Source organism: Urocampus carinirostris, chromosome 9, assembly GCF_059441175.1.
Source record: "Urocampus carinirostris isolate Australia breed hairy pipefish chromosome 9, RoL_Ucar_1.0, whole genome shotgun sequence".
Classification (NCBI taxonomy): domain Eukaryota; kingdom Metazoa; phylum Chordata; class Actinopteri; order Syngnathiformes; family Syngnathidae; genus Urocampus; species Urocampus carinirostris.
In genome coordinates, this window is record NC_142357.1 from 24085110 (window position 1) to 24157198 (window position 72089).

Consider the following 72089-nt stretch of genomic DNA (forward strand, 5'->3'; position numbering starts at 1 on the left):
TTTTTCTATCATTTCTTTGTCTTTCTTTCGTCTATCGTTGTCTTTTGATCCCCCTCTTTCTGGCACTATCTATCACCCTCTCGCTCTTTTTATATCTTTCTCCATTTCTCTGTCTCTTTCTCTTTATCTCTCGATCTCTTCTTCTCGCCCTCTCTCTTACTCTCTCTCGTTCCTTGCCACTGGAATCGCTGCAATGTCGCAGAGCAATTGCAACGAGGGAGAAGTGAAAATGAAATTCACTTCAAAGATCGTGTGTGTCCGCCTGGCACCACTTTTCAGTTTCCGTTTTGCTTCGCTTTGACGCTTGAGCGCGACAATATCGCTCTTTCTCACCTCTCTATGCGATTTAGATTTAAAAAGTAAAAAAAAAAACGTTTAGTACAATGCCACAGAATCGAGGGGAGCGAACCATCTTGCACCGAATCTTTCTTTCGATAATACACTTCCGCGTTGGCGACGGGGCGAAGTGGGAGGGGGATTTCCATCTTGAGCCCCCGCGAGCACTCGAGCTAAACCTGTTTTGCTTTCGCTCTGGACCGCAAACGCAACCAAAAGAAGTTCTCACTTTCCCTTTTCCGTAGAGGAAATAAATAAATGAATTAACAACAGTCCATTTTCTGCAGCGGCGGATGTTATTCCGACAAAATCTCCCCGAAGCGAACAGGTGAGAGCATTTCCGCATATTAGCAGCACCGTTGTCGGACTTTTTGGGACTGACTTGTAGAGCGGGCGCTGCTCCTTCCTTTCTCTTTCCCTCGTAAGCGAAAGTGTTGCTTCTTTTAACACTCCCGTTCGTTGACACGAATTAACTTTCACTTTTGGATTAGTTGGTTTGCTCTCGCCAGAAACGAAAATAATAGTTTAAGTGGGAATGCAGTTGTCACTTTCGTTCGTGTAACATTTAAGTGTCGTTTTCGAATTCGGGAAATGCGAGCTTTTGGTATTCTCCACTATTTCAAGCATACCCGTTAACCCCAAGCCAGTTGTTCCTCTAAATGTCAATTCCCCTTATTAAAGATTAAAACACAACGGGGCACCTATTAACTCACAGCAAAACAGGCTAAACTACAAACAAAATTAATTTGAGTTTATTTTCCAAGTTCACAACAAAAGCGATTCTTTCACCATATTTCTTAGTTCTTCAGTAGAGGAATGCTACAAAAATACTACAGAACTGTAGAAATAGTACAAGAATAAATACTTCAAAAATCCCTTTACAAAATGCCTACTTCAGAATCACGTCAAGAACATTGTACTACAAGAATATTACAAAAGTCCTACTATGTAAATAGTAATCTTTCTTGAGAAATACTCCAAAGCACAACTACAGTAATGTTACAAAAATACACCATTGCACTACTACAAAAATATGTATGACAAAATACTACTGCAGAAATACTACAAGAATCCTACAGAAATAGTATTTTAGAAATACATCAAGGATACTAGAAAAATACTACCAAAGGTCTACTACAGAATTACTGCAAAAAAGCTACTGCTAAAATATTGCTAAAATACTACTGTGGAATTTCAAGAGGGATACTACAAAATACTACCATTCAAATACTACAAATTACTATAGAAATACTTTAAAAATCATACTACAAAAATCACACTACAAAAATGCTACTAAGGAAATCGTACAAAATTACTTCAAAAATCCTACTAAAATACTACAAGTATAATAAAAAACAACTGCAAAAACACTACAAGAAGACTACAGTCTACCTGGTACATACATACTAGTTGGGTACTACTGCAGGAATACTACAAGATTCCTACAAAAATACCACTGTAGAAATACTACAAGAGTACTACAGAAATTCTACTAAAATTCCATTACGTAAACAGTACGAAAAAAAACTACTAGAGAAATACTTCTACATAAATACTAGTTAAGTACCACTGCAGACATACTGCACGATTCCTACAAAAATACCACTGTAGAATTTTTACAGATATTCTACGAAAATCCCACTACGGAAACGGTACAACAATCCTACAAGAATAATAACAGAAATGCAGTACTACGGAAATACTACAAAAAGACTACCCCATAATTACTAGCTAAGTACTACTGCAGAAATACTACCAGATTCCTTCAAAATACCGCTGTAGAAATACTACAAGAATACCACATAAATTCTACTAAAATTGTACTACGGATACAGTACATAAAACCTACAAGAATACTACAAATACTACAAAAAGACTACTACTTAAACACTATTTAAGTACCACTGTAGAAATACTACAAAAATACGAAATGAATTCCATTAAAATTCCACTACGGAAACAGTATGAAAAAATCCTACAAGAATAATACAGAAATACTAGAAAAATCATCCTACGGAAATACTACAAAAATAAACCTACTACATACAGTAGATACTAGATAAGTACCTCTGTAGAAATACTACCAGATTCCTACAAAAATACCACTTTAAAATATTACAAGGATACCACAGAAATTCCACTAAAATTCCACTACAGAAACAGAATGAAAAAAATCCCACATGAATAATACAGAAATACTAGAAAAATCTTCCTACGGAAATACTACAAAAAACTAATACATACAGTAGATACTAGATAAGTACCACTGCTGAAATACGACCAGATTCCTACAAAAATACCACTGTCAAATATTACAAGGATACCACAGAAATTCCACTAAAATTCCACCACGGAAACGGAACTAAAAAAATCCTACAAGAATAATACAGAAATACTACAAAAATCCCACTACAGAAATGCTACAAAAACACTACTACATAAATACTAGTTAAGTACTACTGTAGAAATACTCAGAGTCCTGCAAAATACTGTAGAAATAGTAAAAGAACACTACAGAAATTCTACTAAAATCCTACTCTAGAAATACTACAAAAACACTACTGCTGAAGTTTTTTTGTATTAACCACTTGTTAAAACGAGTTTTTATTTTGAATCTTCTTTAAGCCAAATTATATTTTGGTATTTGAGTGTTATTTTTTCTTGGAAATGATGACAATAAAGTGAAACTTGTACGTATGATTTCTCTTTCTCAGTTTTTCTTCTGCAAAAGACGTAAACTTCCCATATTGTGCAATCTGCCTGTTTGCGGTGGTTAAATTAAACCCGAGTTAATAGTTAAACCATTAGATATTGATCTTACCACTTCAACATAACATTACACAAGTGTTTGTCTAACTTTGCTGTGAAGCAAAAATTCTCCCATGGAAATAATGCAAAAATACTACTTTTACTAATACCCCAATAATACAACAACAGTGATGATACTACAAAATACTACATTAAAAATATCACAACAATCCCGCAGAATACCACAAAAACCCTACAAAAATACCACAGTAGAAATATTGAAAAGTGCTTCAGCAATACTACAAAAATGCAACTGCAGAAATACAAGGATTCAAAGGAAAGGCTACAAAATTTGATTATGGAAATAGTAAAAATCGTACTACAGAAATACTGTACTTCAAAAATATAACTACAAAAATACTACTTCTACTCATACTCCAAAAATAAAAATGCAATAATAATACTACAAAATACTACTTTAAAAATACCTCAAGAATCCTACAAAAATACAACAGTAGAAATACTAAAAGAAGACTATAGAATTACTACAACAACAACCCCACCACGGAAATACTGCAAAATACTACTGCAGAAATACAAGAATACAAAAGAAAGGCTAGAAAAAATTATTATGGAAATAGTAAAAATCCTACAAAAGAAATACTGTACTTCAAAAATATAACTATAGTTATACTACAAAATACTACTTCTACTAATTAATAATATAAATACAGTAATAATACTACAAAATACTACTTTAAAAATACCTCAATAGTCCTACAAAAATACTCCAGTAGAAATACTACAAGAAGACTACAGAAATACTACAACAACCCCACCACAGAAATACTTCTGCAGAAATACAAGAAGTCTAAATTATTATCTTGTCTAAGGTTTTTCATCATTTGTGGTGACCGTTTTTCATGGTGTAATAGAGAGAGAGAAGGAGACAGAGAGAGACAGAGAAACCCTGGGGACGGGCGGACTGGCACATGGACGGACAGACATGGAGTGGGACAGACACGGGGACAAAAAGACACGGTGGACAGACATGGAGACAGACAGATATGGGGATGAGAGACACGGGAATGGAAGGACAGAGAGACATGGGAATGAAGGGACGGACGCACGGACTGCCGGACAGACACAGGGATTGAAGGAGAGACATAAGGACGGACACGGGGACAGACAACCAACATGGGGACGGACGAACAAACACTGGGATGGACGGACAAACATTGGGACAGACGGACAGAAACAAAGACGGATGGACGCAGCGTTTAGGCATCATGAAGAAAGGAGCGGGACAAATACTCTTCACAGTGGGATGTAGGAGAATGCAGAGCAGGTGTCCGGTCACAGTACATGACAAAGACACTATAATATGAATTGGCCATTTAGCATCACAAAAAACAATTGAGTTGAATCTTGGCTGTGCGAAATGTTCCTCAGTGGTGCTGAAGGCATCCATTATTTATTTTTATTTTTTTCCTAACTCAATATTTTTTTTAATTGAAAAATTTCCAGCAAAGGAGTGAACCAGGGATATATGAAGTGGCATGTTGATGGCATGTAAATAGGGCAGCTTCCCGTGGAACTCTCGTGTGCCCTTGCACACTGGTTGAAAAACACACTAGAAGACCTGTGAACAATTAAGAACATACCAGTTTACTATGTGGTTTTGATTGTGTTTTACCCAGTTTGACCTGTTATGCTGGCATGCTGTGCCATGTGCATGGGGAGTGTCTCTGTTTTATCTGGTTTGACTGACACATTTCGTTAATAACTGAAACGTAGAAGGGTTAAACTCCGCTTCTGTTTGTTTGTTCTTAGCTTTATAAATGTAGTTTCATAAAGATAATGCGTGCACGTGCAGCAAACTCGGGGCGTGGCTCATCCACTAGTTAGATTTTCTTCTTCCTATCCTGCGGTGTAAGGCGGACGTAGATGAAGCTAAAGGGTCAAGCAGGAGTGTCAAACTCATTTTAACTCGGGGGGGCCACACGATAGAACAAACATTCTCACGGGGGCCAGACTAGTGGCTTGAGGAGAAAGAAAAAAAGAGAGAAAGAAATAAGAGGATGAGAGGGAAAGAGAAAGAGAGAGGGTGGGACAAAGAGTGAAAGGGAGAAAGGGAGAGTGAAAAGAAAGAGAGAAAAGAGAGAGGGAGCGACAGAGAGGGAGAGAGAGAGATAATGTGACAAACAAAAGAGATAAAATAGAAATGTTGAGAGATGGAAAGAAAGAGATCCAAAGAGGGTAGAGAGAAAAGAGAGATGAGGAAAGAGAAATAGAGAAAGAGAAACGAGAGAGAAGGAGAAAAGGAAGAGAGAGCAAAAGAAGGTACAAAGACACACAGAGAAAAAGGATCCAAAAGAGAGAGAGAGAGAGAGAGAGAGAGAGAGAGAGAGAGAGAGAGAGAGAGAGAGAGAGAGAGAGAGAGAGAGAGAGAGAGAGAGAGAGAGAGAGAGAGAGAGAGAGAGAGAGAGAGAGAGAGAGAGAGAGAGAGAGAGAGAGAGAGAGACAACTAGAGGCCTCTGGCTTTGGCAACATCAAGTGGACACATTTCAACCTGCAGCTCGTTTTTCTCTCGCGCTTCCCTCAGTATTGTCTCGCGGGCTGGATTCAATCCCTTAGCAGGCCTGATCCAGCCCGCGTTCCGCCTGTTTGACACCCCTTGGGTAAAGTATGGGCGTCTCCGGTAAAGGATGAAATGTGGGACTTTATAAAAGGCTAGGTTCACTTTGCAATTCCGATTTTTTTGGGGTGAAATCCGATGTGTTTGTGACATCGTTTGCATTTCCAAGTAAATCATCTGTGACTTCTATGCGATCTCCTGTGTGAACGCCACTACGTCCCGTATGCGCAGAAGAGGACACGCAATGTGTCCATTGTATGCGGAAGTACTCATGGATGCTAACGCCGATAGCGTATCTAGCGGCTTAAAATTTATTGGCTACTGGAGGCTGAACAGAATTGTCCCCCCAAATATAAATTCAATCTAAAACTTCACATGCCCTACATTTAATAGTTTCCATATTTTCGTCCGCCGTGGTGCGTTGATTTCTACGCTACGCGGAAGAACATGGAAAGCGAGCAACTGATTAATTATTTGAAGGTTCACAAGTGTAGAAAACTGAAAAACGAACTCCGACATGTTTTTATCCGTGTGTTTTACTTTGTAATCAACCCTTAAACAAACCACAGCCAGCAGCAGAGGGCACCCACGCTCTGTGTAAATAGAACCAGCTACAGCGACTGCGTGAAATAAGCTAGTTGAATTTTGGGTGATGTGCTTGAAATTGTTGCCATGTTACCTGGCAGTCTGACTCGATTGACAACGCATTCAATGAAGAAAAATAAAACAAGTCTGACACTCCTGCGCTGATGGCTTTGCTTCGCCATTGCATTTCTTCTTCCCTCCTAACTAACGGCAGCTGGCATTAGTTTCTTTAGTGTTGTTACGAGCGTCGCGTCCAAGAGGACAGGTAGAGAGACCAAGATGGAGAAATTAAAAAGTGGCTTTGAAGGTCCTCAAAAAGTGCTTAAGTTTGGCCATTAAAAAGATGTACAAACTTTGTAAAATGCGCAAAAACTATATGCCAGTGGAACCAAACTAACTTTTACTGTTTTTGTTAAACAAGAAAATAATTATAAATCATCAAAATCATGTGTGACATTTTCACTTTATTTGATTTACTTCATTATTTTCACAGTGAATTCTTGACCAGCTTCTTCAAACAAAAATACTTATTCAATATATTTCCTTGTTCTACCTTATGAGCGGATAATTAGTTTATAAAAAGAAAAAAATGATCTTTGCTGCCACCTACTGACGTGGATAAATGTTACAGTTTAAGTTTGTTGGAAAAGATTAATATTACTTTTCTCGTGGCAGACTAGAAGAGGTCTAAGGGCACACTAGTGACTACACATTGGAATCATACATTACTTTTCAATTACCAAAAATTCTGGACTATAAGCCTCTACTTTTTTCCCTAACTTTTAACCCTGCGGCTTATTCAGTGATGCGCCCAATTTATGTAATTTTTCTAACGGCCGCTAGCGGCGCTCGAGTGTTGCTACCATTAACTGCCCTGTCAAAGCTATATTATTATTATTATTAAAGCTTTGGAAACTCTCTCGGTGTACAGTCTTTCTTTGTAAATATGTGTAACCCATGTATAATATGTATTTGCAACTGTATATTTTTGTAATGTATTTGTTTTTTTTTTTTAGACACTTATTCTGATATGTTTTGAACGAAAAGTGAGGGGCGGAGCAAACGCGGGTTGCCGAGTTTAAGTGGGGACCGCTAAAGGTGAGGGACAGACAAGGAAAGAAGGGGGGTAAAAAGTTGGTTAAAGAAAAAGGGGTTGCGTGAGTAAATGTGTTCATCTGATATATTTTTCCCACCCTTACCTTTGGAAATATACACTTTTTTCCTTGTATTACTTTCAACGGGACCCGGACTCTGCAGGTCTGCATCAAACCTTAAGTACCGGTATCATTTTCCCTTCATTTTGCCGGCTGTGATTTTTGGACTGTGGACTTTAATGACGGATATTTAGTCTCAATCGCGGGACTTGAAGTCGGGTTTGGGTCAATTTTGTGTTTGTGTTACATGTTTGAATGTGGGCGCATGCGGCTTATATACAGGTGTGGCTTGTGTATGTAGAAAATCGGTTTTCCTCTTAAAATATGGTGGGTGCGGCTTTTAATCAGGTGCGCTCTATAGTCTGGAATTTACGGTAGATTCTTTTTTAAATGAATGCAAAAAAAAACGTCAATTTCATAGTCCAAATTGCTAACTTAACATCTTTCCATTTTTATTACATGTGAAAGAGCGAAGTGTGGCGGCAAGAAGCCTCGCCTCACTCGAGATTACGCAATCGCTCTACTGGATTGAGGTTTGTAATTGGCAAAACTGTTTCTCTTACTTCACAATGCCAAATTATACTTTTCATATGAAGTAATGGTGTTCATTATTGGTGTTTTTGTCATTTATCATTGTTGTGGTTATTATTTTTAATTGTATTTTTATAAACACAGTTGAGGCACCTGCCACTCTACCGAAAGCAGGACCGATTCTGCCGTAATTTGAAATAAATGTATAAATAAATAAAAAATTCCTATTTGCCATATGAATAAATGAACACAAAACTAAAACGTGTAATACCTACCGAAAAATATATAACATCAATGTAATTTTTTATCTATGTAGTCGTTTATTTACTTCGGTATTTATTTGGTCTATTTGGTCGTTTTTTTGGTGCGTATTAAATGTTTTCATTTATTTTGTCATGACAAAATGTTATTTAAATGAGGGGGCGGGTCAAACTGTCTGAGCCTTCCACCTATTGGTCGATAGGTGTAGTAGCTGATTTGTGTTTATCATTGATACACTAATAGGTGATAAGCTCCTTATTTAAATATGTGAGAAAATGAGCGAGGAAACACGGGACGGCACACACGACAATGTAAACGACAACACACGACAAAACACACGTCCAAATAAATTACAAAACATACATCAAGATAAATCATGTTTAATCGTATTGCCCTTATTCACAAGGACACACGACAAAATACACGACCAAATATGCAACTAAACACACGAAAACCCCCCCAAAAAAACATGATCAAGTCAGCGACAATTCACGCGACAAGATTTGTGAAAAAACACAACAAAACACAAAACAAATTACAAAACTCATGACAAAATACATAACATAACACACGAAAACACAGAAAAACAAAACCTGTGACAAAACAGTTGCAAAGCACTCAATAAAACGCACGACAAAATACATGACCAAATACGTGACAAAATATGCGACAAAATACGCGTCTAAACACACGAAAAACACAAAAGAACTGAAACACACGACAAAACTAATTACAAACCACACAATAAAACAAGACAAAATATGCGACTTAATACACAACAATATAAGCAAAAAATATGCATCAAAAGAAATGAAAAATCCCACGACAAAATACGCAACAAAATACGCGTCTTAACACACAAAAAAACACAAAAAACTGAAACACACGACAAAACAAATGACAAACCGCACAATAAAACACGCTAAAATACACGACCAAATACGCTTTAAAAGAAATGACAAAACCCACGACAAAATACACAATGAAATACGCGATTAAACACACAAAAAACCCACCAAAAAACAGACAAAACAAATTACAAACCACACACACTAAAACCAGACAAAATACAAGACCGCATACTCGACTAAAGACTCGAAAAACACACAAAAAAACACACGATAAAACACACAAGAAAATACATGACCAAATACGCGACAAAATACACAATTAGATACTTGACGAAACACGTGAAAAAGCGTGACAAAACACATGTGAAAATAAACTACAAAACTCTCACAAAATTAATTACAAAACACGCAACAAAATACCTCCCTAAATAAAAAAACAGAAAAAGTACCAAAGTAAATGACAAACTGCATACAAATATGAATACATTTCTTTTATGCCCTATACTACGGAATTGCGTGATTTATTTACGTGTTCCTCTATTTACATGGCATATATTTGTAAGTATTCATTTCTACATTATTGTACCTAGAAAAAAACGAACCAATTTCTGACTGAACATTCTCAGTATTTTTCCAGCTCATACTGTCCAAAGAATTACTTTTTATACCGACCTGAACGTCTTATGTGAAATCTCTTTGTTAAAACAGCAGAATGCCAGTGGATCGAATGAGGATGCGGCCGTGGCTGGAGGAACAGATCAACTCCAGCCAGATACCGGGCCTCAAATGGGTTAACAAAGTAAGAGCTGTCACTATAATGTACTTATTGGAAGTATTTCGGTGCGTGTGTTGTTTAATTGTGAAAGGGGAACATTTCCTGTTAGTCTCAATATGTATCGCATTTATTCTCACTCCTGCTGTTCCTGGATAACATTACCTAAGATGCGTTTTCTTCGAGGGAAGAAATCAATTAAGAAAGTTCAAGAAATGTGACCAATTATACAACTTCCATATACCTAAAGTGGAAGTGTGTATTATTTAGTGCCTCCTAGCGGTAAAAAACACTTCATTCTTTTAAAAAAAAACATGAATCTTATCATATAAACGGTGGCGGTTTTGGGCACGGGCAAGGACGGCGATTTTTCAGTGACACACGAGAACTTAATAATAAAAAGAATATAAGTCAATTTTATGATTCTATGTTATTGTTCCCTTTGCAATTTTCGATTATTTTTTGCCATTTTAATGCATGTATTTGTTCAAGCATCGTTCGATAATTATTTGCTATTTTTAGGTATATAGTATATTTATATTTTTTATTTGAGCATTGGTGGAATTTACAAATATATCTACCTCTTTGTATTTATTATTTAACCATTTTGATGTATATTTGCCATTTTTATGTATATAGCGTATTTGTATTTATTATTTAAGCTTTTTTGATAGATATATGCCACTTTTGTATTTGCATTTGTTCTGCATTTACATAGCGCTTTTCAAGTCAATGAAGACCTCCCAAAAAGCTTTACAATGTGCTTCACACTTTCCCTTTTACACACACTAACTAACCGATAGCAGCGTCAGCCATGCAGGGAAACTACCTGCTTATCGGCTCATGTTGAGGTTTTTGAGTTTTTCCTTGCCCTCATGTTGGTCCCAGATCAGGGGATGGTGTAATAATAGTCTGAAATAATAGTCTGTGCAATAACCTGTGCAGCCCTTTGAGACTCTTTGTGATTAAGGGCTATAAAAATAAAATGGCTTGACTTGACTTAAAAATCAGGCATTGGATTTTTCTTTTTAGTTTATCTCTCTCAAGCTTAGAATGACTGGCCTAATGTAAATAGCGTATTTATATTTTTTAGTTGAGAATTTGTGGAATGGACTAATATATATGTACCTCTTTTATGTGTGTTAAATATCTGTCTTAGCAATTTTTTCGGGGGAAAGGGGGCTTTGGGGGGGCTTGGAGGTGGTCTTCCCCAGGGAGTAATTTAGTGTAGAACCGCCACTGGATATAAACGTGCATTTTTAAAAAATACTCATATGTTGAGAAATTTGGATTGATTTCACAATAACACGAGGCTCATCCAGAGGGAGACAACACTACACCAGAAAATCTCAATGTTAGCTTAACATTAGCCAACCGGTCACGTAGCGCTCGACTGTGATATGAAAAAAAGTTGCTTATATTTATGTTTTAGGAAAAACGAATCTTCCAGATCCCTTGGATGCACGCAGCTCGTCATGGCTGGGACTTGGAGAAAGACGCTCCTCTCTTCATGAGATGGGCCATACATACTGGTAAACGTGATTTCCGTCACCACTGTAAAGGATAGTCTCTTAACTCATTTAGTGCCATAGAGTATAAATACGTTTTTAGAAGCATTGTCCCTTTTTTTTGTTCTATTTAAAAAATATATTATGAAGGCTTTAGGGAGAGGGATTGACTGTCAGTTTTTTTTTTCTTAGCATTATTTTGCCAAGGCAAATGAAAACAGGTCTGTGACTCACTTTAGGGTCACGACCTACCAGTTGAGAAACACAGGTATTATGTAATGTGTAAATAGATAATTTTTAATAAATACATTTTAGCATTCTAATAATTGTGCCCCTTCATATCTTTCTGATGTAATTTCTTCCTACGCTTCGCTCAGAAAACACTGGTCTACTAGTGATCCCAAGAGCCAAGAAGAATTCCGCAGGTTTTAAAGCGATCTCTCTTTGGGCCCTGTGGTGTAGAATGCTCTGGCCTCTGGGATGGAAGTGTTTAAATCAAGGCATGAAAACACACTTATATTCAGTAGCTAATGAATGTTGTTGTCCTCATGCTGAGATTTTTGAGTTTTTCCCCTGCCCTCGTGTAGGTTTTAGACTAGGGGATGGTGTAATGGTAGTCTGTAGTCCGTACAACCCTTAAAGACTTCTTATGATTAAAGGCGATACAGATAAACATGACTTGAGTATCAAGCCTCTAAAAATGATTACTGTATGATTAAAAAAAGGATTGATAGCAGGAGTGGCTTTGATGAGATCCATATCCACACATTAAGGAGCCCCTACTGCCTAGTTTTGCTTCCGGTATCCAGTGCATCACAGTGTGTAGGCCGAGTATGAGCAGTGAGGTGAGAAAAGCTAAGACATAAGCACAGACAGTCAACGCTTCAAAGCTTTCTTCCTCCTGGACCAAGAAGCATGACCTTTCGTGCATCTCCATTGTGATCAATATCATGTGATCATGTCACCTGAAACATTGGGCACTGAAAAGTTCCTGCAAAGTTCATGCATCGTTAATGCATAAGTTCAGTGTTCTTGCTTTATAATGGTATTTTGTAAGCAAAGTGCCCTTGTGTTTATGGGAAGAATGGTTTAGATATTGAAGGTATTACAATTGGAAAAAGAAAAGCACCAAAATCCTCAAAAAAGTGGTCTGCTCCCAACGTCATGCTCATCAAGAGTTTATGTGAACCCTTTCAGTCCGGTTTCCATCCATGCCACAGCACTGAAACTGCACTTATAAAGATCATCCTCAACCTACGTGCCGCCTTTGACACCATCTACCATTCCGAGCAGACTCTCTTCACTTGGTGTATCCCAAACCCCCTCCAATGGTTTCATTCGTACCTCTCTGGCCGCACTCAATTCATTCAACTCAAGTCCTTCTCCTCTGACCCCTGTCTAGTCTCCTCAGGTGTGCCCCAAGGCATGCCCAGGGGTCGCATCCTCTTTATAACCTACCTTCTCCACCTTGGCGATATCTTTAGGTAATTCGATATTTCCTTCCACTGCTTCGCGGATGACACCCTGCTTTACCTTTCCTGCAAACCCAACTCAATTCTCCCACCACCTGACCTCAACTCTTGCCTTTCTGAAATAAAATCAAGGTTCATCGTCAACTTCCTAAAACTGAACCGGAATTAAACGGAACTACTTCTCATTGGCACCAAATCCACCCTCACTAAAGTTGACTCCTTCTCTCTTTCTGTTGAAAATTCCTTAGTAGCTGGGTATCATCCTCGATAGCACACTCTCCTTTAATTGTCATATAAATAACATCACCGGTCAGCCTACCTTCACTTGCCCTCCATCAACCGTCTCCGCCCCTCCCCCACCCCACACACAATAGCCATCCTCGTCCACAACCTTGTCACCTCAAGCCTCGATTACTGCAATTCCCTCCTCTACGGCTTACCTCAAAAGTCCCTCCATAGACTTCAGCTGGTCCATAACTCTGCTGTAGGCATCATCACCAAAACCCTCTCTCGCCATCACGGCACACCTGTCCTTCAGCATCTCCACTAGCTCCCAATCTACCATAGAATCAATTACAAAATCCTGCGCTACACCTACATGGCCATTCAACCTTGCCCCTCCCTGCCTCTCCGACCTCCTTCACACTGCCACGCCATCCCGCACCTTCACATTCCTCCTTTCCACTATACCCACTGCCCGCCTCAGCTCCGTGGGGAGCAGAGCTTTCAGCCGCTCTGCCCCCAGCTCTGGAAATCATTGCCGCCTGACCACCTTTAAATCCGGAATCAAATCTCACCTCTTCAGACTTGCCTATTCTTGACCATACCCCACACACCGCCCCCTTTTAACTCTGTGTTTTTTTAATTATTTACTTGTTTTACTCTTCGTTTATTGTTGTGTCCTACTCATATGTACAACAACCTTGCGTGTTCTGTATTATAATTATTATTAAAAAAAAATGCGTCTGGTTACAAAAAGCCAATTTTCTCAGAAGTTGTCCCTGAAATTTGTATTTTCAAGAAACTTAGCAATGTTCAACTGTTGTTTTCTAAACAATGGTCAAAGCTAGAAATATACTTATTATTCTAATAAAAGATGAGGGTTCTAGCTTTCCTCTCATATGTCCTATGCCTATAGAGATAATGAAGGGATAGAAACGTCTGGCACTGAATGAGGTAGAAAAAAACAACTCACTAGTGGCGGGACATTGTGATTTCCTCAAAATGTTGCAGCATGTCTCATAGGTGTAGGACAAAGAATTGATTCTCGTATATAGTTCTCCCCAAAATCAATCTGCGTGACCTTGTATCCGGTATGTAAAGATGTGCGAAATTTTTACATACCGGAGTGTATGATTTAAGTTGCTTGTTTTTCTGGAAGAAACAATCAAATCGCAATCACCAACTATATCAAATCGTAATTATCGAGAACGGTGATATAAATCGATATCGGCACCTTAGTATCCTAATCCAATCTCATGTGTCGTCTCTGCATAGGTAAATACCAGCCGGGAAAAGACCGTCCGGACCCCAAGACGTGGAAGGCGAATTTCCGCTGTGCCATGAACAGTTTGCATGACATCGAAGAAGTGAAAGACGAAAGTAACAGAAAAGGAACGAATGCCTTCAGAGTCTACAAGATGTTGTCTTCTTCAGAGAAAAGCACAAGGAAAGGTTAGTGTGCTGCTCATCACCAACCAATACGTGACCTAAAACATTCTCGATTCAGTCAATATACCAGGTGATTTTTGCTATTTTGACTCATTTCTGAAGGTCTTGAGATAATTTAGTTTGGTGGCTATATAGGCATAAGGCTTGAATCCTCATATGTCATTAGAAAAAAGTATGTTTCCAGTTTTTACCATTGTTTAGTATAGAACAGTTTCTTGAAAATGCTCTGAGGAAATCAGCTTTTTGTAAAAAGATGCAGAACTTTCACTTAGATGCTTTTTTGTGCACATTCGGATTACCTCCAATTTCTAAACAATGCTTTCCAGAAGCAGAAGAGAACTTTGCTTGCAAAATAACATTTTATAACTTATGCATGAACAATGTACAAACTTTGCAATTTCGGCGCCTGAGGTTTCCGGTGACGTGATCACATGATTCTTGTCACCATGGTGATCGGGTTCCCTGGGGCTACTGCGTTCCTGCATTAAATGTCATCCGTTCTGACCAGACGATGACGATGTGACTTTGTCATCTTTTTTGAGAGGAATAAGCTCTGTTGATGAGTTAACTTTTACTCTTTGTTCATATCTCGCAACTCTCATCAAACATCCTTACTACACCTATTCGCCATATAGGGCTGTCTACGCACTCTTATTCACCAGATACAGGAAGCAAAACTAAGAAATTAGGCTTCCTCAAAACAGGGACAAAGATATGCTCATATCCACTCTTGCCATCGAATGGTGATTTCTACTGAAACATTCTCAGAGGCTTGATACTTACCGATGAGCCGTGCCGAACTCTTAATTTGTTTAAAGTTAATCATGAAAAACATATTTTCCTGTTTAAGCACTCAGGGAGATGAAAATGTATTTACATGTTATGGTATTGAAAGAGTTGATCTTAAAAAAGATCATCTCTAGAAAGGGTCTCAAACTCAATTGGGTTGGGGGCTGCTGAAGCTAGGATCTGGGTGAGGTTGGGCCAAATGGGATTTTCCAAAAAAAACAGCACTGATAAAAAGATTCCGCTGTTCTTAAAGGGACAGTGTTTTATAGTTTTACACTAAATGTTGTTGTAATGGGTAGTGCAACCAAAATGGAGTCACAGGAAGACTACAAACTACGGAGACTGAAAGTGAGCAGAAAGCACCCTTTTTTCATTTATTACCCAGCCTTTGTAGAAGAAAGACAAAAAAAAGAGAAAAACATTTTTTTTTTAAAAAAGGATAAAATAGCGGGAGGAAGAAATGAGAAAAAGGGGCAAAAACGAAAACGGGAATAAAAAAAGGAAATAAGGGCATTAAAGAGAAAAAAGGCAGAAATGGAAAAAAATGCAATCTCCTTTTTTCTCAATTATTTTTTGATTTTGAGTTATACTTTTAGTCTTATATAAGTTTTTTTATTTTTTGGTCTTTTTTTCTTTACTTTTTAAATCTATTTTTCTTTTCTATTTTCTTAATTCCCTCCCTTTCAAAAGTAATAAGGTGCATTTTGGTCACTTTGAGTCTCCGTATTTCGTCTTCTTCCATTGAGCTTTTAGCACTCGTCTTCGGTGGCACGAAATAATACAGCGACATCTACCAGGGCTGCGAGTTCGAGACCCCTGATCTATAAGCAGCATGTTCCTTTACCCTTATCTCCTTGGGCTGTATTAAACGAAGGATTTTACTTTTTTTCATCTAGGAAAGAAGAGAGCCAACAAAGAAAGTCGGACTGAAGCAAATAAAGAGGTAGATGGAACAATTACAGCAATACTATGTGCAATACTTGCAAGCTAGCAATGCATTTGTACTCATATACTACTTGGCAAAGATACTGTTGCTGAGATTAAATTATGGCTGAGTGGTGACGATTTCCAAACAAAGCTTTTTGTTTTGCCGTCCCTCAGGGAGTGTCCCCGTCCCCGGACCGGACACCGCTCCTCGTTCATGTCGTTCAACTTGAAAACTTCAAGCAGGAATCCATAGATGGGCTTCAAAGGTCGCACGACATAAAAGGTGCCATCACGGTGCTGACAAGTCATATTTCAGATACTGCAATCCAGGGGTCGGGAGTGAGAGAGTGAGAGAGAGAGAGAGAGAGCATATGATGATTTGATACAATAATAATAATGCCAGAGCCTGTGTCCCATATCGACAAACATACCACTTTAAGCTTGTCTTGCTACAGTTACTCAAGATTGTTGAAGTTCATTTTGACCTTCGTTTTTTGTCATGGTTTCAAAACAAGGTGCACGCAGAGCTCTCTTGTAAAAATGTCACAAAAAACTCCAAATGAAAAGTTTATGGATGTGTTCCCCTTCAGCGCAGTGTGAAAGAAGGTCCTATGTGTGCAGAGATCCGGACAGCCCGACCGCTCACCCAATCAAATCCGCCATTCCCACCACTGACCCAATCAAATTGCTCTGTGTGCTTGCCTGCTGTTTTTTTGTTCTGTGGGTTTTTGTCATAAAGTGTCTCAACGGTGAACATACATTATCTAATGCGCTTCCATTTAAAGGATTCTTAGCAACGTACAGCCAAAACTGGGTATGTTGTTGTGAACTGTAGTCAAAACTGTGCCCTTTCTATACCGGACCGAAGATTTGTTATTATCAGTATTGCGTTAGCTATGCACGGACGAAACTCCACTTTGAGCATATCTTAATTGAAAGGCTGCAATTGAATTTTGTACAAGTAGCCCGCCTAAAATGAACAACACTGTTTCGGCCATGATCCACTATCCCTGGTCGATTATTTCCAAGAGCGGGGGATGAGAAAGCAATTCTTTATCCTGCGTAGAGGCTCTGAAAAGCACCGGTACATCTGCAATCCATTATCCCTGATCTGCTAATGCCGTAATTTTGTGGCTTTTTACATACTGCAGGAAGTTCTGGTCCCCATTAATTATAATAAAGAATGGATCTCTTTTGTGTCCACGTGCAGATGATCCCGACGAAGAAAGTCAGGTGCCGTTCGTCTGTCAGACCATCGAAGTGAAAACGGAGAACGAAGAGGAAACCATCAACTCATCTCATCTGTACCCTTTTCAAATCTCTCCCGTGTCTTCATACGACGGTGAGAGGAAACTCCAGCACGTCACCTTTTTTTAGGCCAGAAAACGCGAAAAGGGTTCAAATGCACACGTGATAAGCGATTAATTGACTTTCAAGCTTTAAATGTTGAAGTAAGGTACAAAAGATTACTGGTAATTATGAAAATAGGACAATACATTGTGATGCTGTTTCACATGGAATGGTGATATTTTAAAATTGTGTTTGAGACCGAGTTGAAACGTTTTGGTCTGGAGAGGGACGGGTGCCTCAGGAAAATGGACCCCCTACGACCCTAATGGTTAAGGGAACCATTCAGCTGCTATAACAGGTCTTTCGTTGCATATAATTTTATAGAGCAATTACTTAATGGCGCACACAGTGGAGCTGCTGCACAAGTGGAAATAAACAAGTGTAATATCACTTATGATGTGTTTGCTGTCAGGAAGACACTTCCTTTGTTTGTTGAAGGACTTTAAAGTTAGCCCAGGCTAATGAAACTAGCCTAGCTTGGTTAGGCGCCAGCGCTACTCAGTAGGTTGTTGTTCTGTGGGTTTTTGTCATAAAGTGTCTTAACGGTGAACATACATCATTAAGAGTTAGTTTAGTTAGAGGTAAGATCTTGGGCCGGGTTCAGGCTTAGAATGTCAATCATTAAATTGGACCGGCCGTGCTTCTCTCTTGACGTTTTTTTCATTTCCCTTTCGTGGAGTATCTGCACAGTATGCACTTACTTAAAATCAAGTAATCATTTAGATAAACACATAGTTAGGTAAGCATTTTCTTTAACTCAAAATCACTCAATCCAATTGTATTCCTCCTCAGTATTGGGGTAAAAGATGCGCGGCTTCCTCCTTCCGCTCCTTCACATCACACGTCATTTCTGCTTCTTGCCAATAGCTTACAACCTCAAACTTTCTTTCTGCTTTTCTGCCAAATATTTCAGTATTTGCAGCCTCTGCAGAATCTAATTTTCTTTTCGGTGCCGTTTCGCTCACTTTCGCTAGTTGCCGGCGGGAAAATGCGCACTTTGGCGTGGAATCGTTCATTTTAGCGCTGCACTTGCAGTGCACACTTGATTCCAGGGACTCGGCCCTAAGTGAACCCCTAGCAGCCTAGTTCAGCGAAACGAACAGTTTTGCGCTCAAGTACGCACCGCCGGAGTAAAGCTTCGCGTTTACTTTGGCGGAAAATTAAAGTTTCAGGTAAATTTCGGGCTCAGTTATCAAATCGAGGTAATCAGTCGGGTTTGTTCAGGTTCGGGTTTACACACCCGCGAGTCGGGTCGAGTCGGGCTGAATTTTTTAAGCCCGATCTTACCTCTAGTGTTGGTGTAGCTTATTTGCGACTGGCTAAAAATAGCTGCTAGCTAATAAAAGGAATTGTTTGAACATTAAACTAATTATACTAGTCATTTTTTATATTAGCATGGTCATGTGAAAAAAACAACTTAAATACTTTTTTTATTTTTCAGGAAAATGAAAAAAGTATTATATCCCTTTTTTACATGAAAGCAAAGTTACTCTCAATAATGACATATTTTATATAGCATATTAATATTTTTTTATGTAAACCTGTGATTTTCATATAATGAACAAACCAAAATATATTTTTTTCCCCATGACAGTGACAATATGCTTTACAGTAATCCCTCATTTTTCACAAGGGTTACGTTCCAGAAATACCCGTTATCTGTTATTTTATACATATTTTTGAACAATGATTAAACCTTAACACACTCTACGACGCATTAAAATTAAAGATCAAAACGTTTTCACAGGCTAAAGCAATATCTGTATTATTTGTTATTGCAACATCCATTTTGGCCTGGTCATCCTGTAAGGGGGACTACCTCATGTGCGGTCCCTTCTCAAGGTTTCATTTACCTCATGTTGAGGTTTTTGAGTTTTTCCTTGCCCTCATGTAGGTTTTAGATCAGGGGATGGTGTAATAATAGTCTGTAGTTTGCAATAGTCTGTGCAGTCCTTTGAGACTCCTTGTGATTAAGCGCTATACAAATAAACATAACTTGACTAAAGCATTCATTTAACAAAAAAGTACTGTATACGGTACCTGCAAGCATTTATTTATTTTTTACCAATACCTACACTCATAGGGACTGGTTAGCCAATCAGAATGCAGAACACAATACATGAGGAAGATCTGTGAAGCAGTGAAAGCATGAAAGGTTAACTTCATTATCGGGATGGATTACTGTGTTACAGATTTAGCAAAAATCTTGTCTGGATTCTCAAACTTTAGATCGTAGTTACATCGTATTTTTAACCGTTATCATCAATTGATTTTCTGACCAAAATATTATAAATTGCTATTCTGTGCATAAAGTGAAATGGATTATATCATAGCTGAATAGTTGCCGGAAGTTGCTAAATCCGTTGACATAATTAGTCAGCAAATGACTCATGAGTGGAAATACCACGGGATGCTTTTTTTATTGTTTCTACATTATTTAAACCTTCAACAAGGCTCACAGTTAGATTGGGTTTAGATCATGGCTCAGGAACCTATGGCTTGGATCTTTTCATAAGTTCATATGGCTCGGAGATAGAGTGGAGCCTGCATAATTAAATTATACATTATTACTTATTACACTGTTACATTTATGGACATATGTCAAACGTGTAGGCCTAAATATTAAATAAGGGTTCAGTCCAGAATATATCGGACAGAATTTTAACTACAGTTTACAGTCAAGGTGTCACACCAACAGACCGCGTTTTGGTGGTAAATTGCCAAATAATCCTTTATATTAAGGCTCATTAAACAGTCTGTGTTCATTTCTAAGACACTTTATGATGAAAAGCCACAGAACAATTTGTAAACGCCTAGCTTTTGCAAAAGCACCTAGAGTAATTTCATTGGGTGAGCAAAAGGAATGGGAGGAGCTACACACAGGGCGTGCGCACTCCTCCTACTTGCCTACCGCTGTCTGCATTGTAGGTGAATACGTCTGTATTGTTCTCGTTTGCAGTATTTTGTGACATTTTACGAGAGAACTTTGCTTGCACCTTGCATTGAAACCATTATTTAGGACAATAATGACGGTCAAAATGAGCCTCAACACTCTTAACTGTGGGAGGGAGACACATTTTAACCTGTATATTTATATGGGGCACAGGCTCTTGCATTATTCATATTTTATAGATCTGATCAAATCAAACATTACGCAGTGTATTAAAATTTGCTGAAAATTAAGCTTTCGTCTGGAGAGCGGGTTTGTTGTTTTTGTTGAATTAATGTCTTAAAATATATGGTGTGGCTCTTTCAATAAAATAAATCAAGAAATTTTTGTTTTTATGGCTCTTTGGGTCAAAAAGGTTCATGCTCCCTGGTTTAGATTATTATTGGTAATTTTAACACATGGAACATTAAAAACTATCTCTTGTTCTTACATTGTTCATTTTCATGTCAGCACATTTTGCCGTTGTTCTTATCTAATCTACATTTGGGAAGTCGGTGCTTAAACTTGTGAAAGAGGCCATAACTGCTTAACAGACGTGATTTTAGTGTTAGATCTTCAAAGGAATAAGCAACGTGTCATAAAGAAAACATAGCATGTTGTAATTACTATGTGACTTTCACTTGCATTAAAAATGGTGGTTGATCTTGTCTGCTATTTTTTGGGACTCAATTTTAAAAATAATAATTGAGCGTGTGCAATTTTTAATTCCTTTTTTGTTTCTTCACAGGCAGCGACACAGAAAGCGACATCGAGGACACCAAACCGGTGAGGCTGCTGTCTGACTCAAATGCGCACACCCCGAACGCACCACGAACGCACATTCCGAGGACGGCCTTGTCCAGGAACCCTTAGTGTCAAACATTAACAGTTGTACTTGATTGCTTAGTGGAATAGGATCGAACTGAACACACAAGGAGGCGTGCATATGCACATTTAAATCCTTTTAAAAATAAAGACAAAATAATAGATATACTGTATTTATATAATTATAGTTTCTTCCTTTTTTCACTATAGATCTGCTAACATCATATAATTTATTTAGTATTACAGATGCTCTTCTACTTGAGAACGAGATAGGTTCCGGATGATTGTTCGTAAGTTGAATTTGTTCATAAGTTGCTTTAGTGCTATATTTTGTATGGAATGTATGTTTAAGGTTTATTTAATTATGTTTAAGGTTTGTATAAGTATGTTTAAGGCTTTTGTATGTAACCTTTATTGTTTTGTACTGAAAAATAAATGTTTAATAAAATACAATGCTCCATAAAGATAAATAAAGTTAAGTTAAACTTACTTTTGGAAGATGAGCTTCAAGAGTTAGGCGACTTCTTCCTCTGTGGTAAAAAGTGGCCGAAAAAAAGCGTTCCGACAATTTTCTCAACCGCATTAAGCTTTCTTATTCCACTTTCATTTCAAATGAAACGGCTCACCTCTTCTTTAAGCTTTACACCAACCATATTTAATTGATGCACGAGATATTAAACAATGAAATCGTTCTTAGCGCGCTGGAGATACAGTGAAGTATGTTCACACACGAACTAGGAAGTAGAAGCCGGATTTCTTCTTCGGGGTGGATGCTGGGTGACCTCTCACAGCACCACCACATGCCGATAGCGGCGAAAAGAAGCACTACAGTAAAGTCCTAAAGTCGGAAATTGGTGCACAATACATAATCTAACTCACAGCAATGTCCGGATATTTTTCGACATCCCCGAAAAAAATGTTTGTATCTACGGTTTTTCGTAACTCGGATGTTTGTAAGTAGGGGAGCGTCTGTATTTGACTCGCAATTTGCGTGAATTAACCATTTTTTACATTTTTTTGCATAGTTTTTCATTTTGAGTTCTTACCACATATCAAAATATTTGCCATCAGCGGATAAGTAATTTGTAAAAAACAGTATCGTAACTCAGATGCCATTTTTGGGGCAGTTTTTTAAACATTGGTTAATTATTCCAAATACATTATCATATACAAAATACATGTTAAGAGTGGGCAGCACGGCGGCACAGTAGTTAGCGCATGTGCGGCACAGTTCTGAGGTCGTGAAATCGAACCTCCTGTGTGAAGTTTGCATGTTCTCCCCGTGCTTGCGTGGGTTTCCTCCGGGCACTCCGGTTTCCTCCCACATTCCAAAGACATGCATTTCAGGTGGATTGGCCGGTCGAAATTGTCCCTAGGTGTGAATGAGCGAGTGAGTTGTCTGTCCCCGTGTGCCCTGCGATTGGCTGGCAACCAGTTCCGGGTGTCCCCTGCCCACTGCCTGAATATAGATGGGATGGGCTCCAGCACCCCCGCGACCCTACTGAGGATAAGTGGTGCAGATAATGGATGGATGTATGGGTGGATCTTAAGAGTTATTTTTTGTCTCTATTGTCTTTGTTTTACTGTATGTGCCTCTGCAAAGCATTTTATTGTGCTATCCAACAATGATCTGCATTTAGTTAATAGTTAGAAGATATGCTGTTTTACTGGGAACATAAAAACAAATCACTCGAAATAAGCAACATTTTCTCATCTAGTAGATTTCAGATCATTTTGGTCATGGCATTTCTTTTTCTAATTTGGGTTGAATATGTGGTTAGCACAACCAGTTCAGGGTGTCCCCTGCCCACTGCCCGAAGATAGCTGGGATGGGCTCCAGCACCCCGTGACCCTACTGAGGATAAGCGGTGCAGATAATGAATGGATGGAAGGATGTGGTTAGCAAAATGTTAAACAAAAAATGTAAAACCAATCGATAAAACAACAGATGAATCTTTCACAAATAGATGACAACGCCATCGGGAGATTTGCTAATATTGTCACAGTATTCTACAGTCTTATCTTGCTGTGAGTAAATAGGTGCCACTTTGTGTTTGTAAGGCTCAAAAGAATCAAATGAATAGTCGACCGAAGAATTAAATTAGGGCTTTAAAAATCCAGCCCAACCCGACCTGGGTTCGCGGATAATAAAGCTTGACGCAGTCCAAGCCCGATCAAATAAGTTTATTTGGGGGAAACACGAATTTTCATTTTACATTTGTGTGGAGGAAGAAAGAGAACTTATCTCTTACTAATGTCTTTTATTTTAAGCCACCTGTCATTGTTCTTTGTTTTCGTACTTTGTGTCGCAAGATGGAGGATCCGCGTAATGGAATCAATTCCACTCTCGCACAACTTCAAGCGTGCTGCTGAGCGCACCGCCGAAAAAGAAACACAGAACAACTATGGGTGGCTAATTTAAAAAAAAAAATCAGTGAAACAAAAGCCCAGCTCAGCCTGAACCCGAATGTAATGATTAACAATTTTAACCCGGCCGACCTGGATTTTATTCCGCTCATACCTCTTCAACAGTCTGTCTTTACAGAATACTTTCACCAAGCTTACAATTTTTCTTGTCCTTTTGCCGCTACCAACAGGTAGTCAATCCAGCCTGGAGGCGGGATCACGGCAGGTCAGTTCTTAAAGTGCCCCCCTCTTCCCTTCCCGGCATTGCTACCTTCGTCCCAGGGGGCAAACCTTACTGCCGGATCACAACCACGCAGGACCCCAAACCCCTCATCGCCTACGGAGACGCCTGGGCGTACAACCACAGCTCGCTCGCCATGTCACCCGGACAAACTCGCGAAACGCGGGCGAGCGTCATCAGGAAAACTTCGGACGTCGCCTCGTCTAAACTCCACGAAGGACATCGGGATCAAATTTAATTGCTTTGGTGCCATTTCAGAGTTTTTGCCAAGGAGAGGCCCTGTAGGACAAAACCTCCACATTTTGGTTTACTTTATACCAAAGCAAAAGCCTTTCTGGAAGTTGGTAATCCAGTGGTGAGGTAAGATCTTCAACCTGAACCCGACCCGAAATTCGACCAAAATCAATAAAACGAACGACGTCACAAAAAATGAGATGTGGTCCCTATCAAACATGCCGATTTACTGAACATATAGAAGAGATCAAGCAGGGCATTATCGCCATCTACTGTTAAGGAGTGTAATTGACCCTCCGTTTTTTTCTTCTTTATGCCAAGGAAAAGACCCATAACATGAGAAACATTGTTTTAAGTGACCATAATTTCTTTTATTTTTTTGACCAACTTTTTGCCATGTCTTTGTCTTTTACGGTACACGCAGCAGCAAGAGGGTGAACATTCCTGTCTTCTGCCTCTAAGGCTCATATTATGTGAAATAAATATAAGTATCTCGACCTACGAGTATTTACAAATAAGGCACATCTATATGATAGTTCATGTATTTATGCTAATTATTTACACCATAGGTCTCGAACTCGCAACCCTCAGGATGATAGTTTGAAGCAGGCCTTAATAAGAAAGTTAAAGGGACAGTGTGCACTATTTGACCTATAAATGTTGTAGTTCTCACAAATATGAATCAAAATTACGAAGACTCCAAGTGCCAGCCTTTTTGAGGTTTTGGGTTATCCGTGGCAGCAAGATGGCGTCAATTATGCCATCCTATAGGTAAGGCTCATGTCATAAAATAAACGAAAATTTCACGACACATCAATACGATAGTTCACGTATTTTTGCCAATTACAGTAATCCCGTGCTGTATCACGGTTTATTTATTGCGTTTTCGCTTTTGATTGGCCAAATAGAGGAAGACGCTTTCTATCGTCTACAAAGTTGGATCTTTCCACCCGCTAATCACGCTCTGGAGCCACATGCGGGTCTTTGGCACTATGGTTGCTCAATGGTGCTTTTTCAAGGTGTTTGATAATGGAAAAATATATGGTTCTCGTAGTACAGTTTTTCATAACGTCCACATGATGGCGGCAAAAGTATCATGCATTGGAATCCTTAACCCATACAGTTGTGCAATAAAACTGCAAGATTTTTTTTAAAAATTATAGTTTGTCAGTATAAAGGTTATTTGTAATATAAATGTTTATGAAGTACAATACCTTTATTTTTTGAATACTTGAACCTGTTAATTGGGTTTGTTCTTGAGTAATAAATACATAAAGTTTCTATTTTGCGGGTTTTGACTCGCAGGCCACTTTTGGAACGTAACCAACACAAAAATAAGGGATTATGGTATTTAAATAATTCTGCTTTTTCAATAATAAACACTTTAACTTTAAGTGATTAGGGATTAATTTATTACTGATTGATTTAATTAAAAATGAAACCTTAATGTTTTTATTCTGTTTTTAGATTCGATTTTTTTGTAGGGAATTGAAAAAAAAAAAGAAAACAGACAAATGTTTTTTCTGAAATTTTTTGCGGAAAACCCGATTTAGCCTAACCTCACTCGGACCCCAGCTCCGGCGGACCCCGGTTAAATTGACTTTAACACCGATGATCCAGACGGACGCTTCAGGTCCTAAATTTAGGGTTTGGCTGCAAAATTGTGATACCTCAACGCACAGAAGGTGACTCGTCCGATAAGAATTTAGCGTGACTCGCGAGCGTTGTCGGAAACCCGTAAAATAAGCCACAATAGACGAGCTTTAAGTAGGTGGCGCCGCAGAGTACGTATGAAACTAGTTTGACTGGATGGTGTTCATTCCTCCACCTCATACTACCCTTAAGATAAGATGAAGCTCATGGGTTTCGTGTCCAATTTAAATTTCGATATCCGATTTATAAAAGTTGCGTTATTGCCTGGAGTGTTAGTTTTAATTATTAAATAGAACAAACTTTGTCATAAATACTTATACAAGGCACTTGTGATACTATTTTATTGGGCGTATATTCAATTAATCACTGCCAGACGTTTTTCTCAAATGAGAAACCCTCACTTTAGTGCTCATTTCTTATTTGTAATGCCTCTAATTTCCAAATGATGCTTCACATAAACACTAGGACACTTTGCTTTCAAAATAAGATTTTATCGCAAGAACACTGAGCTTATGCCGGAGGGATGCATGAACTTTTGCAAAAACCTTTCAGCGCCCGATGTTTCCGGTGACCTGATAATATGATTTCTGTTACCATGGTGATCGCGGACGTTCACGAACAGTCATCCTTCTCAGCCCCGACGATGACGAAGGGATTTTATTCTTTTTTTTTTTAGAAAGAGAAGCTCTGGCTTCTACTTATTCATGTATTCGCTTCTCCCACACACACTGATTCTCTACCTACTGGCTATATGGGGCCGCCTACGGATGCTTAATACTTACTGATGAGCTTTAAAATAGATACAAAAAAAACACGTATCTTTACGTTTTGGCAATCAGGGAAAATGCTTCTGAAAACATATTAACACGTTATGGCACTGAATGAGTTAAGAAGTCGTTTACCAGCCACTATGAACAAGAGCAAACAGCACTCATATCAACACTTAGCATTTGCTTTCAAAGCCACTTGAAAGGTACAGTGTGTAATATTTTACCACTAGATGTCACTGTATTGTGTAGTGCAACAGCAAATGAGTGCCACAAATCACAAGGAAGAATACTAACTACGAAAACTCAGTGACCAAAACTTGCCGTCTTTTTTCACAAAGGTTTTTAAGGTACCTGTAGTAGCAAGATGGTGGACAATCATGTAAGCTTCCTCGAATGCAAATGTTTTAACCTACGAGTATTTAAAGAAACGCATGTTCATTTAATAGTTATGTATTTTTGCTTATTTTTCAAATCTTTTTTTTTTTTTTTAAATGAATGGCATTTTTTACCACCTAGAATGCAATAAATAATGCCTCTTTAAACAGACTCACCCCCCAAAAATAATTTATTAAATATAATATTATAGATATTTTCCTAAAATACTTCATGAATAGATAGCTAGTGACGGCGAAAGAACATTCTGATGTCTCGCCGCGTGTTTTTTTTTTCGGGACCAGAGTATTCGGACTTTGAAAAAAGTAGAGCTGGAGAGGAGCGATGCAGTTGAGGACATTTATTACAAAGTTTCAAAATAAAGATAAAATCAGAGTGCACTCTGGAACAATCGATGGAGACGCGTCTCCCCCCAAAAGGAATGCAAGAATGTTTCTTCCCCTGTTTTATAGGAAAGGGGCGTGGATTTGACAAAACAGAAACAGAATTGCCTGCGGTCACACATTACGTCAGACAGAGAAGAAAAAATAAATTATCTCAATGAACAAAAATCAACTGCACAGAGCTGGATTTCGAAGGTTGTTTGGCAAGATAAAGCTGATGCATCAGAAGACCTTTGCTGGAAAAGTACTGATACGAAAGGATATGCAAGTAAATACTTCACTAAAATAATGAATTATTATGATGAGCATTTACAACAACTAAATGAATAATCAAAGTAATAATGTGATGATTAAATAATAAACTGGAAAACTCATGTCATGGAACATACTCAGTGACCGATTTTAATAATCTAACACTAGAAAGAATACAACAATAATACGGTTCACACCTCAACATTATACAATGTCCCTTTAAGTTGATTTTCAATTGACAGATTTTATCTGCAAATTCATCAAAGTGTGTGAACGCTTGAGAGATGGGGTTCTTCCAAAAGCCAAATATCGTAAAGTGAATTCATTTCAGGGCATATAAGCAGTTCTTCTACTGTAGTGTGTTCTATTGATACTCTATGCAAATCTGCCCAATGTAGGCCGGCCTATTCACAGTAGGAAACCATACCATTTGTGACCAGAACCTTAAAAAACCCAGTACTAGTTTTTAAATAAGCATCAGTTTTTATATGAAAGGCAACATGACAAAGTTGAATTTAATTTAATGTCATATTAGGTCCATGTATCCCAATATGAATAAAAAAAAAATTGTGGGATCCGAGCAAAAAGAAAGAAAGGCTAATTATTCTAAATGATTCCATTGATTTCCTAGACCTTTTCCGAGATGTATAGCAGCAAAGTTACAAAAATGTGACTTATAAATTCGATAAATCAAGCATATGGCTCTTTAATTGCTTCAAAACTTACATCAGACTATACATCCATCCATCCATCCATCATCTGCATCGCTTATCCTCAGTAGGGTCGCGGGGGTGGTGGAGCCTATCCCAGAGACGGACAACTCGCTCACTCGTTCATTGAACCAGCCAATAAACCTGAAAGGCATTTGTTTGGAATGTGGGAGGAAACCGGAGTCCCCGCAGGAAACCCACACAAGCACGGGGAGAACATGCAAACTCCGCACAGGAAGGCTGGATTTGAACCCATGACCTCAGAACTGTGCCTTGGACGCGCTAACCACTCATCCGCCGTGTTGCCCGCATTAGACAATCTCATTACAAATCCACCCACAGAAAAACTACCCTGTGCTCACTTGCTGTTAACAAATGTAAATATCTGTCGCGTGATTTTGCAGGCCGCTTCAGCACTTTATACCCGATTATGTGCCTTGGGGACTGCTTTACCCCTCAATGAATAGGGGATGCGTTTGAGCATTGCACGAGTTGCAAAAATCCAGATGACAGTGGTCGTCAACAACTTCAAACACTGATGTGCCACAGAACAGTGATTTAATGTCGCAGTGTTCTGCGGGAAATTATCTTATTTGTGTGCCTGTGCAGTCTAGCGAAAGCCATCTTCCATTTGGATGTACTTTCACCAGAGATGCAATGGCACTTGACTGGTGGTTCCCCGCAGGATTTTTTCGATGAAAGAATAGTGACTTGGCTCAAAAACGGTCGAAAAACACTGCCCTACATAGTACCTAGTTACTCAGGTCATAGTTGAAATGGTCCTCAAGCTGAGGATTCTCAGGTTTAGGACAGAATTTTTTTAACTTGTTTTATGCAGCACAGGTATACAAACCCCCAACCAAAGGACGAAGAAAACTCACCGAAATGTTTAATTGATAAAGCAATGGTAGAATTACCACATTGTATTTCCTATATTCTATATCTATATTGCCTTGCTCACCACTGCCATTCAAAATGTACACATTATTTGTAAGGGGGCCAAAATAAGACTATTGTCTCAAAATTGCATTTTGTGAATGCACTAGATCAGGGGTCACCAACAGATAGACCCCTAATAGCACCCGAGTAGCCAATATCATTTTGAAAATAGCTCGCCAGTGACAGGTTATGGTGATTTTCTAGGATTTCTTAAAGGGCATAATAATGGGCAGTCTCCTTTACTACGTGATCGATTTTTCCAAAATTAGTTTTTCAATTTGCCTGGAATTGATATTTGTTAATCAATTGTTTCCCTTACAAGGCAGATGTTTAAATGGGTTGAATTATTCTAACCCTACCTCTAATACAGTAATTACGACCTGGTAATAACTTAATAATAATAAGAAATGCACCTAATTGGAAACCCTTCATGCATATCGTAACAAAAAAAGTTGGTGACTCCTGTGCTATACGGAGGTTTGTTTTATGTATATGCTGCATTCAAGTAACCTGGGAATTGTGCTTGCTTGGATTGTCTCAATTCCAATCTCGAAGCATTTAACGGAGGAAATTATCTAATACCTAACCAGTAGATGTCACTGTATTGAGTAGTCCAACAAAAACGAGTGCTTCAAAGCACATAGAAGAGTGGCAACTACAAGTTCTTAAAGCGACCAAACCTTATCATTTTTCATTTTATTATTTGCCCAGTTTTTCATGTGTTTTTTTATTTTTGGGGTACCCTAAGTGACCAAAAAGCATCATTTTGTCCCCCCCCAGCCTTTTTGAGGTTTTCTGGTACCCTTAGTAGAAGGTGGCGGACAATTATGTCATCTCCCTATAGGTGAGACACATGTAAAATAAATTCAAATTTCTTGACCTGGATATTTAAAGAAAAGCACATTTCTGATTCACAAGCACAGCCACTCCCTCTCTAGCATGTCCACCCTTAACTCCAGACTTTCTACCATATATACCTCCAAGTTGTAATTCACCATTTCCTTCCATCTTTGTTTCACTCAACACATCAACTTTCCTCTCGATCACCATCCTTCCGATCTCCTCTTTCTTCCACTCAGCCGCTTTACTTCCACACCCTCTCGCATTTAGTGACCCTATAACGAGGATTTGCGAGACATTTCGGTCTCCTGCCGCCCATTCTTTGCCTTGTTGTCTCTTGGGGAGTAGAGATAGAGAGAAGAGGATCCCCAGTCCCATCGCTCCCTCCATCTTTCGACACTCACTGGACGACAGTGGGAGAATTCTCACACCTCCCGGAGGGAGATGGTCCCTCACCACAGGACTAAGCGCTTAATTATACACAGTGTCCCTTTAAAAGGTTGCATATTCTAATCGTTTTGATGGACGTAATATTATGCGATGTTAACTTATGTCAAATAATTCCATAAACCCATCTCTCTTGTCACGAGTGACATCAAATCGAAGCTACTCCCCCCATCTCTAATTTTAGAGTTCAAAGGGGCTTCCCCATGTTTACTTCCTGGTATTGAAGCTCTGCCTTCCCGGTTTCCTTAAATGCAGCATGAATTCAAAGCCCTTATTCTGTCTATTAAATATTAAGTATCGATTGGTTTCATGTATGTTGGAACGTGTTTAAGAGGTGTTGTTTGTTCGAATGAAGTGAAACTGTCGAGTGAGCTCATCTGTTGACCTTTTTAGAGACCTTACAAAAGAAATGTGACACCCTAGCGTTGCTCTTAATCGTCCAAAAGCCGAAACTCACAAAATCGAACGAGGCGGCTTTGTCCGCCGTTTAAAGAGAATGATAAAGAAGCTGTGTAATGGACTCTAGGAATACGCAAATGGGGGAAAAGCGTTGCCTTTAAGTGATGCCTCGCTAGGCTGATAAAGAACAATTTTTACTTGAGCAGAAGCGTGAACGACTGGGCAGCTTGCCATGTGTTTTCACCGCTGGTAATCTTGTGAATCGCTGTGTAAATCTGAATAAAGAATCTTTTGCATTTTTCCTTTTTTCCAGTTCTTCTTTTTTTACAACGTCAGATTGAGATAACTGCGAGTTTATCTTTAAGGTCAAAGTACAGTTTTTTATAGCTTTGCAGAGAAATTGCTCCTACCTGTTCAGAGTTCGTACACCTCTCTGATAGACAAATTCAAGCATTTCTTTTAGGATTTTCAAAGTCATTTTTTAAAATTTCTTCAGCACCATTCAAAGAAAAAAATCGGTCCGAATCATGTATTTTGCGAGTTTAAATCTTGTGTTTGCATTTATCAAGACATGATTTTTAGATTTTGATTAAATGGCAAATACCGTAAATTCCGGACTATAGAGCTATAAGCCGCACCCACCACATTTTAAGAGGATAACCGCTTTTGTACTTACACAAGCCGCACCTGTACATAAGCCGCATGAGCCCACATTAAAACATGTAACACAATCACAAAATTAACCCAAACCCGACCCACGATTGTAACTGAATATAAAGTACTCATTCTGAAAACCACAACCGGCAAAATGAACGGATAATGATACCGGTACTTAAGGTTTGATGCAGACCTGCAGAGTCCGGGTCCCGTTGAAAATAATCTAAGGGGAAAAAATGTATATTTCCAAAGGTAAGGGTGGGAAAAATATATATCCACTATTGTCCGCTGCGTCCACAAACACGTCTCACCTTTACTCAGCTTCCCATCAGCCCCCGTTTTTGATTCGCCCGTGGAAAACATATCAGAATAAGTCTCTAAAATAAATACATTACAAAAATATACAGTTGCGAATACATATTACAAAGAAAGACGGTACACCGAGAGAGTTTTCAAAGCTTTAATAATAATATTATAACTTTCATCCCAAACCGTGCCTGTGAAGGGTAGCAAAACGCTACTAGCAACATGCTCGTAAACACAGTAAAAAATAATAAATAAAATATGGTACTTGTAGAAATCACGGTAAACCGTCCTCATCTTCCTCCTTATAACTGACGTCCTCAAAGTTGTCTTCCCCAGTATGGGAAAGAGACTGTCATATAGACGTCGTTCCACGCTCCCTTATTCAAAAACACGCTTGCGACAAAGCAAAGTTTACGTGCAGTAGCTCTGTTTCCTTCTTTATCGGACTGCTCGATTGCTTTTAGCTTGAAAGCTGCGTCATGTGCCTTTCTTTTTGCAATTTACATGGTGAGGATATGTCTATGCTAATTTAAATTGTCCACAAGCTAAGAAGTTGAAGTCTTTGGCGCATACATTTCACCGGTCTAAATCTTACCTTTTGTACTCGAGCGCCGCTGGCCTCTCTTAGAAAAATTACATAAATTGGCCTCATCACTGAATAAGCCGCAGGGTTGAAGGTTTGGGAAAAAAGTAGCGGCTTATAGTCTGGAATTTACGGTATATTTGTTTAAGAGACAAATGGGTACAATTTTCAGTTGCAGGAAGTTTTTCCTATTACTGTATGTACCACTCGGAAATGCTAGCTAAATTTTTTTTGCATGGCCTATTACAAATGCAATAATACACATTTAGTGCCCTGTCTGGTATTTGCATGCATCCGACCACTTGATAGGACACTGGCATACAAGCTAATACCAGGTGCAGTTTATCACGAGGGAAAAAGAAATGCAATGGCAAAGTGAGGCCACTACAAAGCAATGTCAGTGTCAATTTGAAGCACACTTGACGAGAAATATGGCAACTATTTCACAAGCGCTTCACCCAAAAATCAAGTACTTTTTAATCCTTGAAAACACAAGATTGAAATCCAAGCTTTTCAATCACTCGAATAAACATCACCTGTTGTTAACTTAAAAAAAATAAACGCAGATAGTTGACATTGTTTGTAAAGCCTGTGAGAGACGTTTTTTTTTCCTCTGACCCGAAACTTCTGTCAACCGCCGTTTCAGTTTCGGTTGCAGTTCTTCTTTCGACTTCCTTCCTATCCCTTGCGCCGCTTTGTTAAGATAATCGGCGCTCGGTTTCGCTCGCGCAATCTTCTCGACGTGTTATTTTTTCCCAGCAATCCTCGTGTTTGGATCACAATTTCCTGCAATGCTTCCTGCTACATGTTCTGTTTATTTTTCCGTACCACAAAAGAAGTAGAAGGTGGTGGCCTTTCTTGTGTTATTTTCAGATCCCAATCTGCGCAATTTATCTTATCTGCAAAGTCGGGAGGCCAACTGTAGCATTGGTCTTATGTAACCCAGCAAGATATTGAAGTTGGTGTTGAGATAGCGCACTGTAAAGTCCAAAAATATTGATCAAAACAATGCTTATTACAAGTATTTCAATGTACGCTTTATTTTACTTAAAATTCAGATTCAGATCTACTTTATTGTCATTCTAGTACACGTGTATACAGAACGAAATGTCGATATATCTGACCCGCACAGTTTCCTTGAATGTACAGATATAAATAAAATGTTGTATTGAGTTGGAGTCTCATCTCATCAGCCGTACCGCTTATCCTCATTAGGGTCGCGGGGGGGGGGGGGGCTGGAGCCCACCCCAGCCATCTCCGGGCAGTAGGCAGGGGACACCCTGAACTGGTTGCCAGCCAATCGCAAGGCACACAGGGACAGACAACTCATTCGCTCATTCACACCTAGGGACAATTTAGATCAGCCAATTCACCTGAAATGCATGTTTTTGGAACGTGGGAGGAAACCGGAGTGCTTGGAGGAAACCCACGCAAGCACGGGGAGAACATACAAACACCGCACAGGAAGTCCGGAGCTGGATTTGAACCCACGACAGGTTCCCATGACATGAACTGTGCCGCACAAGCGCTAACTGCTGCGCCGCCGTGCTGCCCTTGAGTTGGAGTATTGAGTACTAATAATATACTAAATAATTATGGCTATGTATAGTATTTTACAGTAGTGCAAAGAGTGCAAGAGGAGCAGCTAACCAGATGTGCAAAATGGGCAGTCAGGTAAACAAGTCAGGTAAACAGTAACAATAACACTGTAGTACGATAGTGCAGAGGAGAACAGATGTGCAAGGGGTGGCTAGCTATAAAGAACTGCCAGTAGTGCAAAAAAGTCAAACAAAACCAACAGATGTACAGATTAGCAGCAGTTTAGATTTACTATGTAAATAATAGAATAGAAAAGAATATACCTTTATTGTCATTGTTACAAAATGGGTTGAACATATTGTGACAACGAAATTGGGCGTGGCACTTCAGCTGCACATTTAACAGTGAAGAAAACAAGAAGATAAAGGAACAAAGAAGATAAGGTTATAATTTACACAATATAAAGGAACAAGTAAGAGTTTTCTGCTCTGCTGAGGTAGCGAGAGCAGGCAACGTCCTCCAGACTGGGTAGGGAGCAACCAACGATTCTCTGGTCTGTGTTGATGACCCTCTGAAGTGTTTTCTTGTCTCCTGCCGTGCCGTGCACCCAGCATGCCGCACCGTAATGCTAAGTCTTATACGCGGTGTTTATTACAATTATTTATTACAACAAATGTTATGTTTTTAAGGATTGAAAAGTGAAGTAAAGTGATTTAAAAGTGTTTGTATTTTTGGTAAAGGGCTTGTAAATGCTTGAAATTGTTGCGAGGATTCTCATCAAGTCTGCTTTAAAAAGGACGCCGACACAGCTCTCTTGTGGGTCTGCTTTGCCATTGCATTTCTTCCCTCGTGATGAACTGCAGCTGCTTTTTAGTTTGTATCGCCCTCTACAGGTCGAGCTCAAGAGGAGAGGTGCATGCTACGCCTAAATCGGGCATTATGAAATAAGTATTAGTGCAAGGATTATGTATCAATTAGGGACTTTTATTATAGGCCATGCAAAAAGTTGAGGTAGAGTTTATAGTGGTCAATTCTAATGGGAAGAACTTCCTCCATATCGAGAGTTTGTCTCGAAAACAATTTTATTCGCAATTTGCTAGATCTAAAAATCATAGGTCTTGATAAATGCACAGGCATGATTAAAAATCGCATATGCAAATTGCAGATATGGTATTCACAAAGCATGATGCACAAGTCAAATCACAAGGAGTCTCAAAGGGCTACACCATCCCCTGATCTAAAACCTACATGAGGGCAAGGAAAAACTCAAAAACCTCAACATGAGGAAAATGGAGAAACCTCGAGAAGGGACCACACATGAGGTAATCCCTCTTCCAAGATGACCAGGCTGCAATGGATGTTGTAATAACAACATCAAAAAAAGGTTAAAATATAAAATAATGAAAGTGTTATTTAAAATGAGAAAAAAAAATCTTCAAATGGTACTTGAGAAATTGGAAAAAATGTATTTGAAGGTCCTGAAAAGTGCTTAAATTTGGCCATTAAAAGAGTGTGCAAACCCTGTTAGTAATTGTGAGATTATTTTATATGTATATATTTATTATATTTATTCCTTGATATTTTAGAAAACATCATTTTAGCAGCTTCAGGGAGGAATTTTCTCATTTTGTGCAAGTCAGAAAGGATACAGAATATTTATTCTACATATAAGTTTATGGAACTGAAAAAATTATCTTAAGAAAATAATACATTTTGTCTTTTTAAACTACTCAGTCATACTTCCTTTCCGTTACAGTTTTACTGCATCACCCACTATAACCTTGGAATAAATTCGATAAAAAAAAAATATATTGAAACAGAAGATGAATCAAAATAAAACGTCCCCAAATTTGCCTTTTCCTGAGTGACGTATTTATTTTGGTTGTACTACAACTATCCAGCAGATGGCACTGCATACACATTCATTTTCTGGTCACCAACGTGTGAAGCTTTCACCACGCTGCAGATGTCTTTTTAAATCTATTTGTAGGCACTATTCATGTTTTTTAATTAATTTGTAGGTTTTATCTGTACATGCCATTGGCAATGGATGCAACGTTTGATGTTTTACACCAGGGGTTGTTACTATACAATTATAATATTATTTACCAGGTAAGCTGTATTTAGAAGAAGGGTTAGAATAGGTTTAGTCAACCTTTAAAACAGGGGTGTCAAACTCATTTTAACTCGGGGGCCACACGATAGGACAGATATTCTCTCGGGGGCCGGACTACTAGTCTTACTCTACTTGTTTTAAAAGGTATAGATTTAGAATGTCAGCCAGGGGTGGGCAAACATTTTGAGTCACGGCTCCGTGGAGTTAAAAACCTGGTCCAAGGGGGCCAGTCCTGAAGATCCGTCCAGTGTTTCTCATTTATGAATCAACGAGGTTGGGTAGGGTTACTTTAACTGGATTGCTTTCAATTACTTTTGGATTACTCCAAGACCAAATATGCTAATAAAAGACAAAATAAACTAAATATGAATAAAATGATGACTCACAACACGTGGTAAGCTTTCTCTCCTGGCTTTGATCTCTCTGATCTCCGGCAAAACTAACATAAAATGCGACAGAAACAAAATGGAAATAAATCCAAACCGCTTGCCAACATCATTTTTGACGTTCCATGTGTTCCGCTACTCCCCAAGCCTGCACAAAATGTTGTCATTTTATTCATATTTAGTTTCTTTTGTCTTTTATTAGCATATTTGTTATTGGAGTAATCCAAAAGTAATTGAAAGTAATTCAGTTAAAGAAACCCTAACATTTACAACTCTTTCACTATGTCTAAAGATTGACCAATGTAAAATACACGGTAGCAAAGGTTTTAGGGCTGTAAACTGGTCGTCTCCAAAAAGCCACTAAACTAAATATGAATAAAAAATAGTTTCTTTTGTCTTTTATTAGCATATTTGGTCTTGGAGTAATCCAAAAGTAATTGAAAGTAATTCAGTTAAAGAAACCCTAACATTTACAACTCTTTCACTATGTCTAAAGATTGACCAATGTAAAATACACGGTAGGAAAGGTTTTAGGGCTGTAAACTGGTCGTCTCCAAAAAGCCACTAAACTAAATATGAATAAAAATTAGATTATTTTGTCTTTTATCAGCATATTTGTTATTGGAGTCATCCAAAAGTAATTGAAAGTAATTCAGTTAAAGAAACCCTAACATTTACAACTCTTTCACTATGTCTAAAGATTGACCAATGTAAAATACACGGTAGCAAAAGTTTTAGGGCTGTAAACTGGTCGTCTCCAAAAAGCCACTAAACTAAATATGAATAAAAATTAGTTTTTTTTGTCTTTTATTAGCATATTTGGTCTTGGAGTCATCCAAAAGTAATTGAAAGCAATCCAGTTAAAGTAACCCTACCCAACCTCGTTGATTCATAAATGAGAAACACTGGACGGATCTTCAGGACTGGCCCCCTTGGACCAGGTTTTTAACTCAACGGAGCCGTGACTCAAAATGTTTGCCCACCCCTGGCTGACATTCTAAATATATACCTTTTAAAACAAGGTATGAAATAACGGGTCCTGTAAAATGCCCCTCAAATATGATATTGGCCTACCAGTGAAGCACAGTAGCTTATGGGCCTTAACCTGCATATTAGCGACGATGCCTATAAACCCCAAACGACTTTCCGACGTGTACGGTATACAAGAAGAGATATTAGATGAAGCGGAGAACCCACGCTTCATTTCCTGCTGCTTATTTCCATCCGGCAACTGAATCATTCATGTACAAAGAAGGACAATTGCGCAAATGTCACGGTTTGACCCCCGCGGAGAATCCTGAGGAGCCCCTCCGTAATGAGGGCGACTCGCTTGGCGAAAAGACTCAAAGTGTGAAACGACGCATACTCGGGTGCGTGGAAAACCACGGTGTGTCACCGAGGGGGGGAAGTTAAATGACGTTAATGATGCGTTGGTGTGAAGTGGCTGCCGATTCCGAAGATTCTCTTGCTCTTTTGTTACCATGGTTGCCGCCGTTGCGATAGCTAAGCGTGGGGATAATCAGGGTTGGGTAGGGTTACTTTAACTGGATTACTTTCAATTACTTTTGGATGACTCCAATACCAAATATAATAATAATAATAATAATAATTTCTTATGTATTGTCATTCTTTGTAACAATGTACACAGAACGAAATGTCGATACACCTGACCCGTTGTAGCGAGCCGATGCAGCCGCAGCCAACAGAGGGCGCCGCCATTTTACCAATGTTATAAGTCTTAGGTATGACTCGGCCGAGGCGCGAACCAGCGACCTCCCAGTCTCAAAGCGGGCGCCCTACCATCTAGGCTACTGAGCTGGTATGCTAATAAAAGACAGAAGAAACTACCGTAAATTCCGGACTATAAGCCGCTACTTTTTTCCCAAGCTTTCAACCCTGCGGCTTATTCAGTGATGCGGCCAATTTATGTCATTTTTCTAAAGGCCGCCAGCGGCGCTCGAGTAGAAAAGGTAAGATTTAATCTGCAACGTGGCTTGTGCACAAATTAAATTAGCGTAGACATATTCTCATCATGCAAATTGCAAAAAGAAAGGCACATGACGCAACCTTCAAGCTATACGCAGACGAGCAGTCCGATATAGGACTTACTTTGCGAGCGTGATGCTAGCGAGTTTTTAAACATGGGAGCGTGGGACCACGTATATATGACAAAGTCTTTTTCCCATATTAAAAGAAGATGACCTTGATGATGTCAGCCTTAAGGAGGAAGATGAGGACGTTTTACCGTGCTTACTTTAAGTACGGTATGTTTTTTTAACAGTGCTGTTTACTGTGTTGCGAGCGTGTTGCTAGTAGCGTTTTGCTACCCTTCACAGGTACGGTTTGGGATGAAAGTTATAATATTATTATTAAAGCTTTGAAAACTCTCTCGGTGTATCGCCTTTCTTTGTAAATATGTGTAACCATGTATAATATGTATTTGCAACTGTATATTTTTGTAATGTATTTATTCTAGAAACTTATTCTAATATGTTTTGTACGAGCAAATGAGAAAGAAGGGGCGGGGTTGACGGGAAGTGGAGTAAAGGTGAGACGTGTTTGTGGACGAGGCCGACAATAGTGGATATGTATTTTTCTCACCCTTACCTTTGGAAATATACACTTTTTTCCTTGGATTACTTTCAACAGGCACCTGGACTCTGCAGGTCTGCATTAAATCTTAAGTACCGGTATCATTTTCTGTTCATTTGGCCGGCTGTGTTTTTTGGACTGTATCGGGTAAGGGTTAATTTCGTGTTTGTAATGCGTATTTTCAATGAGGGCGCATGCGGCTAATATACAGGTGGGGCTTGTGTATGTACAAAATCGTTTTTTCTCCCGAAATGTGGTGGTTGCGGCTTATAATCAGGTGCACTCTATAATCCGGAATTCACGTTAAATATGAATAAAATTACAAAATTTTGTGCAGGCTTGGGGAGTAACGGAATACATGGAACGGCAAAAATGATGTTGGCAAGCTGTTTGGATTTATTTTCATTATGTTTCTGTCGCATTTTATGTTAGTTTTGCCGGAGATCAAAGAGATCAAAGCCAGGAGAGAAAGCTTACCACGTGCTGTGAGTCATAATTTTATTCATATTTACCGTAAATTCCGGACTAAGCCGCTACTTTTTTCCCTAACTTTCAACCCTGTGGCTTATTCAGTGATGCGGCCAATTTATGTAATTTTTCTAACGGCCGCTAGCGGCGCTCGAGTGTCGCTACCATTAACTGCCCTGTCAAAGCTACTGGTATATTATTATTATTAAAGCTTTGAAAACTCTCTCGGTGTGCCGTCTTTGTAAATATGTGTAACCCATGAATAATATTTATTTGCAACTGTAAATTTTTGTAATGTAATTATTTTAGACACTTATTCTGATATGTTTTGCACGGGTGAGAGAAAAATGAGGGGCGGAACAAACGCGGGGTGCCGAGTTTAAGTGGGGCCCGCTAAAGGTGAGGGACAGACAAGGAAAGAAGAGGGGTAAAAAGTTGGTTAAAGAAAAAGGAGTCGCGTGAGTAGATGTGTTCATCTGATATATTTTTCCCACCCTTACCTTTGAAAATATACACTTTTTTCCTTGTATTACTTTCAACGGGACCCGGACTCTGCAGGTCTGCATCAAACCTTAAGTACCGGTATCATTTTCCCTTCATTTTGCCGGCTGTGATTTTTGGACTGTGGACTTTAATGAAGGACATTTAGTTTCAATCGCGGGACTTGAAGTACGGGTTTGGGTTAATTTTGTGTTTGTGTTACATGTTTAAATGTGGGCGCATGCGGCTTATATACAGGTGCGGCTTGTGTATGTACAAAATCGGTTTTCCTCTTAAAATGTGGTGGGTGCAGCTTATAATCAGGTGCGCTCTATAGTCCGGAATTTACGGTAGTTTCTTTTGTCTTTTATTAGCATATTTGGTATTGTAGTAATCCAAAAGTAATTGAAAGTGATCAAGTTAAAGTAACCCTACCCAACCCTGTCGATAATGGAGTCGATGTGTGCGACCCGGGATGCCGAGGAGGGAGAAAGGGGCACACGTGATGGATCGTACGGCAGCGGGTTGCTGTTTACGTCGCTTTTTAGATCGGATGCTGTGGTTTCGATTGTGTGGGTCAGTGAGCTTCCCCTCGGGGAACATGAAACAGCTGGGCCTTCCCGGCTTAGAACCCCTCCCCCCACTTTCTGAATGTTATAGTGCCGACAATGTGATTCCGGTTGTTGTTTTAGTGCTAAACTAGGCAAAAGAACCCTTAAAAATTCCTTAAAATTCCCCTAAGATACCAATCCAAAACAAACCCAAAGTGAATTAAATGCTGTTCTTAAACCATTTGGAGAATAGTTGCAGTTTTGGCCTCATTTTAAACAGGAGTTTTGTCCCAACCTGAAATAATCACTGCAAGTTGCTCAGGCAACTTATCTCAAAAAACAGGTGAGACAATAGCTTGCCTGGTACCTTGACAAATTTGATCACAATCTGAAAAACTAAACCATTGTATTTTACACATTTTTCCAATAGTAGGTTTAGGCGCTTCCAAAAGGGTCCATTTGGAGATGACCAGTTACAGCACTGAAAACTGTGCAACTGTGTATTTTACTTCGGCCAATTCTTTAGACATTTTGATAGAGTTGTAAATGTTTGACTTCTCTTTCCAAAGTCAATCAATGATTGTGCATGCTTGACCATAATAATGGTGCACAAAAATGACTAGTGACGTTAAGCACACTTATTTCAGGGTTTAATTTGAATAGGGACATCTTCATATCGATTTATTCAGAATTTCATTGGCGAACCAATGTTACGGCGGCTTGATAATTTTCGGATATCTTGTTCAAGACTGTTTGCTCCTCTACTTCTCTGCACTCTCAGATCCCCCGCCCTTCCCACCTGCAGAGCTGCCCAAGGGGCCTGACTACAAAAAATGTCTATATGACCAAAAACAAGAGAAAAGTGCCATGCAATGAATCTACAACTAACGAGACAACATCAACAAACAAGTCGAAACAAATGAAATAACAGGACATAAAAGAATGTATCCAATTTAATGCTTGGGAGAATGTGCACTCTTCCACAGCATCCATTCATTACTTCATGCATGTGTCTTACATTCACATATACAGTGCATAATGTGCTCATTGATGAATTGTGTGCATTTCATACTTTGAAATTACTGACACTAGAGAGACGGAGAGAGATGACAAGAAGTCCTAGAGTGTGTTTGTAGAGCCAATAAGCCCAGCACAAAAATGACTTCCATATTCTTTGTTTCAAATAACTCACTATGGAATGGATGGAATGACTGCGTCCCCTTTTGGAGAGATCCTGGATGTATCATGTACCATAATGAAATCTGATAACATGAAGTTTTGAATGTAATTAAAACTTTCAAAGCATTGTATTGATAGATTAATTTTCTCACTGCATGTAATGTCGATTGGAGGGACGATTCTCAAGTACAGCACGTTACGCAAATTTCTAATTTCTTTGGCTTTCTAACAAGTTTAGCAATTTCGAACACCGTCATCTGATCCTTGTGGTATCAGATATCTGGGGCCAGACCCAATGAGTAGCTGATCAATAGCTTGCCCTCTTTTTTCCTGCCTGCCTGGGTTGTTTGTTTCACACAACGGCCCGAGACAACGGGGGCTTGGCGTGCCAGTGCGGGCCTTCACTGCGGCCTTGAGTTCAGCATGTGGGCCATACGTTGCGACCATCCGGAACACGAAACCAAATTTCTCCACAACAACAAGTAAGGTTAACTCCATGTTTACTGGTTCTTGGGAATGAGCGTTTTTTTCTGTACAAGGAATCTCCCCAAATCAACTAGCAATATATCATACAACTTTCTTTTTATGCTGGTAACTACCAAACTTTCATCGGTCGAAAACTCCCATAATCTCCGGCACCAGAAAATTAGTATACTACCTTCCTTATTTTATGTATTGTGATGAAAAAAACAAAAATGTCATACATTCTGGATTAATTACAAATCAAGTGAAATATATCAATATCTTTTATTGTTTTAATATTGTTGACTGTGGCGAAATTTCACCACCACTTCAAAATATTAGAGTACAGTGAAAAAGGTCACAGTTAGCAATTTTAAAATAATGAAAGGCTTGCATATTATAGTTGATGTGTAATGGATCCAGAATGTATGACATTTACATTGTAAATGGTCTGCATTTATATAGCGCTTTTCAAGTCACTGAGGACATACCAGAGCGCTTCACAATGTGCTTTACACTCACCCATTCACACACACACTCACACACCGATAGCGGCGTCAGCTGTTCAAGCACGATACTCGCTTCTCCGCATTTACCTTATCTTAATTGTATTACAGAAAATATAGAACTTTATCTCCATATTCAAATTTTCCGAAACAGTCTTGGATGTCGTTCGCGGTCATGCGTGATCTGGAATATGTTCCTGTTGACATTGAAGGAGATCCAGAACACAATCTTGATTCACTAATCCAGACTCACTATTTAGATTCTTCTATTGGCAGAGCTTCTGTCAACACGCACCTTCATCTCCCTCACTGTCTTTTGCAGCACAACACACACACGCGGCGATGTTTGGACAAACAAAGGCTCGCACAAACAAACAGCAAATAAGAAAAGCAAGGAATTGATGCTCGTATTAATGAATGTCCGTTGCCCCTGGCAACCAAGGGCTGAGAAGGGAGATAGCGCCACAGATGAAAGTAAGAGGGGGAGCGAACGAGAGGAGGAAACAAAAGGATGAGCACGAGTCCAACGCGTTGGCCTTCATTGAACGCAAACGCATAGAAAAAAAATGGGGATCTATTCTCGTGGTTGTCGAAATGTTTATTGTGCTGATGCTACGAATCTGTGGATTGGGTTACTAGCGTGCCAATGCAAAACCAAATAAGTTATTTAAAACTAAAAACGATTATTTTTTTTCATCAATGGAGCCACCACGGCTAATATATTAGTACGTTGGTAGTGGAGAGGATTACATCTTGTGCTTTTTATTCAAAGACATGTCGAACTATCTTCTGATGAATCAGATCCTACCTCACAGATAGGCCGCACTGAGTTAGAAACGTTGATATGAACTCTGAGCCATTTAATAACACCCGTGGCATTCCGCAGGGCTCAGTACCTGGTCCCCTTCTTTTCAGTGTTCATATGCTTCCATGAGGTGATATTAATCAAAAGTAAATTGTTAGTTTCCAATGCTATGCTGATGACACTCAACTGTATATTCCAATGGTGGAATCTGCTCCATTAAGATGTGGAAATTTTCAGGGCTGCCTCACTGAGATAAAAGATGGATGTCACTCAACTTCTTGTCGAGAGCGTTCTCCATTTGGACAACCGATGCTGTGCCCCCTGCGATTCGATCTGCAACCTCAGGGGAAGTGTTTAAATCTAACCTTCAGTAACATTTTAGATCAGGGGATGTTGTCATCATAGTCTATAGTCTTGGTCTATGCCACCCTTTAAGACTCCTTGTGATTAAGGACATGACTTGATTTGACTTGAAGATCTTACAAAAGCTATCACTTTTATAATTCAAATATTTGATCATAACTAGCCCTGAAATACATTACATTTGTTTTTGGTCTTTTTAACTCCAGCTACTCATCAGCATGGCAGCTAAGAGGTTAGCGTGCCATGGTACAGTTCTAAAGTCATGTAATCAAATCCAGCTACCATTCTTCCTGTGTGGAGTTTGCATGTTCTCCCTGTGCTTACGTGGGTTTCCTCCGGGCATTCTGGTTTCCTCCCACATTCCAAATGAGAATGAGTTAGTGAGTTGTCTGTCTCTGTGTGCCCTGCGACTGACTGGCAACCAGTTCAGGTTCTCAGCTGCCCACTGCCCGAAAATAGCTGGGATCGGCTCCAGCACCCCCACGACCCTACTGAGGATAAGCAATGGTGATAATGCATGGATGGATGGATACTCATTGTGAAACATTCAATTTTATCCTAAGCCAAAGCAAAAAATGGAGGACCAATCCTGCTATATGTAGAAATGAATGTATATACATAAATACCTACAAATATATGCTGTCATGGAACAGAACAAGGACTCGGATCCAATAGCGTCAGTTAAAGGCTTTATTGTGACAAGATTCGGTGGAGCAGGCTTGGGACGTCGAGCCTTGGCAGTGGAAAGCCTCTTGGGACGATATGGCAACTCCGTGGTGAAAACGCGTGGCGAAACGTAGCAGGTAAGTCGGTGGCCGGGGCGGAAGAGTAGATCGTAAACTTTTAACAGACAAGGGTCAGGCAACGAGAATCAGACTTGGAATATACATGGGCTTGTGGTACCTTGAATGTTGGAGGTTCACTCAGGAAATGAGGAAGACACTCGAACGTCCATCTCTGGACGCTGACAGCTTATGTAGTAGACTTCCACCAATCAAGAGATCGCGTTCCAGCACACCAGCTGATTACCTCAGGTGACTCCGGTTAGGTAATCACGACAGAACCCCCCCCTCAAGGGACGGCTCCAGAAGTCCCCCAGGGAAAAATAAAAATAAATCCAAACACGTCACATGGCAACACCGGTAATCCAAGGGAAGAGAAAAAAAAAATCACAGGCCAGCTACAAATAATCCCCCAAAACCCAAAATACATCACCAATAATCCAAAATTGGAGGGCCCAGAGGTCGTCCGATGAACCCTCAGAATTCTTCCGAGTGGATAGAGGCCCCTTCGTCCGCATCTGAAGGGGTGGTAGCGGGTGGGTCTGCCGGTGGAAGAGCAGCAGCGTCAGACCTACGACGACGACCACGGCGTGGTGCTGGTTGGTCAGGATGCAGTTGATGGAATTCTGCCACAAGAGATCGGTCCAGGATCTGCCTGCTGGGAATCCATGATCTCTCCTCCGGACCATATCCCTCCCAATCGACCAAGTACTGGAAGCCCCGACCCCTGCGTCGGGAGCGGAGCAGGCGGCGCACTGTATAGATAGGCTCCCCGTCCAAGGAGCGTGGAGCTGGGGGAGGAGGTGGAATGGGTGCCAACGGACTCTGGCTGACGGGCTTGATTCGGGAAACATGAAACGTGGGGTGCACTCTCATAGATCTTGGTAGACGGAGACGGACTGCTGAGGAGTTGATAATTTTTACTATAGGAAATGGGCCAAGATACCGAGGAGCCAGTTTCCTCGACTCAACCTTCAGTGGAAGATCAGCTGATGCTAGCCACACCTTCTGGCCCACCTGGTACTTCGGAGCAGGACTCCTCCGTCGATTAGCTCCAACGGCATGAGTCTTGCTAGCCCGAAGGAGTGTGGCCCGAGCACGAGCCCAAGTTCGCCGACAGCGACGTGCATTCGCCGTAGCTGACGGGCAGTTTACTTCCTCTTCTTGACTAGGGAACATAGGGGGTTGGTACCCATACACACACTGGAAGGGGGACATTCCAGTGGATGAGCTAACCAAGGAATTGTGAGCATATTCCACCCATGCCAATTGCCGAGCCCAGGACAACGGTTCGCTAGAGACCATGCAGCGAAGTGCCGTTTCCAAATCTTGGTTCACTCGTTCAGACTGCCCATTGGATTGAGGGTGGAACCCTGATGAGAGGCTGACAGAGGCACCCAACAGACGACAAAACTCCTTCCAAAACGCGGATGAGAACTGGGGACCACGGTCAGAAACAATGTCCAGAGGGATGCCATGGAGGCGGAACACATGCTGCTGGACTATCATTGCAGTTTCCTTGGCGGAGGGGAGCTTCGGTAGTGCCACGAAATGGACCATCTTACTGAATCGGTCCACGATAGTTAGTACAGTCGTCATCCCCTCGGATACTGGCAACCCCGTCACAAAGTCCAAGGAGATGTGGGACCATGGGCGGCGGGGAACCGGAAGTGGATGTAACAGACCGGCCGGACGTTGGTGGGATGTTTTGTTCTGGGCGCACACTTGACAGGCGGAGACATATTCCCTAACGTCCTTGGCCATGGTAGGCCACCAGAAGCGTCGGGACAAGAAACTGTGAGTCCGAGCCGACCCCGGATGGCAAGAAAAGTGAGAATTGTGCCCCCATTGGAGGACCTCGGACCGTAAGGGTTCGGAGACGAATAGTCGACCCTCGGGACAGGAGCTGGGGCCCGCCTGATCGGGTATCGCCTCTCTGACTCGGGACTCGATATCCCAGGAGACTGCTGCCACCATACAGGAAGCTGGAAGGACCGTTGCGGGACCCTGAGGTGTGTCATTGGAATTCTGGAATTGTCGGGAGAGCGCGTCGGGTTTCACATTTCGAGATCCGGGTCTGTAGGACAGAGTGAAGTTAAAGCGGGTGAAAAACAGGGCCCAACGTGACTGGCGAGGATTGAGCCGCTTGGCCGATCTAATATATTCTAAGTTCTTGTGGTCAGTCCAAACTATGAACGGCACCGTTACCCCCTCCAACCAATGCCGCCATTCCTCCAGGGCTAGCTTGACGGCCAACAACTCACGATCCCCCACGTCGTAGTTGCGTTCGGCCGGGGACAACCGCCGGGAAAAGAAGGCGCACGGGTGCATCTTCTGGTCCTTGTCCGACCGCTGGGACAGGACAGCACCCACTCCCACATCTGAGGCGTCCACCTCCACTACCAGTTGGCGTGCAGGGTCCGGTACCTGGAGTATGGGGGCCGTAGAGAAATGGGTTTTTAGACGGTTGAAAGCTGCATTAGCCTCGGAAGACCACCGAAATGGCTCTCTAGGACTGGTAAGAAGCGTGAGGGGAGCTGCCACCGAACTGTAGTTCCTGATGAACCTCCGGTAGAAATTGGCAAAACCAAGGAATTGTTGGAGCTTTTTCCGAGACTCAGGGACAGGCCAAGAGGTGACTGCTGATACCTTGGCAGGATCCATCTGAAGGGTCCCCTCCGCCACGATGTAGCCCAGGAACGAGACTGTCTTGGCGTGAAACTCGCACTTCTCTGCCTTAACAAATAAAGAGTTCTCTAGGAGACGACGGAGAACCAGCTGGACATGTTTTCGGTGTTCATCGAGGGACTTTGAGAAAATCAAGATATCGTCCAGATACACAAAAACAAAACGATTAAGCACATCTCGTAAAATGTCATTTACCAAAGATTGGAAAACAGCTGGAGCATTGGTTAATCCGAACGGCATTACCAGATACTCGTAGTGACCGTTGGGTGTGTTGAATGCCGTCTTCCACTCATCACCCTCCCGGATTCGGACTAAGTGGTAGGCGTTGCGCAGATCAAGTTTAGTGAAGACCGTGGCCCCCTGTAGAAGCTCAAAAGCAGAGGCAAGCAGCGGCAAGGGATAGCGATTTTTAACCGTGATTTCATTAAGGCCCCGATAATCTATACAGGGCCGGAGTGACCCGTCCTTTTTTCCCACAAAAAAGAACCCCGCCCCAGCAGGAGAAGAGGAGGGTCGAATGATACCAGCCGCCAAGGCATCGGAAATGTATTCCTCCATGGCCTTCCTCTCGGGAACGGACAAGGAGTAGAGGCGGCCCCGAGGAGGAGCAGACCCCGGCAGGAGATCAATTGCGCAGTCATAAGGCCTATGAGGGGGCAAGGAAGAGGCCTTAGCTTTACTGAAGACCTCCTGTAGGTGGTGGTAACAGGCTGGGACCTTGGACAGATTGGGTGGAGCCCTCGTGGAAACAGGATGATTTGGGTAAGGAGCGGCTTGCAGACAGGTTTGGTGACAGTCCATGCCCCATTCAAGTATCGACCCAGTGCGCCAGTCGAAATGGGGGTTGTGTTGCACCAACCAAGGATGACCCAGGACAAGGGGTTGGTTAGGGGAGTGGAGTAAGTGAAATCGGATCTTCTCTCTGTGATTTCCAGACAACTGTAGTTCAATGGGTTCCGTTATTTGAGATACGGTGCCTAATAGGCGGCCATCCAAAGCCCGAGCTGATACCGGGTTAGGAAGGGTTTCAACAGGTATCCCCATCTTGTGTGCGAGTGACAAATCCAGGATATTTGTTTCAGCACCAGAATCGATGAGGGCATGGAAGGGTTGAGATGTACCGGAAATAATGAGATTTGCCCGGAGAACAGGTCTATCAGTCTTGGGGGACGATACTAAAGCTGAGCTCAATCGGATGTCCCCTATATCCGACGAGCGTTGGCTTTTAACGGGCAATTGACCACCCTATGTCCCTGGCCGCCGCAGTAATAACATAGCCGTTCAGTACGCCTTCGCTGGCGTTCTTCGACGGAGAGAAAGGTGCGGTCCACCTCCATCATCTCATGAGGTGCGGTAGAATTGGTTGGGGGGTTCGGTATCTTACTAATGTCTTGACTTAGCCGGGTGATGGGTTGGCTGGGATCTTCTCTCTCTCTGCGTCTTGCCTGAACCCTACGGTCGATCCGGGCGGTCAGTTCGATAGCATTGTCAAGAGTTACCGGAGGAGCGTGGGAAACCAATTCGTCTTTGATATAACCGGACAAGCTATGGAGGTAGGCGTCGACCAGCGCCTCTTCGTTCCAGTGACTCTGGGCTGCTAGTGTGCGAAAGTCAATGGCATAGTCGGCAATGGAGCGTCTCCCCTGGCGAATGTTCAAGATTGAACGAGCAGCATCGACTGATGAGGCTCCAGAATCAAAAACTTTAATCATCTCCTGGCTTAGCAAATTAAAAGAGGTGCATGCTGTCGCCCCCCGTTCGTATTCTGCCGTTCCCCAAAGGCGGGCTCTGCCAGTCAGATGATTTATCACAAAAGCCACCTTCGCCTTTTCGTTCACAAAGGCTCGCGGTTGTAGATCAAAAATTAGTCGGCAATTTATAAGAAAGGGGCGGACCTGGGCGGGCTCTCCACTGAATCTCTCTGGCGAACCTACTCGTGGTTCAACACTGCCGACCTGATCAGAAAGGGGCGGAACTGGATCTTGTGCTCGTGTTGCCGGGGGAGCTTCGCACTGTTCAAAAAATTCTTGGTGACGTCGTACTTGCCGGACTAGTGTGGATACGTCGTGGACGATCTGTTGTATTGCGCCTTCGGTGTGTTGTAGGCGCTGTAGCGCGGATTCCTGTTCGGCATTTCCGCATCTCTCAGAGGTGGGACGAACTGTCGCTGGATCCATGCTTTGGTTCGAGTGTTCTGTCATGGAACAGAACAAGGACTCGGATCCAATAGCGTCAGTTAAAGGCTTTATTGTGACAAGATTCGGTGGAGCAGGCTTGGGACGTCGAGCCTTGGCAGTGGAAAGCCTCTTGGGACGATATGGCAACTCCGTGGTGAAAACGCGTGGCGAAACGTAGCAGGTAAGTCGGTGGCCGGGGCGGAAGAGTAGATCGTAAACTTTTAACAGACAAGGGTCAGGCAACGAGAATCAGACTTGGAATATACATGGGCTTGTGGTACCTTGAATGTTGGAGGTTCACTCAGGAAATGAGGAAGACACTCGAACGTCCATCTCTGGACGCTGACAGCTTATGTAGTAGACTTCCACCAATCAAGAGATCGCGTTCCAGCACACCAGCTGATTACCTCAGGTGACTCCGGTTAGGTAATCACGACATATGCATTGTAAATAAATGAACACCTAAAAAAAGTATCTTCACACATGACTATTTTACATAAATACAACGTATGTAATGTAAATTACAGACTATAAAGTGATTATAAGCAGAACCCAGTAGATTTATAAAGGAAAAAAAACATTTTGTACATAAATAAGCCGCGCCTGACTATAAGCCACATGTGCCCACATTGAAACGAGATATTTACACAGAAAGACAGTGCATGGAAACAGTTTTAATAATACGGTACCTTAACCCCTTAATGTTCCGACGGCCCGCAGGTGGGCGGCCGGACTTTTGATAAACAAATACGTGGGTTACAATGTTGCCAGTCAAAGAAATATGTTATGCCACAAATCATTGGAAAGCCTTAACTCTTGGTATTCAAGAGATTTCATAATATACTGTTGGAATTTAATATCAAAATGTACCGTTCACCAAATTGTTCGAATTTGTTATCTTACTCCATTAACTAAACACAACCTACATTCACCCAACAAAATATGCACGCCCTTTTCTTGAGGGAAAAATGAACAGGAAAGCCGACATTTCCACACGGGGCAGATTTAATCTCCCTAAGAATTTAACTAAGCGTACTCCATCGAAAATGGCCGAATTAGTGACGTTGGAGTCTCTGGGAAGCCTTTTTCTCAAGTCCTTTAGCTTTCTCCTATTGGCCATCTTCTTCCCGCATATTGGCGTGCCGACTCCTCCCATGGGTGCGCCAAGGAAGCCCCCTGGGCTTCACCATCTCGTAGACGAGCGTCCCCATGTCTGGTGTACTCAAAACAATGCCTGCGTCAACAACGTCTGGATGTGCTGATTATCTTATCAGCAGTACGTTCCGTTCTGTAAACAATCTCTTCCACCGCTTATGCCTGCCCTGAACTTTCACTGCTCGTTGAATAAAGGCACAGTCAGTAAATAACTATAGCATTAAACTCAATAAATGTAACTTGTATTCAATCGTATAAAATCCTTTATAGTCAAATGTATAAAATCCTTCAATACTCATCAGAGAAACATCACAGTCAGTCTGAAACAAGATGCCCGAAAATTATAAAGCTGAGGTAACTCACCATTACGTCCCCTGGCCGTCTTTAACTTCTTATAATATCTGCGTAAAAGGCTTCATTACATTGAGAAACGATTCATAGAATCCAACCGTCTCAAATATTTACTACGAAACACTCAATAATGCCGACAGAAAAATAGGAATCGGCTTAAACATTTGTGCTTCGTTGTACGTTGCCTCTTGTAATCTGTAAAATGATTCCGAATATGGTATTCAGCTCTCCCCTTTCGATTGACTCCTTTTCCATGATGAGGGTCTGTTCATGCTAGTTTTATTCATGCACAAAGCGAAAAGTTACATTAAACTTGTCAGAACCAGAACAAATGATAGACCCAATCGCGTAACGTTTCACACAAAAGTTTATTGGGATATCGGGGAAACAAACGCAGGCGAACCGCTGGACAGTGGGAGCAAGTAGCTCACGGGATCGGAGCGTGATCGGAATGTGGAAGCGGATTTGCCGGGGCGTGAGATCGGAGCGAGGTCTAATGGGCAAAACGGGTCCATAGTCGGAGCGGGAGATCAGAACGTGTTTGGTGGTCAAAAACGGGTCAATAGCCGGGGACAAATGGGAAATCAGGAGCAGACGAGTAAGATACGGGACTGACGGAAGCCAGAGTCAAAGTGCTTGCCTTGCGTATGCAGGGGTTCGCTGACGGACTGACCAGGAGTGACTGAAGTACTGGGTATGAATAGGAGGGGAATCAATCAGGCAACTAGCAACAGCTGGCGCCAAACTGGCGGGCACCGGTGAGTGCAATGAGTAATCTTGACAAAACTTGCGTCTTCCTTGACACATATACTCCACTTACCTGTACTGCTAGGGCGCCCCTGGTGGCCACAAGCTTGGGAAAAAAGTCACGGGTCTTAGTCCGGAATTTACCGGATATATTTATGTGTTTTGTCACAACAAATTGTCATGCCAATTCGGAAGTGTGTCAAACTGCCTTAGCTTTTCACCTTTTAGTTGATCCACGAGTCATCTCTTGTCAACCAATTGGTGAAAAGCTCAGGCGTCAGAACCGCCTCCTCAAGTGAATAACTTTTGTTCTGACAAAATACATGACGAAATACTCAACAAAGTAGACAACAAAATAAGTAAAAAAAAAAGTGCGATAAAAGACACGACTAAACACACAACAACATACTTGACAGAAGAAATGCCCCCAAAATACCGAAATAAATAAATGACAGCGACAACAAAACAAACGGTAAGACACGAACTTTTGGTGCTCCGCAAAAAGTTAATTTTAAACATTAAAACCACAGCTGACAAATCTCTCAACATGCACAGTAATGTGATTGATGTTGTCAAGCTGTTTGGATTTATTTTCGTTTTGTTTCTGTCGCCTTTTATGTTAGTTTTGCCGGACGTTGCATATTGTGCTAAACTGCTGAATCCCCTTATAGAGATCAAAGCCAGCAGAGAAGCTTACCAAGTGTTGTGTTGTGACTTATTCATTTGCAGGTAAATTGTACCCGTTTTTATACTCATTATTGTTATTATTTCTATTTTCTCATATATATAAAAAGGATGATGTTGGTTGAAATTCAGACTAAAGAAAAACATGTTGAATTCATTGTAAACGTTAAAAATCCACTATACGATCTCTTGTTAAAAGTATCTTGTTAAAATGTAACGATGTAAAAATGTATTGTGATGGTTGATATTCTAAAATTTATTTTATGTAAACTGAACAGAAAGCTCTTTGATATATTTTGGGCAGTCTACAACGAGCTGCCAACAAGATCAAAGCCAGCAGAGAAGCTTACCAAGTGTTGTGACTCATTCATTTGCAGCAACTGTAATGAAAACCTCATCATCCAGTCCAGCGTGAATGTAGATCTTTGGTGGGACAGGTACACCGCGGTTACACACAGATCAAGGATTATTGCAAACTATTATTACAGACTATTATGACACCATCCCCTGATATTGTCAACCTAAAATATAGGTTATTCATATGCTATGGAAGTGTGTTTTAAGCTTAGATTTAAACATTTCCACTGAGGTTGCAGATCGAATCTCAGGGGGAAGAGCAATCCACAGCACCGGGGGCCGAATGGAGAACGCTCTCGAGCCTGCCGATCTCTTCTTGGCTCTTGGGATCACTAGTAGACCACGGAATAATTGACAAAATAAATAAATGACAAAAACTCTACAAAATACATGACAAAATACAGAACAACAAACATGGCAACATAAGTGATGTCACAGACCAGGGGCGGCAGTAGCTCAGAAGGTAGAGCGCTCGTCTTGGGATCAAGGGATCCCAGTTCGAATCCCGGCTCGTCCGTGTTATATGTCGAAGTGTCCTTGGGTAAGACACTGAACCTAACCCTAAGACCCCCAATAAGCAGGTTAGCGTCTTACATGGCTGCAATACAAGGCCGCTATTGGGAAATGTGGAGCACATTGTAAAGTGCTTTGGGAAATCATTGACTTGAAAACCTATATAAATGCAGATCATTTCATTTTCATTTCACCAGGAACGGAGACGGGACCCAATTGCGTTCGTTTTACTCAGCTTTTATTAAGAAGGAGAACAGGATTTACATCCACGATCCGATGATCGTCAGTCCCGGGTAGCAGATAGCAGGAACGTGGAAGTGGCACTTCCATGTCAAGCGAGGGTAGTCGTTGACAGCGAGAAAAACAGGTTGATAGCTGGGGCGAAGGAGCAAAAACAGAAACAGGTCCAGAAAAGAGGTCGGCAACAGGTGTCAGGTAGGAAACAGGGCAGGATAGAGTCGGAGAGTCACAAAAAGCTTGCCTAGCTGGGAGCATAGGTTCGCATACGATCGGACGAGTGTTTTTAGGAAGGCGGGAGTTTAAAAAGAGTCCAACAGCCAATCAGCGTCCGTGGCTGTTGGCGTCGACGAGGCAGCATCAGGTGACCGCATCAGTAATCATGACAAGTGAATTACTAAATACATGACAAAATACTAATAAATGACATAATACACAAAAAAAACAAATGACGAAAGACACAACAAAAACACACTTAAATACAAGACAAATTACCCAACAAAATAAATGACATAATAAACACAGAAATAAATAATTGACAGAAAACGCAATAAAACACACGGCAAAATAAGCGACAAAACGAATGACAAAATCAATAAATGAGCAAATGCACGACAAAATACGTGACAAAACAAATGCTGAAATCGATAAAAGACAAAATACATGACAAAATAAATACCGAAATAAAGGACTGACAAATTACACAACAACATACATTGTTACATCCGGAACAAAAGGTAGACCCAATCGCGTAACGTTCCTCACAAGTTTATTCAGATAGAGGATGGGCAGCGCCCACGACCCAGTGCTTGCTAGACACGGGAAGTAAGTCGTGCTCGCACTCGGCTTGTTATCCGAATACGGAAGTGGATCTTCCGTGGCGAGCGATGGGGGTGTCAGGGACGGAAAAATAGGTCGGTAGCCGGGACAGGGAGAGCAAAAGCGTGGTCGGGGTCGGAAACTGCTCGTAAGCCGGAACGGGAAAGTAGACGAAGTCGGGAGCAAAAATGGTCCGTAAGCTGGTACGGGAGAGCAGACGTTGTCGGGATTAAAACAGGCCGTAGCCGGACACAAACGGGAGCAAAAACGGGACGGACAAGAGTTAGGATCAAAAAAGGCTTGCCTTGTGTAAACAGAGGTTTGCAGATGGACTGACAACAGGGAGTGACAGAACTGGGTTTAAATAAGGACAGGGAGCCAATCAGAGCCCGCAGCGGTTGGCGCCAAATGAGCGGGCACATGTGATTCCAATCGGTGATCATGACATACATGACAAAAAATACGAGAAAATACACAAAAAAGCCAAAATGACAAAATAAATAAATGGCAAAATGCATCAATGAATGAATCCATTGCATTTAGTCCTATACTTAGGTATTACGCCATGATAAATAAATATCTATAGGTATTTTTTTCATTTCTACATATGGCATGATCAGTCCTCCATAGGAAGCAGCTTAGAATAGATAATACAGTATCGGCAAACCCCGCTGGCTGTTGGAATTAAAAATAACAGTATCCTTAATGAAATTCTTCAGGTAGCTTAATGCTAATTTGAACCAGGTTGATCTAATTTGCACCTTTAATGTTCCTCAAGAGCGACGTAATGAGCAATGCACTCCTGCTGTTCCCCGAGCTATTTGTCACGTATATTAAATGCCCTTGTTGTTTTATATTTTTTTATTCTTACTACTGCAAACTGTGAATTAAATGAGGTTTAAACATCGACGTGAAAACACTGCCTTCATCCATGTTACAAACTGAAAGGTAAGACTGATTACAGGTTTGTTAAGTTAATGTTTATGTTTTACCTTATTGAATGGAATTGTTTCTTAGTGGCCGATGAAACTGCAGTAAAAATAATGTTGAGTGAAGGATGTTTTTCATATCCAACTATAATGCCCATTTCTTTAATTAGCACACAAAACGGTCACCGGAAATTAGAGTATTGTGATAACGTTATTTATTTACTTAAAAAGGGAAAAGTCAAACATTCATTATTCACGACAAATCAAATTGTCATGACCAGAGAGGAATCAGGACCCAGATGCGTAAGTTAACCACAAGTTTATTGAGAGAAAGAGGAAGAGGAAGGGCAGGACATTTTATCTGGTATGCTATTTATCAAGCTAAATTTTGGCCTTCTTTCTAGCTAGCTAGCTAGCTTTCTATTTGTCTATTGAGTTGGCTTTTTACATTTTTAGCTAGCTATATCGCTCGATTTTGTTTTTCTTCCTGTTTACCTTTATAGATAACTTCAAGCTACCTTTTAAGCTACTCAGCAAGCCATCTAGCTAAGTTGCTATTTTAGAAATAATTATAAAACTGGCACTAATTGGGAACAAAAAGTATATGGAACAAAAACGTTTTTTTTCTAAAAATAGTCGGAATACCTATCTCCTCAAGTAAACTGGTCAAAGACGTCACTGCGTTTATTCTTATTTCGTATGTTTGTGTCACGACCAGAACTGTATCATGACCCAAATGCGTAGCGTTAACCACAAGTTTATTGATAGAAAGAGGAAGGGCAGCACCCGCAATGCGGTGCTAACTGGACGCGGGAAGCAAGCCGCTCACAGATTCGGATCGTGTTCCGAATGCAAAAGTAGATCTTCCGGAGCGGTAGATGGTGGTGTGAAGGATGGTAAAAACAGGTCAATAGCCGGCACAGGAGAGCAAAAATGTGGTCGGGATCAAAAACGGGTCGTAAGCCGCGACGGGAGAGCAAACGTGGTTAGGGTAAAAAAAACAGGTCGTAACCAAAGAAAACGGGTGCAAAAAGCGAGACATGAAAAAAAAAAAATACAAGTAAAAAATGGGAACGTAACATGCATATGCTTGATCCAACCCCACTTCCTTAATAATTGTGTCTTCAAGTTAAATATACTGTGTATTTACATATAACAAGCACCTCAAGACTATACATATTTACATAAGTTTTGTGCTTGCACAATCACTCCGTCATCAGCATTATCATTGCTGTCTCCATCCATATATATTAAGAGTATCTGTTATAATAACAATAAATCTCATTGGTGCTCATGGTGACAACTGACTGCTATCTGGTGTTTTTTCCATCATCCAAGTATCTTTGGACCTGCTTCCTTAGGGGGTCCGTCCCCAGGCAGCAGGACCACCGTTCTTGAGTGTCCTGATCTTTGCATTTAAAAGACAAGGTCGGGAGCTTGAGCCAGATACCTCCAGCATCAAAACTCCCACTTGTCTGCCCTAACTAAGACATGTGCAGGAATGTCCGTTTTGTGTTAATAGAAAAAGTTAACTCTATGTGATTGTATCTCCATTTATTTAGTTTTTGTTTAGTTTCCACCATCATCACCAACATATTTATTCACCTTATTGGTTTGTTTATAAATATAGATCTAAATTGTAATAACATTGTATAATTTAATGGTGACAGCAATATGATAACACTGACAATAAGAAGTCATATAGTTAATGACAATAATAATAACAGCAACAAAAAATAATAGTCTCGATAATCTTTCATCATAATAATAACAACAAGCTGAATGATTAGCTTGAGCCATCTATTGACTGTATAAGGCTGCTCACTAACATTACTTGGGTACCAATACTACTACTAGGAATAATATTAACAGTAATATTCATATAAGTTATAATAATAATAATCATGACAATAGTTATAATGATACCAGAATAATTATTAGTTTTACCTATCTATTACCGCTTTAACGCTGCTTATCACTAAATGTCATTCAGACACCAGTAATAATGGCAAACAACCAGCAGGGTTCAGTCCGGAAGAAGGGCTAGTGTGACGCCGGTGACATGGGAATTTTCCACTAACTTCTGCTTTCCGCCCCTTTGTTATACAAATGATTTTTAGCCATTTTAAAAGCGTAATTGTGATATCGTTACAGCCTTGCACTGGGACACGTGTTCGGGTCCTTGGTGTTATCGACCTTGCTTTACTCTTGTGAAGCCTGGTCGCTTACCGAGGGCCTGAGGCGTAGACTGGACTCCTTTGTGACAAGGTCCCTTCGGCGAATCTACGGGATGGAATGAATACGTGACAAACCGACAGGTGCTCGATAGGGTGCAGATGGGACGTGTTACATGCCAGATTTGGGAGCGCCAGCTGCGTTTTTACGGACATGTGGCGCGATTCCCGCCGGAGGACCCTGCTCATCGAATCCTTTCGGTTAAGGAGCCGAGAGCCTGGACACACTGAGTGGGTCGCCGGCGTATATTGTGGCTCTCGCAGCTGGGAGGATACATGGAGGGCTGGGGCATGGGCCGGGCGTCTGCCTGGGCGATGGCCCGGAGTAGGCTGGCGAAGTGGAGGGGTAGGGTGAGCGCGGCGAAGTGCCTGACCTGACCTGACCACCTTGTTCTGTACTCACAAGCCTAGAATATAGTCTTTTATCTGTTTTATTGTGAAACAAACCCAAATCTTCTCAATCCAGTGCTCATTTCTACCTGTCTTAATTCGCAACCTGGATGTTGATTCGAGCACGCATGATTGCCGATTCAAGGCACCTGTGACTGCCCAATTGGCGCCAACAGCCCTGAGAGCTGATTGGCTAAGAGACTCCTTTTAAACCCCCAGCTTTCAAGAGGACACCGTCTGATCCTTGTGACCCTATGCTCCCAGCTAGGCAAGTTCATTCCGTCCGACATTTTTCCTGCCCTGTTTTCTTCTGCCTGTTACCGGTTACCGACCTGTTTCTGGACTCGATTCTGCCCTGTTCTGCCATCCCGACATCTGACCTATTTTGCCCCGCTACATGCCTGACACCTGTTGCCGACCTCATACCGCCCCTGGTTTCAAGCTACGATCATCCTCGCTCGACACGGAAGTGCTACCCGTGTCCGTCGATCCTCGGATTGTGGAAGCAAGCCCTTCTCACCTTCTTATCAATAAAACTGAGTAAACGAACGCAACTGGTCCCGTCTCCGTTCCTGGCTTGTGACACTTACAGAGAAAAAGACTCTACTCCTCCAGCATCCATTCCTAATTTTAATCACGCCAACCTGCCAGTGGTTTTGGATTGTCTATTATCTAAAGATGAGTTTCCATTCAATTTAACTTCCTCAACGTTTCAGAATGACTCCTGTTTACTTATCAGAATGTATTATTCATGGTAGGAATCAGTTCACGTTTCAGAAGACTGGCCTTGGTTCTTGCGGGAAATGAGCGAGAAATGTCTCATTAAAAGTAAACCTTCGCACAAGGTCTGGAGGTCCGCAGAGAACATATGAGGGAAAAAAAGTGAGTCAGCATCTTGCAGGAGAAACAATGACTCATTCTCCCACTCAGTTATGGCATGGACTTCACAAACACCCGAAAAGTCCAATGAAATTCGATGTGATGGAAATTACGGAGACAAAAAAGACATTGAAATAAGGTTCAGTTTGGGTTGAGGCTGTACGTGAGATATTGCTGTCGACGGGAGGTTGAAAAAATGGTCTCGCGTCATCGGGTCTCAAAGAGCTTTGTAAGAAACACCTTTATAATCAGTTTTGGGCGCATTACTTTAAAAAAGTAATTAGTTATAGTGACTCACTACTTTCAAAAAGTAACTGAGTTTGTGCCTGAATTACTTAAAAGTTACAAGTTACTAGGGAAAGTAACTATTTTTGTTTTAAAAAGAAGTTGCTTTATGTCAAAGAAGTTGGAATTTTTAAGCAAATACTAAAATATTAGGGTTAAGATTTGTGAAAAACACAAAGTGTCTTTGCTTTTACTTAACTTTACTTTAATTATTATGTTTGTTTTTTTTTTTTAATGTTTTTTAGGATCGGCTCACTAAAAAGAGCCCAAATGGCTCTTCATGTTGTTTGTGTTGCTTTTATTCCTACACACAGCACTGTACGCAGTAATAATGTGTCCTACCATAACTATGCAGATGACACTCAAATTTACATCTCGCTGACAGCAGGTGAACATGGGCCCGTGAACTCACTCAGTCACTGCCTCCAACAGATCACTGTGCGGATGCAAAACAACTCTCTCCAACTAAACTCAGACAAGACTGAAGTCATTGTCTTTGGCCCACAAAAACCCAGAGAAAGTGTCATCAGTCATCTGGAATCACTTAGTTTAAAAGCTAAAAATCAGGTTAGAAATCTCGGGGTAATAATGGACTCAGACCCAAACCTTGACAGCCACATTAAATCCATAACATCATCAGCCTTTTACCATCTCAAAAAACATTGCCAGAATCAAAGGTTTACTTTTTAAACCAGGCTTAGAGAAACTTATTCATGCATTTATCTCCTGCAGGTTAGACTACTGTAACGGCCTTCTGACTGGACTTTCTAAACAAGCTGTAAGACTGCTGCAGAACATCCAGAACGCTGCTGCTCGGGTCCTGACTAGAACCAGGAGGTACGACCATATTAGTCCTGTGCTCAGGTCTCTCCACTGGCTTCCTGTCGCTTTGATAATAGACTTTAAAACAGCTCTGCTGGTGTATGAGTCTATTCATGGTCTAGCACCAAAGTACCTCTGTGACATGTTGGTCCCATATGAACCATCTCTGACCCTGAGAACCTCAGGGACAGGCTGGTGCCCAGAGCCAGGACTAAACAGGGTGAAGCTGCGTTTCAGTTCCATGCAGCTAAACTCTGGAATAGTCTTCCTGATGACTTCAGACAGGCGTCTACTCTGACAATGTTTAAGTCCAGGCTGAAAACAGCTCTGTTCAACTCTGCATACAACTGAAAGGGTTCTATCTGCACTCTTCACTTTATTTCAATTCATTGATTTTATTATGTTTTATCTGTGGTTTTAATGCATTTTAAAAACCACATTTAAAATTTTCAATGTCTTTTCTTCTACGTTTTAACTGTAATTGTGTGTTTTCAACCTGTCTCTTTGCCATTTCTGTAAAGCACTTTGAATTGCCTTGTGTATGAATTGTTCTATACAAATAAACTTGCCTTGCCCTTACCTTACATTACCAATGATAACGTTTTATTATACAAGGAATAACTTAAATAGGGGGAGGAATAAAGAAAAAAAAAGAAAAAAATATTAAATGGAAAACACGCGGTCACGTCTTTGACCAGTTTACTTGATGGGATAGGTATTCTGACTTTTTAAAAAATGTTTTTGTTTTTGGTACTTTTTGTTCCCTATTAGCGCAAAGGGCACCCAGTTTATATGAATTTTCAGAATAGCAACTTAGCTAGATGGCTTGCTGAGTAGCCCAAAAGGTAGCTTGAAAGTTAGCTAGAAAGGTAAACAGGTAGGAAAACTAAATTGAGCAATATCGCTAGCTAAAAATGTAAAAAGCCAACTCAATAGACGAATAAAAAGCTAGCTAGCTAGAAAGAAGGCCAAAATTTAGCTTGATAACTAGCATACCAGATAAAATGTTAGCTAAATAGCTTGGAAAAAAAGCTAGGTAGATAGCTTGCTAAAAGCTACAAAAGCAGGAAAATAGCTAGCTACAAAGGTAAAAGGGTAGCTAGCTTATGAAAAAACCTGCACATTCTTGCTCATTCACATTATAAAACCCATAAACTTGAATTTAGTGCGTTGTATTTCCTGAAAATACCGTAAATCGATAAAATGATGAACCAACAAATGTATTTAATACATGAATAGATTCTCATTCTACACTCTAAATTGCTAAGAAATAATTATCGATACTTATAGATGTTTTTTGTCCTTAAAGCCCATGAACTAAGATATTAATTTATGTTATTACCATGTTGTTATTGTTGTGGCAAATACACTTGCAAATGTAGAATGGATTTGCATACATGTGGAAATTTAGAAAGACTTGCTTACGTTTGTGGGAAAAGGTCGGGTAGACATCCTTGAAGATACTCTTGGCAGACATTAAGTTTCCTTGAAGATAGCGTACAAGGGACGGGACGCTCTGTACTTGATACGTGATACAGGACCGCCTTTTGGGGTGTACTCAATCGAAGCCTAATCGTCACTACCAGCTTTAAATACATTGTCATGTTCCTAGCTCTGTGAGATCTTTATTGACGCATCAATAAAGAGACATCTCCCTCCATAACGAAGCGGGCTCCTGTCTATTTCTTTTATCCACTTATGAGAAGACTTTCTCTCGATTATCGGACCTCCAATTTCTACAACATTTGGCGCCGCAACGTGGATTGGCACTAATTAAATAAACAGAAAAGGGAAAAGACTTCTCAGTGGAACGGTCTCGAATGAGCGGTTGAGGTAAGGATAGTTTTTCTCTCTCCTTGTTTCAATTTGCTTGTCGAGATTCGTGGGTGGACAGGAGCCTGTGGCGTCGGAGCTAAATTATGAAAATTCGTGCACGTGGGATTTTCCGTCTATAGTCAGGCCCAAGTTCGGACGGATGAGATATATAGACTGAGTTGTGATTTTTATGTCCGACGGGATTCTGAGCTCAGGGAGTCCTGTCTGTTTTGGGACGTAGGCTGCTTGAAAAAGGAAAAAAGGCTAATTTTACCTGGATAAAATGGTGCAGCGGCGTCGGTATTTGTATATTTATGATTGTCTTGAGATCTGTGTAAAGCTGTGATAAGACGTCGTCATTTGCTGAAGTGACAGTTCGAGAGTAGACGATCTATGTATGGTTAATACGGGGCATGTTTTATGTGTTTCCCTAGTCGATTGATGATTTGGGAGGGATATGTAACCTTGCACTTAAGAAGAAGTGTGGTGCATGGAACCTCGCCATTTTCTACAATCTGAAAGGTTATACCGACGTTAGAAAAATGAGCAGTAATCAGATGTTGTATTATTAAGATATATTCGCATAGAAACAAGCGATACAAAGAATGTGTGAGAATTGCTGACATGTTTTCAGTCTGGGAGATGTCTCATTCGGGGATGTTGGTGTGTGTGCCAGCTGGCGTTAATTGTGCGTGTGTCTCTGTCTGTGGATGTGTGTTCTGTTCGGTTCGGTTTCTCCCCCGCCCGCCTGAGTGAGTGTGCGCGGGTGATTTATACTTATCTGTTTAAGGGCTAGGAGAGCCTGTGTTTCTTTTTGTCTTTTTTGTTTTTTTGTGTTGTTTGGCGACGGGAGAGGCGTTAAGGAAGAATGGATGATTGATGGAGTGACTGCTTATTCTACGTTTTACGGTCTTGTATGTGCTTTAGAGTGTTTTGCTTACCCCCACCACTCTCCGTCTTTCCCCCGTCTTTCGCTCTGTGTGAGTTGAGCTCAACCGTGTGTATTCCCGCTCCGATCACCCGCCCCACCCCCGTCTTTCCCCCGTCTTTCGCTCCTTTACTGTATGGAAAAAAAAAAAAAAAGTGGAGGGATTACTTAATTCGTCAAGTGCTCCGTTTGCGTGTGGCCTTTTGATTTGTGAGATCTTGTTCCGATGAACGTGATAAGTATAGTTTGGGTAAATTGAGGAAACAATTTGGCAAGCATTTTCAAAAGACAATGAGGAGCAGATTACTCGATCTTGAGGAAGACCATGAAAAATTTAAGAATTTAATTGCTAAGGTGATGTCTTCATGGTCATTTAACCTAGACTAAACATCCGAGTTTGTAAACATAACCGATTTAACAGGATTCAGAAGTCAGACGGACTGTTGAAAAGGGCTGGAGATGGCAAAAAACAAACAAAGACGTTCACTCATCCGTTGTCTGCGCCGCTTGTCTACAGCAGGGTCGTGGGGACACTGGAGCACATCCAGGCTGTCCTCAAACAGTGAGCAGGGGGCAATCTGAACTGATTGCAGCCAGTTTCGAGGAGAAAGAGGTAGACAACTGGGCACCAAGGTCAGTGTGGCACTGATAAAGCTCATGGTCACATTCCAGCGGCGGATTACGAGTGGAACGTCACGATGGACTGAGCCAGACGGCCAAGGCCGTCGACGAGGCGGTGATAACGAACAACACGAGTCTGCATTGAATCACGCTAGAATCTTGTTGATTGACGTAGTGTTTACAAATCTGAGGAATATTGATACGTTTGGATTGTGAATTATTTTATTTTTAACACAGAAATACTGCTAAAATTGTATTTTGAATCTGCTTTCCAGGAAAACGGTGATGTGTCTCCAGATGCAGGAGCATCAGGAGGATTATTAAGGAGAATAGGTAACAGGGGAATACCTTTGACTTTATATCAGATACAGGCCACGGTAGACGGAGAGAATAATAATAATAGGAGTAATAGGAATAATAGGAGCAGTGCCATCAAAAGATCTAGGTGCGGGAACAGTAATTAGGTTTTTGATTAGAGAAGTTATTCCGCGATTTGGCATACCGTCAGAAATAAGCTCGGATAACATTTGTTCAAAAGGTCGTGAAGGGCATCTTACAAAAACTACACATTAAACAACGGTTCGGTGAGGTTTATCAACAAAGTCAAGGGATGGTGGAAAAGAGTAAATGGAATATTAAAATCAAAGATAAACAAGATCTTTGTGAGTACTAGGCTCAACTGAGGGGATGCGCTACAGTTAGCGCTGATGAGTTATCGCATGCAAACTCATTGGATCACGCATTTAACACCGCATGAAATGCTAACAGGCAGACCAGCGCCGCATCTGGGAGGTCCCTATAAGGGGCCGCCACTTGAGCAACTACAAACTGAACTGAGAGACTGTATGAGACAATTGACGGCTGTCATCTACCGGCTGGTTAAGAGACAAGAGTCCAAGGTCGAACAACCATTTGAAAAGACGTCCCAGGGGATCTCGTCTACATCAAGGTTTCAACGAAAGTGGAACCATCCGAGGCGTGAGGGACCGTACACCGTCGTGAGGGCAACGCTGGCCGCAGTCCAGGTCGAGGGCAGCTCAACATGGTACCATCTGAACCGCGGTACCACGGCTCACGCTGCCACCGTCAACGAGACCAAGCAAGATCAACAGGGCAGTAACGTTAAGTTAGGAAAACAAGATGTGGGTGACAAAGCTGTGTGTGATAATAAATTGTCTGATATGATTGTTACTAGGAGCAGAGCTCGAGAAATCGCGGCGGCGAATGGAAATTGTGGTTCCGAAAGTGCAACCGGAGATCCAAAGAGCGACGCTGCAGTTGCAGACCATGACGCATCCTAGAGACAGCAGCCCGGTTAAGTGTGACACTACTGTATAACATGCCAAAACGGTTGAGGATTTGGAAAGTACAAGTACATTTTACCTCATGAAGGGCTCAATGGCCCTGAGGTATGGAAGCTCGAAAGTACCAAAATCAAAAATATTACAGGAAAAAAGAAAAATGTGAGATATGACGAAAATGTGTAAAATATAATTTTTAGAATATGGTTTCATAAGAAACATGCACTCGGAAACTTTTAAAGGGACAGTGTGTATACATTGACCCCAAGATGTCTTTGCACTGTGGAGTGCAACCGAAGTAAAAGTGCTGAACAGGATAAATAAGGAGAGTCACAGTGCCCAAAGAAGCACTATTTTCTTCTAATTATTACTCTAGTTTACAGTCACGTAGTCACACCACCAGTCCCTGTTTTGGATGTAAATTGCTAAAAATACTTTATAAGAAAGCTAACTAAACGATTTAGGTTCACTATCAAGACATTTCTAATAAAAACTCGCAGGAAAAAACCTTAACCGAGAACGGACGTTTTATCCAGAACCTGTAGCAAAGAAACTCAAACGTTTTGATTGGGTAAGTGTTAGGAACTATAAACAGGACATGCGCATTTTGCTCCATTGCCCAGCGCCTGTGCTAAAAGTAACAACCGGCTAGCTCAGTCGGTAGAGCATGAGACTCTTAATCTCAGGGTCGTGGGTTCGAGCCCCACGTTGGGCGCCAAATGTTGTAGAAATTGGAGGTCCGATAATCGAGAGAAAGTCTTCTCATAAGTGGATAAAAGAAATAGACAGGAGCCCGCTTCGTTATGGAGGGAGATGTCTCTTTATTGATGCGTCAATAAAGATCTCACAGAGGTAGGAACATGACAATGTATTTAAAGCTGGTAGTGACGATTAGGCTTCGATTGAGTACACCCCAAAAGGCGGTCCTGTATCACGTATCAAGTACAGAGCGTCCCGTCCCTTGTACGCTATCTTCAAGGAAACTTAATGTCTGCCAAGAGTATCTTCAAGGATGTCTACCCGACCTTTTCCCACAAACGTAAGCAAGTCTTTCTAAATTTCCACATGTATGCAAATCCATTCTACATTTGCAAGTGTATTTGCCACAACATTATTAGTTATTACACGTTTAATTATTGAAAACTGGGTTAACTAGTCAACCAATAAAAAATTATTTTACTAAAAAAACACAATGACCCAGTATTGGTGAGCTAAAACAGGTCCGGGGTCACCTGAACTGTCCTTAGTGGGCACCCCATGTTAGAGACCCCTGGCATAACAAAAAGAATGATGAAAATCGGCGAAATCGCAAAACCGTGAAAAGTAAACCGCGTTACAGCGAGGGATGACTATCTTGACCATACCTCAACGATACACTGAGCTTCTTCTAGGGGGTCGTCTATGTGTCATAATGACTAAGAGAATGTCTCCATAGAGTCATCAAAGACCCCAGACGTGAGACATTGACTCCTACTATGATTTAATATGCATGGGGATGAATACTAAAAAGTATCTCGGTAGTCACAGTAAGACCAAACCAGCGAGCGCACGAAAACAAGCACACAAAACAGACTGCTAAGCCAAAAGGTGCGACGGCTTAATGGCGGACATCTGGTATCCATAGCCACAATCGAAGCGAGACCCACAAATACATTTAATAAACGAGAGGTGAGTAGAGTGCGAGTGGAACGTCCTCATCTGAATAATACTGGTAAAGTTATTCTCATTAGAAGTAAATAATGAGTCACTTTTGCTTACTTTTGAATCTCGATGCTGTGTCAAAAAATAATTACCGTGGTAGATTTTATTCGTTCGTTTGGCAATAAAGCAAAAGACAAAAGTTAAGTTTAAGTAGCGTTGCTTTTGGAAAAAGTACTCGATTAGTCAGGATCTGTCACACCAGAGCCAGCCCAAGGCATAAGCGTCTGCTTAGGGCCCTAAAAACACTACGTGGCCCCCAAGAGTGGTTCACTTTTGTTGGTGCCAACATTGTCACTTTGTGTGTCTACTCAAAGATACTTCTCCAGAAATACAACAAAAATACTACACAATAATTACAAAGCTAAATATTAAATATAGTGCTTAAAAACAGGGACCTCGTGTATCATTTTGCTCTTTTGAATAAAAAATAGTCTAGAATTACTACAAAAATACTACTACAATAATACTATGTTACAAAATACTACTACAGAATTATTTACTTCAAAAAATACTACAAAAAGAGAACTACAGTATTATTACAAAAATACTAAACAAATACGACAAGACGAAATCACGACTATGGAAATACTACAAGAATTTCATGAAAATACTACTAAAATACCGTTTTGGAAATGCATCACTTATACTTCTACCAAAATACAAAAAAAAAACAATCCATATACTATAATATAAAAAAACTACTAGAGAAATATTACTACAAAAATACTACTAAAAGAGGTTTACAGCAGAAATACTGCAAATTACACCTATTGTGATACTACACAATTTTCCCTATGGAAATATCACAAAAATACTACAAAAATAAAACTATGGTAACACTTTACTAAAATAATACTACATAAATACTACAGATATACAACAAACATTCGTATATGGAAATACTGCAAAATACAACAGTGATAGTACAAAAATACTAAAAGAAATAATATTACAGTAATAATACAAAAATACTATAATCGTAAAACTACTGTAATAATGCAAAATACAATGAAAATACTACCAATATTTTATCTTTTTTTTGCTGGTTTCAAGCTAAATTTTGGCCTCCTTTCTAGCCTTTTTTTTAGCTTTCTAGCTAGCTATTTAGTTGTCTTTTTACTGTTTTAGCTAGCCATCTAGCTCCCTTTTAATTTTTACGAGTTTGCTTTTCTGGCTGACTCACAAGCAACCGTTTAGCTATTTAGCAAGCTATCTATCTTGCTTTTTACATTTCTTTCATGCTATCTCGCTAAGATTTTATCTTTTTTGCTGGTTTCAAGCTAAATTTTGGCCTCCTTACTAACTAACTTGGTTGTCCTTTTAAGATTTCTATTTGGCTATGAAGTTGTCTTTTTAATCTTTTACCTAGCGATCTAGCTCCCATTTAGTTTTTTTCAAGCTAAATTTTGGCCACCTTTCTGAGTACCTAGCTAGCCATTGTTTAAGCTTTCGAGCTGGCTATTTAGATGTATTTTTATTCTTTTAGCTAGCTATCTAGCTCCCTTTTAGTGTTCATGAGTTTACCTTTCTAGCGGACTATCAAGCAACCCTTTTCAGCTGTTTAGCAAGCTATGTATCTAGCTTTTTTTTATGCTATCTAGCTAAAATTTAATATTTTCTTCTTGTTTCAAGCTAAATTTTTGCCTCCTTTCTACTACCTAGCTAGCCATTGTTTAAGCTCTCTAGCCGGCTATTTAGTTGTGTTTTTACTCTTTTAGCTAGCTATCTAGCTCCCTTTTAGTTTTTACGAGTTTACTTTTTTAGCTGAATATCAAGCAACCTTCTTCAGCTATTTAGCAAGCCATCTAGTGAAATTGCTATTTTAGAAATGCATCTAAAACTGAGTGCTCTTTCCGCTAATTAGTAACAAAAAGTAGCTCTTGGCTTGAAAACGGACAGAGACCCCTGACTTATACAATGAATCCTATTCTATTTGAATTTATCTGTCCTACGTTATCCCAATTAATTAAGTAGCCGTACACAATATAAGCCAAAAAATCAGCAGTTCTTTCAAAAAGTTAATTAAATGCAACAAAATAAAGTCAGTTTGCTACTACCCTACCTCTGAGCAGCGAAGAATTCCAATTGGCGTTTAGTATATTACACAGCGTTGTGTAAAATGTTTACGAGAAGAGGATCACACAAATAGCGCGCCATAAAAAATAACATTGTGGTGACCGAACAAACCAGACCTACCCAGAAACCAGTCGACCGGTTCACGGTTTTCCGACGCTTGTCTCGGCACGATGCGCTTACCAACGACAAATCATCTCAATTTAGTCGTGGCTAATTAAAGAGTTACACGAAGGGTAAAAGGTTGGATGAGGGTCTCAGAGACGCAAGAGGGAGATTGATCACGAGCTCCGCGTTCCGGGACAGAACATAAATTAGAGTCTCGTTAAGTCCCGCCACTCGGAATGTTTACTGTAGTAAAAAGAAAGCCAGGAGTGAAAGCCGTGCGCTTGATTTGCTTCACACTGTTTATTGTCGCGACTTCAAGCGAAATATTATATTGCGACTGCCACCCCAAGTCCTTATAAGCACGTTTCAAGTTGCATTGCTAATTTGCTGCCAGGGTTTGGCCAAGTCTTATGTATAGCAGTGTTTTTTTAACCGGTGTGCCCAGTGTTCTCGTCTGCCCGCGTCCCTGCGTCTTATTTTTGCTGGGGACGCATAGTGTCGAATCAACGTGCGTCCATGGGACGCAACTTTTTTGACACAAAATTGTCATTATTACCCGATTACTTTCTTTTTTAACAAAGATTTATCGCACTCCAAACTTTTCGTCAGGCAGATCCGCCCTTGTTGTTTTGGTCTCGCGGTTCCGCAAGGAAAGCACGTGTGTTGAAAATAAACAAAAGAATTCTCCTAGCAAGAAAATGACTTTTTTTGCCAAAATGGACTCCATTATATTCAGGGTTGGGTAGGGCTACCTTAACTGGATTACTTTCAATTACTTTTGGATTACACCAATACCAAATATGCTAATAAAAGACAAAAGAAACTAAATATGAATAAAATTACTACATTTTGTGCAGGCTTGGGGAGTAACGGAACACATGGAACGGCAAAAATGATGTTGGCAAGCTGTTTGGATTTATTTTCATTTTTTTTCTGTCGCATTTTATGTTAGTTTTGCTGGAGATCAAAGAGATCAAAGCCTGGAGAGAAAGCTTACCACGTGTTGTGAGTATTAATTTTAACATTTAATTTTATATATATACACACACAGTAAAGAAAATAAGTTTTTGCTATTTTGCTATTTCTCCCACTTAGAAATCATGGAGGGGTCTGACATTTTCATCGTAGGTGCATGTCCACTGTGAGAGAGATAAACTAAAAAGAAAAAGAAAAAAAATCACATTGTGTGACTTTTTAATGATTTATTTGTGTGATACAGCTACAAATAAGTATTCGAACACCTGAGAAAATGAATTTTGATATTTGGTACAGTAGCCTTTGTTTACTATGACAGCGGTCAAACATTTCCTGTAGTCTTTCACCAGGTTTGCACACACTGCAGGAGGGATTTTGGCCCATTCCTCCACACAGATCTTCTCTAGATGAGTCAGCTTTCTGGGCTGTCGCAGAGAAACATAAAATTTGAGATCCCTCCAAAGATTTTTGATTGGGTTTAGTTCTGAAGACTGTCTGGGCCATGCTAGAACCTTAATGTGCTTCTTACGGAGCCACTTCTTGGCTTTCCTGGCTGTGTGCTTCGGGTCGTTGTCGTGTTGGAAGACCCAGCCACGACCCATCTTCAAAGCTCTGATTGAGGAAAGAAGGTTTGGATGAGGCAATCTAACAATACACGCCCCAGTCATCCTCTTAAAGCAGTGCACTCGTCCTGTTCCATGTGCAGAAAAACACCCCCAAAGCATGATGCCACCACCCCCATATGGATGGTGTTCTTCGGATTGTACTCTTCATTCTTCTTCCTCCGAACACGCTTAGTGGGGTTATGACCCAAAAGTTCTATTTTGGTCTCGTCTGACCACAAACCTTTCTCCAATGACTCCTCTGTATCATCCGAACGGTCATATGCAAACTTAAGACGGGGCTTGACATGTGTTGGTTTAAGCAGAGGGACCTTTCAAACCATGACGTCTTAGTGTATATCCTACAGTAACCTTGGAAACGGTGGTCCCAGACGGTGGTCAGGTCATTGACCAACTCCTCCGGTGTTAGTTCCGGGCTGATTCCTCGCCTTTCTTTGAATCATTGAGACCCCACTAGCTGATATCTTGCATGGGGGTCCACTCCGATTGAAATTGACTGTTATGTTTAGCTTTATCAATTTTCTAATGATTGCTCCAACAGTGGACCTTTTTTCACCAAGCTGCTTGGCAATTGCTCCGTAGCACTTTCCAGCCTTTTGTAGGTGTACAATTTTGTCTCTGGTGTCTTTGGACAGCTCTTTGGTCTTCGCCATGTTACAAGTTCAAGTCTTACTAATTGTATAGGGTGTCTTTATACAGCTAACAACCTCAAACAGGCACATCTGATTCAGGATGATACATGGAGTGCAGGTAGACTTCTAATGGGCGGACTAACTGGTCTTTCAGGGTCAGAATTCTAGATGATACACAGGTGTTCAACTAGAATTCAAGTTTATATAATAGTCTGTGATACAACACATCATTGCAAACTGTTTTGTTAAACAGAAAACAATTCTATAAAGATTGTTGCCTTTACAAAAGACAAACAACTGAACAACTCCCTGACAGAGTATGCACTCTGTATTATCTTATTTATTTCAGACTTTTATAAAACGGCCATTTCATTCTCAGCTAATAAAACATTTAAAAGCTGCCGCTTTGATTTTTCAATGTAAGTCCGTCAAGCTTAGATAAAAAGAGAAGTTTGGGGAAGAAGTTGCTCACTCAAGTCTACAAATCTGTTCCAGCACTAAAAATAATGAGTTCAATGATTGCTAAAGTTTTATTTAAGCCACAGCATTTTTTAGTTGTTTTAGAATGAATAATGGATTAAAATACGGACAATAATGGATATATATTTTTCCCACCCTTACCTTTGGAAATATACACTTTTATTCCTTGGATTACTATCAACGGCCACCTAGAATCTGCAGGTCTGCAACAATTTTTAAGTACCTATATAATTTTACGTTCATTTTGGCAGCTGTGATTTTTGGACCGTGTGCTTCAATGAAGGGCATTTAGTTTCAATCGCGGGACTTGAAGTTAGGCTTGGATTAATTTCGTGTTTTTTTTATGTGGGTGCATGCGGCTTATAATCAGGTGCGCTCTATAGTCCGGAATTCACGGTAACAAAATTGTTATTGCTAAAATAACTTTTTTTTGTTTTTACAGACAATTTTTTTTTCCAAAACAAGGAATTAAATCAATTCAGTGACTTTGCCTCTTTTGATAAAAAAATATGGTCTATATTCCTATATCCCTCCTTAAGTGGATAGCGCACTTTAGCGGGAAGTTAAGCTAACAGGCTAACCGTAATGTTTTGATAAATTAACAAAAAGTCAGAATCTTGAAAATTTTCAAATAACTAGAACTTTATAATATTGAAGCATTTAGCTAAACTTATAAGTTCAGCCTTTTTACTTGCCAAAAAGCCATTTTGATATTGTAAGCCTACCTGTGAGTTTCGCAGTCATAAATGAAACAGGGCGTAGGAGTAGTGCTTTTG

At 40.5% G+C, this 72089-nt stretch overlaps 1 protein-coding gene across 2 annotated transcripts; it reads left to right on the forward strand.

The window, feature by feature from the left end:
• Positions 1-449: 449 nt before the first annotated feature.
• irf2b (interferon regulatory factor 2b) lies at positions 450-31315 on the forward strand. 2 transcript variants are annotated; one of them, XM_088343330.1, is made up of 10 exons: positions 450-664; positions 7930-7994; positions 9816-9903; positions 11309-11408; positions 14354-14530; positions 16213-16259; positions 16418-16526; positions 17454-17585; positions 21271-21308; positions 23945-31315. In XM_088343330.1, exons 3-10 carry the CDS (start codon positions 9817-9819, stop codon positions 24230-24232), a joined length of 978 nt encoding a protein of 325 aa, XP_088199456.1. In that variant the 5' UTR covers positions 450-664; positions 7930-7994; position 9816; the 3' UTR covers positions 24233-31315. The 2 variants fall into 2 exon arrangements, with proteins under 2 accessions (XP_088199456.1, XP_088199454.1); XM_088343328.1 differs by having other exon boundaries at positions 451-664; positions 9813-9903.
• The last annotated feature ends 40774 nt before the right edge of the window (positions 31316-72089 follow it).

Coding starts and splice junctions, on each gene's coding strand:
- irf2b (XM_088343330.1), top strand. CDS start 9,817: ATGCCAGTGGATCGAATGAGGATGCGGCCGTGGCTGGAGGAACAGATC. Junction 9,904..11,308: donor GCCTCAAATGGGTTAACAAA/GTAAGAGCTGTC, acceptor TTTATGTTTTAG/GAAAAACGAATCTTCCAGAT. Junction 21,309..23,944: donor ACATCGAGGACACCAAACCG/GTGAGGCTGCTG, acceptor CGCTACCAACAG/GTAGTCAATCCAGCCTGGAG.